Here is a 71,332-nt window from a genome sequence, read left to right as displayed (position 1 = left end):
ACCATACCATATTTTGCTGTTAATTGTCCATCTGATGATTTCTCAATTTCTTTTATTTTGGTTCTGGTCGTGGAAGTTTCCTTGTATACGAGCTAGTTCTTGAGCTAGCTAGCTGATCTGGCTATCTAATATTGTTGCTAACTTATGAGTTTTAGAGGTGAATAACTTGCAGAAAGTAATCAATTACTTTGGTAAACAAACTTAACCATATTCAAACAGGGGTTTTATACCTTAGAAATGACCAAATGGTCATATTTGGATGAGGAAATCCAATAATTCCTTCAGCTACCAAAAAACGCATCTGCACTAACTGTCAACTTGCGCGCGCCCATTCCAGATGTATAAATGTGAAGCATCCGCTTGGCGTTTCCTCTCATTACCAAATGTCCAGTGGCCAGAAGTGGGAGAAGATGGAACGATTTTGGCTGACATTCTGCAAATGTTTTTAACGATGAAACATTTGATCTCAATACAATTGTCTGTTCCCAAAACGAGAATATGTTACGAACACAGTGGACTAAGTTGCGTAGACTTTACCCTTTGCCAAAGTTTTTTTTTAAATTGTGTTGTTTAGAAGGAGTGCAAAGGTGAATTAGCTGATCGCATCCAACTTTTAGGTGCATACACCGCCACCTACTGTACTAGTGTGTGAGGCCATTCACAACCTACCTACATTCAATTATTTGATATGGTAATACAAAATTGTGAAAAAGGGAAAAGAAAATTGCCCTGCCAACTATTTGCCCTCTCTAAACTGTTGTTTGTTTAACTGTCTTTCGTTGTCCCATTTGTCCCCATCTACCTTGTACCTTTAGTTTATCCCCCAAATTGCCTATTGTTTCAGTTTTTTGTTCTTTTGTGTTGTCAAATGTCATGGCAATTTCCTGTATTACCAAATGATGAGAGAGCAAACCACACACCAGTCATAGTTATATTTTAAAATCCATCTTTAATTATATGAGCTTCACCATAGCCCTTTGACTCTCAGATCAATTCCGTGTCTATAAATGAATTCTCTGAGAGTGCTTACAAAAGAATACTTAGTATATTTTATAGCCAAGATACACCCCTCTCAACTCACATGACGAACCACAGATCTCAGGAACAGTTCACAAAGAAAGACTTTTACTTGAGAGAGGAGTATCCCATTGCCAGATAGCGTTAGCTATAAATTATCTTTCAGTTTGCTCTCTAAGACGAGGTTCTAATCTCGTTCTTGGTACTTCTTAGTACCAAAACATTACCTCATCCATTGGCATATATCAATTGTCAATTCTAGATACCCCATCTCAAATACACCCCCTCTTCTCCCCACTCCTGGAGAAGCTCACTAAGGGGAGTGAAGTCAGGTTTTTTTTTGTTATTCCCTCATTTCCCTTTTCACCTAGTCATCTTGTTTTGTTAGTTTTACCCCCTAGTTTGTCCTTCCTTTTGGTTTGTGTGTTTTGTTTGTTTTTGTTGTGAGGCCTCATGGCTGGCAGGCCTGCTAGCTGGTTAGCTTAATCTGACCTGCTGGTGTAGCTTGCTAGCCTCCTGGCCTTTATTTGGGTTGTGTGGTTTATTTTTGTGTCTCCCCCTTGTGCCCTTCCCCTTTGTGGAAAAAAATAATAATTTTCCCCTCCTAGTGTCCCTTCCCATTGTCGATAAGTTTAGTTTGGTGCTGTGCTAGATAGTTTGTTGTGTGTCCTGTGGTGCTGGTAAGCCCTGTTAGCGTAGCCTGGCTGAGCCTGCTAGCTTCCTCGGTTGCTTACACTCCTTCCCCTCCCCCTTTTCCTTCCCCCTCCCCTTTTTTCCATCCCCCTCCCCCCTTTCACTGGTGTTGGGCTTAAAATGGAGTGGGCCTCCATCATGTCAGCAGCACAGGCTGGCATGAGGAGGCACCATGTTGTGCGCCTCCTCTTAAAGGAGAAGGGAGAAAAATTTCTCGAGTTATCCCGATTGGATTTCTCCAGAAAATTTCTCCAGAAAGAGCTCGGTTTCCATTCCGCGCAGGTAAACTGCATCTTAGGGGGGGGGGGCTTCGATGACAGTTTTTCCAGTGCCATCTTCCTGAGGGAGATCTGGGGGAAACTCCAGAACGCCCTGAACACCCAGGGGTCCCTGACAATGATGTTCAAGTTGACCAAGCTGACGGATAATAGCATTAAGTATGTACAATGAAACCGTACAGCCGGAGGACGTTGCAATATGGCTGGACAGGTACTGCAACGTGAGGGGGCCCCTGGTCCAGGTGAAGGGTCCTGATGGGATCTGGACAGGGGCCTGGAGGGTCACGGTGGGTTGAAAGCCATCCCATCCACCATAGTCCTCAGAGAGAACAGGGGCCATGTTTACTACCAGGACCAGCCCAAGCTGTGCTGTAGGTGTGGTGAACATGGCCACCTAGTAGGCGCCTGTGAAAAGGTGGTCTGCATGAAGTGCCGGGAGGTGGGCCACCGCTACGAGGAGTACACGAACGGAAGGTCGTGCAACCTCTGTGGCGAGCGGTCCCACCTCATCCGCGGCTGCCCCTCCTCCTGGGCCAATAAGGTCAGGGCTGGTAGGAGGGAGATGGTGGTCGCGGACCGGGCTTCCGAGTGCCAGATGGAAGGAACGGCAGTTGCCGAGGTGGTGGAGGAGGCGGTTGTGGAGCCGATGGTAGTGGAAGTGGTGGCTGTAGTGGAGGGTGCGGTGGTGGAAGAAGTGTGAGGAGAGGACAAAACCCTTCCCACCCCAATCCCCCTGCCCCAGACTGATGTGACCCCTGAAGGAGAAAGGGCTGAGAAAGACGGCTCCGGAGAGGTTTTGAGTGAGTGCTCCCCAAGTGGGTCAGACAGCATGGGAACGGATAGCACCGCGGAGACGGTGTCAGGAGATACGGGAGAAGGGGGAGACTCTGGAGGAACACCTTCCCGCACAAAAAAGAAATGCTGAGGATCTCTCCGACCCCGAACAGGGTGAGGAGAAAAAGGGCAAAGTGGAATGGGAAAGCTCCCAGGAGGAGGAAGAACCTAGAACCTTCCCCTCCAACTCCCCCAACCAAATCTCCTTTTTAAGTCCGGTTTTAACTTCCTCTCCCTGCCAACCCCCTTTACCCTAGAGGGAGAGCGAAAAAGTACCTGAAAAGTAACCCCTTTAAATTGTTTTTAAAATGCCATCTTTTTATTTAGCACTGTTTTTACTCACCCCTTTTATGGCTTTTAACATCACCACAATAAATGTCAGGTGTGTAAAAACGGAAGTAAGAGCACAGTCGGGTTTATCCTTTTTAGAAAGGTTTAACTCAGATGTGTTTTTATTACAGGAGTGTGGTCTACCCTTTTTATCCTCTTACAATAAATGGCCGGATAAGTGGCAGCACGGGCCCTCCATTTGGAGTGGTTCCAATTTTAACAAGAATGACAGTGTTGCCATTTTAATCAAGACTCCACAGGTGGTGGTGAGGGGGAGCACGGTGGTGGTAGGTGGGATTGCTCTTTTAGCCAATTGCACTTTTATGGGAGGGATTTTAATGTGCTAAAATGTGTATGGTTTTAACGACAAACATGACCGGTAGAAGAAGACCTGCAGTCCCACATGCTAGGGAGGGATCCTCTAGTAGTGGGTGGGGATTTTAATTGGGTTTTAAGTAGAGCAGACAGGAGAGGGGCGGGAAAGGATTTAAGGTAGATAGGTCAAGTGTTTTATTGCAAGGGCTGTGCAGGGATTTTAAACTGACTGACTGTTTTAAAACCTTGCATCCAAGAGAGGAGGGCTTCACCTGGACCAGTGGTGACGGCACCAGAGCCTCTCGCATTGACTATCTGTTTACCCGTGACTGTTCCCCAACTGATGCTAGAATAACCCCTGCTTTCTTCTCAGATCACTAACTTCGGGTGTGACTGTGGGAAGAGGGCCCTGGAAACTGAACTGCTCCCTTTTAGAAGATGATAGAGTAGTTTGTCAGTACAGGGAGCAGTTCAGCCAGTGGCAGATGCTACAGGACTTCTTTGACACACGAGCACAGTGGTGTGAAATGGTGAAGGGTAGGATGAGGACCTTCTTTAGAGAGATATGAAAGACGAAAAGTAAAGAAAAAGATAGACGCATGGTGAGACTGTAGAGGCGACTGTATTTTAATCTATGTCAACAGGGCTTTGATTTTAAGCATGAAATTAAAGAAGTAAAACAGGAAATAGCACTTTTAGCATAACAGAAAAGTAAGAATTTTTAAGAAGTAAGGAAAGGGAATTAGAAGAGGGTGGTGCACAAGGTACTTTTTTAAGAAAATAGTAAAGGTAGAACAATGACAGATTAAAAAAATAAAGATGGGATTTTAAAAACAGATACAGAAGGAATACAGAAGGAAGTAGTCGAGGATTTTTATGGGGAACTGTTTGGAGTAAATACAGAAGGAAGTAGTCGAGGATTTTTATGGGGAACTGTTTGGAGTAAATACAGAAGGAAGTAGTCGAGGATTTTTATGGGGAACTGTTTGGAGTAAAGGATGTGTGTGAGGAAACCATGGGGGACGTTTTAACATACAGTCGTGGCCAAAAGTTTTGAGAATGACACAAATATTAATTTCCACAAAGTTTGCTGCTTCAGCGTCTTTAGATATTTTTGTAAAATGTTACTATGGAATGCTGAAGTATAATTACAAGCATTTCATAAGTGTCAAAGGCTTTTATTGACAATTACATGAAGTTGATGCAAAGAGTCAATATTTGCAGTGTTGACCCTTCTTTTTCAAGACCTCTGCAATCCGCACTGGCATACTGTCAATTAACTTCTGGGCCACATCCTGACTGGTGGCAGCCCATTCTTGCATAATCAATGCTTGGAGTTTGTCAGAATTTGTGGGTTTTTGTTTGTCCACACGCCTCTTGAGGATTGACCACAAGTTCTCAATGAGATTAAGGTCTGTGGAGTTTCCTGACCCTGGACCCAACATATCGATGTTTTGTTCCCCGAGCCACTTAGGTATCACTTTTGCCTTATGGCAAGGTGCTCCATCAAGCTGGAAAAGGCATTGTCCATCACCAAACTTCCTGGATGGTTGGGAGAAGTTGCTCTCGGAGGATGTGTTGGTACCATTCTTTATTCATGGCTGTGTTCTTAGGCAGAATTGTGAGTGGGCCCACTCCCTTGGCTGAGAAGCAACCCCACACATGAATGGTCTCAGGATGCTTTACTGTTGGCATGACACAGGACTGATGGTAGCGCTCACCTTGTCTTCTTCGGACAGCTTTTTTCCAGATGCCCCAAACAATCGGAAAGGGGATTCATCAGAGAAAAGGACTTTACCCCAATCCTCAGCAGTCCAATCCCTGTACCTTTTACAGAATATCAGTCTGTCCTTGATGTTTTTCCTGGAGAGAAGTGGCTTCTTTGCTGACCTTCTTGACACCAGGCCATTCTCCAAAAGTCTTTGCCTCACTGTGCGTGCAGATGCACTCACACCTGCCTGCTGCCATTCCTGAGCAAGCTCTGTACTGGTGGTGCCCCGATCCCGCAGCTGAATCAACTTTAGGAGACGGTCCTGGCGCTTGCTGGACTTTCTTGGGCGCCCTGAAGCCTTCTTCACAACAATTGAACCGCTCTCCTTGAAGTTCTTGATGATCCGATAAATGGTTGATTTAGATGCAATTTTACTGGCAGCAATATCCTTGCCTGTGAAGCCCTTTTGTGCAAAGCAATGATGACAGCACGTGTTTCCTTGCAGGTAACTGTGGTTGACAGAGGAAGAACAATGATTCCAAGCATCACCCTCCTTTTGAAGCTTCCAGTCTGTTATTCGAACTCAATCAGCATGACAGAGTGATCTCCAGCTTTGTCCTCGTCACCACACACCTGTGTTAACGAGAGACTCTCTGACATGTTGTCAGCTAGTCCTTTTGTGGCAGGGCTGAAATGCAGTGGAAATGTTTTGGGGGGATTTAGTTCATTTGCATGGCAAAGAGGGACTTTGCAATTAATTGCAATTCATCTGATAACTCTACATAACATTCTGGATTATATGCAAATTGGCATCATACAAAGTGAGGCAGCAGACTTTGCAAAAATGTATATTTGTGTCATTCTCTGTACATCGACAGGACCTTACCCAACACAGACGACCTAACAAACGACCTGACTAGGACAGAAAACGACCGAGGACTGAAACATTTTAAGAGGGGTAAGTCACCGGGGGAGGATGGCCTCCCCTTGGAGTTGTATCTGACCTTTTGGGATGTTTTAGTCAACAAACTTCTCACTGTTTTTACTGACTTTGAACACCTTTACAGACTACCTGACAGTTTTAGAGTAGGGATCGTGACTCTTTTACATAAAAAAATTACAGGACTGACTTGAAGAACTCGAGACCAATTACCCTTTTAAATTTGATTGTAAACTTTTTACCAAGGTTTTTACACTCAGAATGTCTTCTATTTTAGGGTAGGTGACGAGGATGGCGAGGATATCCGCATGCCCCCAACCAGGCTGTGGCCAAGAGGAGTCGGTGAGGCACTTGCTCTGGGAGTGCAGAGCCGCCAGGGACCTGTGAAAGGAAGCAGGCCCCCTGATCTCCGAATGTCTGCCTGCAGGGGAGGACCTAACGCCCCAGCTCGTGCTGTATGGGGTGGGCCGAAGGCCTATTCCACCAAAGGCCTTCACCAAGCTCTGGCCCACCCTCACATGTCTGAAGGATGCACTGTGGTCCTCCCACAACCTGCTGGTAGTGAAACGAGTAGAGCCCACCCCCCAGGCAGTGGCTATGGTAGCGAGGGAAGCCCTGGGGTGGTACAGAAGGAATGGGGCCTCGACCCCAGACGAAAGGTCCCCCACTGTCCCCCACCCATATTCTTGGGATGTCTGGTGTGAACTGCTCTCGAGGTCATGCCACAGCATCTCAATCGGGTTGAGGTCAGGACTCTGACTGGGCCATTCCAGAAGGTGTATTTTCTTCTGTTGAAACCATTCTGTTGTTGATTTACTTCTGTGTTTTGGGTTGTTGTCCTGTTGCGTCACCCAACTTCTGTTGAGTTTCAATTGGCGGATAGATAGCCTTACATTCTCCTGCAAAATGTCTTGATAAACTTGGGAATTGATTTTTTCTGTCGATGATAGCAAGTTGTCCAGGCCCTGAGGCAGCAAAGCAGCTCCAAACCATCATGCTCCCTCCACCATATTTTACAGTTGGGATGAGGTTTTGATGTTGGTGTGCTGTGCCTTTTTCCCCCCACACATAGTGTTGTGTGTTCCTTCCTTCCAAACAACTCAACTTTAGTTCCATCTGTCTACAGAATATTTTGCCAGTAGTGCTGTGGAACATTCAGGTGCTCTTTCGCAAACTTCAGATGTGCAGCAATGTTTTTTTTGGACAGCAGTGGCTTCTTCCGTGGTGTCCTCCCATGAACATCATTCTTGTTTAGTGTTTTACATATCGTAGACTTGTCAACAGAGATGTTTGCATTTTCCTGAGATTTCTGTAAGTCTTTAGCCGACACAGTATTCTTCTTAACCTCATTGAGCATTCTGCGCTGTGCTCTTGCAGTCATCTTTGCAGGACGGCCACTCCTAGGGAGATTAGCAACAGTCCTGAACTTTTTCCATTTATAGATAATTTGTCTTACCGTGGGCTGATGAACGTCAAGGCTTTTAGAGATACTTTTGTAACCCTTTCCAGCTTTATGCAAGTCAACAATTCTTAATCGTAGGTTTTCTGAGATCTCTTTTGTTCGAGGCATGGTCCACTTCAGGCAATTCTTCATGTGAATAGCAAACTCACATTTTGTGGGCAGCTGGGCAGCTCTAACCAACATCTCCAATCTCATCTCATTGATTGGACTCCAGGTTAGCGGAGTCCTGACTCCAATAAGCTTTTGGAGAAGTCATTAGCCTAGGGGTTCACATACTTTTTCCAACCTACACTGTGAATATTTAAAATATGGATTCAATATAGACAATAAAAATACAATAAATTGTGTGTTATTAGTTTAAGCACACAGTGTTTGTCTATTTTTGTGACTTAGAGGAAGATCAGATCACAGTTTTTGACCAATTTATGCAGAAATCCAGGTAATTCCAAAGGGTTCACATACTTTTATTTGCCACTGTATACACTACCGGTCAAAAGTTTTAGAACACCTACTCATTCAAGGGTTTTTCTTTATTTTTGCTATTTTCTACATTGTAAAATAATAGTGAAGACATCAAAACTATGAAATAACACATGGAATCATGTAAAAAATATATTTTATATTCTTCAAAGTAGATACCCTTTGCCTTCATGACAGCTTTGCACACTCTCGGAATTCACTCAACCAGCTTCACCTGGAATGCTTTCCAACAGTCTTGAAGGAGTTCCCACATATGCTGAGCACTTGTTGGCTGCTTTTCCTTCACTCTGCGGTCCAACTCATCCCAAACCATCTCAATTGGGTTGAGGTCGGGTGATTGTGGAGGCCAGGTCATCTGATGCAGCACTCCATCACTCTCCTTCTTGGTCAAATATCCCTTACACAGCCTGGAGGTGTGTTGGGTCATTGTCCTGTTGAAAAACAAATGATAGTCCCACTAAGCGCAATGGGATGGTGTATTGCTGCAGAATGCTGTGGAAGCCATGCTGGTTAAGTGTGCCTTGAATTGTAAATAAATCACAGACAGTGTCACCAGCAAAGCACCCCCACACCATCACACCTCCTCCTCCTCCATGCTGGGAACCACACATGCAGAGATCATCTGTTCACCTCCTCTGCATCTCACAAATACATGGCGGTTGGAAACAAAAATCACAAATTTGAACTCATCAGACCAAAGGACAGATTTCCATCGGTCTATTGTCCATTGCTCGTGTTTCTTGGCCCAAGCAAGTCTCTTCTTATTATTGGTGTTGTTTAGTAGTGGTTTCTTTGCAGCAATTTGATCATGAAGGCTCCTCTGAACAGTTGATGTTGAGATGTATCTGTTACTTGAACTCTGTGAAGCATTTATTTGGGCTGCAATTTCTGAGGTTGGTAACTGTAATGAACTTATCCTCTGCAGCAGAGGTAACTCAAATGTGTTATTTCATAGTTTTGATGTCTTCACTATTATTCTACAATAGAATAGAAAATAGTAAAAATAAAGAAAAAGCCTGGAATGAGTAGGTGAGTCCAAACGTTTGACTGGCACTGTATTTATATATATATGCATATTACATATATAATCACTGTAATATTGCTGTCCACCTAACTATTTTATGAAGTTGGCTTGAGACCTGTTGCTCCCTATGGGCATGACACCTCTGGGTGTGTATACATATTTTTTTCTGATGGGAGCAGTTCTGGGGTTAAAGCCCCAAATTATCAAAAATAAACAGTTTAAAAATAAAGAACATTTTTAAAAAAGCACTCTTTCATATGATTTTCATTTTACTAAGACTAACACATTATTTTCTTAAAGTACACTGCTGCTGTCTACTGGATTGAAATGGGATGAACATAAATTACATCCATGAGAAGTATCCACTTGGGGAAGTAGATTGCCAAAATCCTAAACTATCCCTTAACTTGCCAATCATAGCTGTCCTGATTTGCATATTCCCAGGATGCTTCGCTCTAGTTTGTCTGATTTTGTAGTAGAAACAGAAACAAACGCAGACAACTGTACCTATGTGGGAATTTTCATCGAAGTAATACATAAAAAAATGTATTCTATAATCATGGTTCATTTTGGAAGGTGATTTTAAATGTTGTTATTAAACCGTAATAGAGATTGTCTGGACTGATGTGAATCTATATAAGAACATTCACGCTTCCTCTGATCATGTGGGAGGAAGCTCATTGTAGAGGTCACATGCAGGGTGCTAGTCACTCAACCAATCACCTTGGGGAAGGTCTGAGACAAGGGCCAATCACTGCCCTAGCAGGGTATCACCTGATCTGGGTGAGTGAGTGCACAGAGAATATGGGCCATTGTGAGTTGTCTTTACAGGAGAAACCAGCCAGTGCAGCTCTCCAGCACTACTGGTGGATGTGAACCTCACTGGTTTGGAAACACTCATGGCTGGCATATGAGTGCGATGTGTGAGTTGGAGTACACCTCCAGAACCCAATTCAGACTACTCTCCCCCCACGCTTTTAAACCTATTTTTTTCCCCGTGCGATGTGTGAGTTGGAGTACACCTCCAAAACCCAATTCAGACTACTCTCCCCCCACGCTTTTAAACCTCTTTTTTTCCCCCTGACAATTCTTCCCACATAACACTTTTAATATTTAATTTCAATTTGTGAAATAGAATAAAGAAAAGTGAAATAGATAATAAACAAAAGTGTAAAAAAAACGACACTCATTAAATTTCCCAAAGAATAAAGACATTTCAAATGTCATATTATGTTGTAATGATGTGCAAATAGTTAAAGTACAAATGGGGAATTAAATAAACATAAATATAGGTTGTATTTACAATGGTGTTTGTTCTTTCTGCTGTGGTTGCACACATATTTCACCCAATAGATATATGAGTTTATCAACATTGGGTTTGTTTTGGAATTCTTTGTGAGTCTGTGTAGTCTGAGGGAAATATTTGTCTCTAATAAGGTCATACGGGTTAGGAAGTGCAGCTCAGTTTTCACCTCATGACTATCAAACTACTCTCCCCCTGTCATAGTGTTTTACAGCAATCGTGTAGTTATTTCGTGTCATTTTGGAATAAGCTCAATAACTATCTTTAGTTTAATTAGTATTTTAGTGGCATACTCCACTTCTCCACCTGTAGGCTACCTAATCAGTCAGTGCCCAGGACTGGATCAGACCAGACTGGACTACAACTAATGTCTGTGTCTGTGTTTGCTCAGGAGTGCGTGAGACTTAATTAGATATGAAGGTAGTAGAGTGTATTCACAAACAACACACAGTACAGACTGAAAACACACTAAATGCACACATACTTCTTTGGTTGAGGTCAAGTGACATAACCAAAAACATTTACACACTTTATGGAGATAAAGAGGGACCTTCAACCGAATAACAGGTTGTGTACTCCCACAGCCCTTTACAGCGTCAGATACAAATGACCTCCAAAAATGAATGACAAACAGACGATAGGCCAGAATACCACCACCCCTGAGATTTGGACTGAGCTGAAGGAGCTGAGAGACATGGTGCAAAACAGTGAGGACCAGACAGATGAGTAACAATTGCTCTTGCTTGTTTGTTTCACTTTTGTGAAAGCATATTCAAAGAGTCCATGTCTGTTTTCATTATGATTACCATCTGAACATAAAATATCTCTTGGCCTGAGTTGCACCATCTATTTCAATTAGCCTAGAAATCAAATTCACTGTTTATTACATGCCACCGAAACGTGAGAAATTTCACATTTGATTCCTGGGAGAGAGTGACCTCTACTGGCACACATCACCACTAGCCACATTACCGCAGGACTTTCACATTGCGCATGCGCTGTTTTGTGTATTCAAGCTAAACAACATGGCGGCGAAACTAATCTAGATCTCTATTTGAGTTTATAAAACGCCTTCGACGTGGATAGCAACTAATTGGTTATATTTATAGAATAATACTTCTGAAATAGAGAGGTAATAGTTTATATATATATTTGGTTACTATTTTGTGAAAAAATGAATTGTACCACTAAAGTAGTGCAGGTGACGAACGTGTCGCCAAGCACAACATCCGAGCAGATGCGAATGCTGTTCGGGTTTCTTGGAACCATTGAAGAACTAAAATTGTTTCCACCAGAGTAAGTAGCTCATATTTGTTAAACGGTTGTCGCTAACTATATACAGTTATTGTTTATTTAGTTAATCACTTCCTACCACTTTGTGATTTGTTTGATTTAAATGTAGTATTATTATTAACGATGCTAACGTTAGCATCAGGAGGCCCCATCTCTGGCCGTCCCCGAAACCTGAGAAGGCGAATCATTAACTACTATAGTTGGGTAACAATAGGTTGCTTAGCTTAGGTTGCTTAGCTACTTCGGGGATGTTTTGCTATATACAATCTACTATGGTGTCGCTAGCGGACTAACTGACGTTAGTTAACTACAAAAACGTTTTTTATTGCAGTGATTCGCCTCTGCCAGTGTCGTCGCGTGTGTGTTTTGTGAAGTTCCAAGAGTCAGAGTCCGTGGGGGTGTCTCAACATCTGACCAACACAGTCTTCGTGGACAGGGCGCTGATCGTCGTCCCTTTTGCCGAAGGTTGGTGTTTTGTACTTCCCTTTCTGTATGAATGATCCTTGATTGTATGATGTAGTGATGGGAGAGTGACGCCTGATGGCCCCATTGATTTCAGGATGGAGTTCTATGAGCCTGTGGTTTGAGCCACTGTTAAATATGTATCCTAACTATTTCAGATTATATCAGTTTCACTTGCTTTAGCAATGTAAACATATGTTTCCCATGCCAATGAACCCCATTGAATTGAATAGTATCCATTTTTGATTTGACAAGCCTATCTGATTCTGTGATCAATGATGTCATGCCACTCTTCCTGTCCTATCTTGTACGATCCCTCTGCTAATTGCAATGAGAGAGGTGTCTACACCAGCTCTCACAACCCAGACCCTTGGTATACTGTTGAACTAAAGACCAAACCTATAACCATACACATATTATGTCTTATATAAAGTTGCTGCCACACTGTAAGGTCATAATGTCATCCATGATGCGTTGGACTTGGTAGACACTAAACACAGATGCCCTTGAGTAGTCTGTAGTAGTCTCCAGAGCCAATTCTTTGTCCTCCTCCACCAGTAAGCACAGTATACCAAGGTCTGCTTTAGGGACTGGGACTTGCTCCGACTGAGAGGGCTGAACAAGCCCAGACCCATGGGCAGACAGACGTTTCTCCTCAAAAGAAAGCAGAGATGAACTTACATGTGTATAAAAACTTAACCATGCTTTTTATTTTCTCCCCCATATTGGACTATCCTCTATTAAACTTCTCTCTGTTATTTGTGTGTGTGATTTGTTGTAGTGGAGAAGGCAAATGCAGAGCCCCCTCCTTGATGGCTGAAAGTGGTCCTCTGCCTGCCAACAGGGGATTGTAGGCATTTACAAAAGGCCAGCAAGCGTTCAAGCAGCCCCCCCAGACCCTTCTCTTTCTCTTTTTTCCTGTGTCTTTTCTTCTCTCTTTCTCTCTCATTTTCTCTTCTTTAGGGTATTTTAGTTTAAATTGAATGCAGTAGCATAGATATTACTGTTAATACTATAATGCATATCACATGTATTACACAAATATTACTTGACTGCTCACAAGTACATATTTATCAAAACAGGTGTGTTAATAATCTGACCTGTATAATGTCCAATCTGGTTTTCTCATTGGATCCAAGTGGTAAGAAGTAAACCATAGCAGAGTAACAGAACAGTAAACTATACACTTCTCAATAACACAGATATTGGTATACCTGCATTTCATACTTTTTTCACCTTTAGCGTTAAGGCACTTCCTGGTTTGGGGAATTGGGTGACCAATAGTATCCAATTTAAATATAGCAAGAAATTATATGCACTCACTCACCACTCTGTCCCTGAAATTGGCGGATTAAAATAGCTAGTCTGTGTGTTTTCGATGTTGACCAGATGCTGTACTTTAAGGTTCCTGACTGTATCTAGTTGTTAATTGTCTTAGATATCCACCCCACATGGCAATGGCAACTGGTTCAGTGCTTTCTCTTTAACAGTGGTCTTTCTTTTTTGTTGTTGTGTTTTACAGTTCTTTTTCCTGGCTCAGCCAGTCCTGTATACCAGGCCCCGCTGAAAATACCACCCAACCGTTTTGTCTCCTGCAGCTAAATTCTCTCCCCCATGTGCCCTTTTTAAATGTTGTTTGTGAGTGTGTATGTTTGTGTGTCTTCTGTAAAAAAAAAATGTTATTTTTGCTATTGTATCTTGATTAAGACATTGTATGTTTTCTTTTTTTAGGTAGCAATGGCAACATTGAGATCTGAAACCATAGTTTTTTTTTCTTTTTCTGATCACTTTGTTAGGCGAACAAGCTAATCTAATATTGCCAAGATGATTTTACACTTAAACAAAAGGCATTGGTTCATTTGTTGCATATTTAATGCAGTGACAGGTAAGGTTCTTGGGAGCGTAGATATCACCTACCCAAAATGTGAATGCTAGCTGGGTTTTTTTTCTACTTATTACTGTATTGCTGGTAAGTAGTAGAAAATGTCAGTAATCACTGTTGACCTCCAACTCTCTGAAATTCTTTTTGTTTTGTGTATCTCGATTTTTCTCTGTGTGCTCCTTAGTAGTGAAGCCGCCAACGTGAGTCGCTTGTTCAATCTAAATGAAAATTGAGAGCACACCCCACTGGAGAAGCCGCTGTGCTAGCTAACGTTTGGTTCATGACTTAAAAAACACGTTCAGGTGATACAATCTTGGCAGTGTTCACTGGAGTAGTGTGTATTGTGATATACTATTTTCCCAATCTTGGTTATTTTTCAATCTACACTGATTAAAATAATAAAGGGAACAAGCCTTCTCAAATCTAGCAGCTATCAAAGGTAACAGTATTGAAACCTTTACAAATGTTTTTGAAGAATATTTGATCAAGTCATCTGTTTTTTTTGTTTTTCAAAATGCCTCTCCTTTTTAGTAGAGTCTAGACGTTGATGTTCTCTTCTTCCCCTAATGCCTGTTTGGTTTTTCTGTAGGCGTTATCCCGGAGGAGGCTAAAGCTTTGTCACTGCTGGCGCCAGCAAATGCTGTTGCAGGGATTCTGCCTGGAGGAGGTCTCCTTCCAACACCAAACCCCATGTCTAATCCACAGGTAGGACTTCTCCCAACACCAAACCCCATGTCCTATCCACAGGTGGGTTCTCAGCACAGAGATACAATGTTTAATTGTTCTATTTAATTCTGTGGTCCTTAAGTTCTTCAAATAAAACATCTGTCTTAATGACTTGATAATAGTCCGCTTGTGTATATATAGACAATTAAAGGGTTAATGGTGTGCTGTTTTTTTTTTTTTTAGATGGGTGGCAATCCTTTCGGCGGTCCCTCCATGGAAGCGATGGCAGCGTTCGGGTTTCCAAACCCCAATATGAATATGAACCCCCAGGTGAGTGTTGACTTGAAATCTGGTGATATTTTTGTGTGCGCACACAACTGCTGGTGTCGAAGGGAAATGTTTAAAGGATATCAGATCTCTAACTTGTATAGTATATATTTCACACTTTTCTTCACTCTTCTTCCCCAACAGTCATTTCCCACTGACCAGCTTCTGAAGTTTATGTCGCAGGTGGATCCAAAGTAAGTCATCGTGCCTCTAGAAAATGTCTATTACTAGACATGAAACACCTATGAGCTGTTCATTTGTTGGATGGCCCTCCAGTGTGTTCTAATTAAGCAATAAGGCCTGCGGAGGTGTGTTATATAGCCAATATACCACACCTAAGGGCTGTTCTTGTGCACGGAGGGCCTAGATACAGGGCTTAGCAGATGTATATTGGCTTTATACCACACCTCCTCATACCACAAACCCGAGGTACCTTATTGCTTTGTAAACCGTTTGCCAACATAAGTATGACAGTAAACAAGTTGTTTTGTGTCATACCCTTAGTATATGGTCTGATATACACACGCCTGGAATGCTGTTTCAGCCTATCATCATCTTGGACCCAAACTACCCGGTTTATAATCACCACTAAATAATGTCCTCTTCTTCAGAATGAACCACATGGGTATAGGGATGAACATGAACATAAACATGAATCCGGGCCTGAAGGCAGACTCCTCTAACAAAGAGATAGAAGAGGCCATGAAGAGGGTCAGAGAGGCCCAGTCACTCATCTCTGCTGCCATTGAGCCTGGGAGTGAGTAGCCCAAGCATTGCATCTCCAAAGGATATATTATGTCTGATAAATTACTGGTAGCCCTAGCTATAAGCTGTTATTTGCTCTACCAAAGTAACTTAATGTTTTGTTTATGCAGACAAGGAGAGCAAGAGGAAGCACTCGCGGTCCAGGTCCAGGTCTAGACGCAGAAGGTCCCGTTCTCGCTCCAGACACAGGTGAAAACAAACTCTATTCTCCTGACAAATAATTTGGATTTTGTTAAAAAATAAAGGTAGTATGTTTTTTTGTTTGTTTTCATATTGAGGGCAGCGACTAATGTTGTGTTTGTGTGATCTGCAGGCGTTCAAAGAGCAGGTCAAGGCGACGCTCGCACTCCAGGAACAGGAGACGCTCTAAGAGCCCAAGAAGGAGGAGTGGGAGGTCCCACTCCAAAGACAGGAGCAGACCATCACCAAGCAAATCCAGGTGAGCCACAGACTTGACCCATTCTTAATCCTCAAACTGCACAATCTGAACTTCTGAGACAGCCCTGCGATTACTGTCTACCTCCTTATCACAACTCTAATCCCAATATACAATAAGAAATGTTGATCAGAAGTAATTAACTTGTCTCCGATCCACAGGGATAGGAAGAAAGAGGAGCGGGATAAAAAGCGCTCCAAAACACCTCCGAAAAGCTACAGTACTGCCAGGAGGTCTCGCAGTATCGATCGGTTAGTGCAGCTTTCATTGGTCAGAGTTGTGGCTCTGTTTCACCATGCTGTCCTAAGATGTTGTTGATTGGTCAGATATTTACTACATTTTTTTTCATGCTGTTGGGTATAGAAGGCGGAGAAGGAGTCGCAGTGCCAGCCGGTCTCCTAAGAAATCCCCCAAGAGGAAAGTTTCCAGGACTCCCTCTCCTAGAAGGTTGGTTTTTGGGGATTATCATAGAACAAGAGAATTTCCTTAGTGAACACATTTTCAATATGCTGCCAGTGGTATTTTATTTCTATTTTGAGACTGAAAATTGAGACATTTTGGTTTACAAAGTGTAACTTTAAATGCCCTCAGAACACTCACCTCAAAAATGTATTTAGATTCAAATTTCAAGGTTTCTTTAAATCAACCTGGAAATAAGCCATTTTAGACAGTCAACTACTACACTTCTCTTTGGATTTGGAGACTTTGTTCCTTAAGCTTTTAACTCTCCTCTCCCTACAGACATAAGAAGGAGAAGAAGAGGGACAAGGAAAGAGAGAAGGACCGTGAGCGCAGGAGCGATAAAGACCACAGTCGGGATGAAAGGAAGGAAAAGAAAGAAAAGAGTAAAGACAAAGAAAAGGAAAGGGAGAAAACTGATGGGGAGAAAGGAGATGTAAAGGTCAGCACCAATGTAGGATGTCCATGTTAATTTTATTTCTTCCTTCTGTATTTTGACCTCTGTTAGAGATCTAGCATTTCCTCGCTGTATATGAAAGAATAACAAGTGATATGAAATGAGCGTCTGAAATATTAAACTTGGTCATTTCAAATTTCCTTAGGCGTCTTTGCAGGTTACCAGAGACTATGATGAGGAAGAGCAGGGCTACGACAGTGAGAAGGAGAGGGAGAGGCTGGACAAGAAAGATTCCGACCAGGACTCCGGAGCCCAGTCTCCTCACTCAGTGGAAGGTAATGGTACTGGGCTTTCCAAAGTCAACGGAGACGACCACCGTGAAGAGGACGACATGGATGTCAGTGATTGAGTCACCCAATAATAGAGACGGATGTATAGACCTCTATGTACCCAACCCTCCATTGTACCAAAACCTCCATGCCCCACCGAGCTTACTGTATTCGGGCTTCATTCAACTCAACTCAATCCTTTATCTCAGTTGAATTGTTAGTTTTCCTTTTGGATAGACTAGACAAACTAGATCAAGTAGAAGATGAACCTTAAGATTTTTCTGTTTTGTCATCATTTTCTGTATGTATTATAATTATTTGGTCCTATTTTGATGGTTAAAATGTGAAAAGGGTGTGGTTGGTTGAAAGTTTTATTGCTGTAATTTGAAAGTGGATACTATTTGGCAAAGTGTGCAACTTGATTTTCTTTTTTTAAGCATAGGGCTTACATGATGATAATGTCATTTGTGTATTTTTTGTTGTTTAAATCTAGTTTCTACACATTGCTAGGAGCAGAAGCAGCCAGTTACACTGCTTGAGAAGTTCACTGTATGTCCATTTTCATCAGACAACATGGCTGCTACATAGAACAGCGCTGTGGACTTAGCTTTTTATTATTGAGCTTCTGTACTGAAGTCGCCTCAATAAATTCACCATCTATTTTCTGTCACTCCTATACGTGGTATATTGTGTTTATATCCCATCCGTTATTATACGGAAGATGTATACTTATACTGAGTCTTGTGGCGCTATAATAACCTGTCCTTATATCTCGCACCTATTCACAATACCCAGTAGATCTGATGCTCGTTGTAATTCTTAGAAGTTTGTATTGTTTTATCAGTGACTTTTTATATACAATAAAAACCTGGGGAAAGATTTGATTTATTTTGTTTTAAACTTCAGGTGCTCATTTTAGGTTTAGGGCAAAGTTTTAATATGGGCCCTTGTATGACCCAGTATCAAATGCTGAGCTGAGGCCTGAATAGTATGGTTGATCAATAGAGAATTAGGCCAGGGTTTCAATCCGTATCGTGGACGTTCAGTGTGATTTAAAGGCAATGGTGCCGTGTTAGTGGAGACTGCATTCACGGTATATAGCCTACACTTTCTCATTAACTTGTAACATGGGTAGGGTATAAGGATGGGTGTGGTTTCGTGACAATGACCACAAGACCACCCATTCACCAATTTGACAGCTCCAACGTAGTTACACCGCCGACAAAAGCATTGAGGTATACATATGTAGCCTACCGTGGGTTAACGCTGATCTGATTGAATCCAAATTACACTCCCATTGGATTATGGCCAATGTCTTGGAGGCTTGACTCCATGGATTCAGAGACCTAGCTACAGTCTGCTGGAGACTACAATTAAAATACCACTGAATAAAATACAAAGAAAGACAGTGCTGAGACGTGATGGTGCTGGTGCTTTATTTAAAGGGATGGGAAGTTGGAAAGCTGCAATACATTTAGAAATACCAGTAGGCCCAAAGCCAGATACACATCTGATTTCAAAAACCATATGGATTTTACATTTTAATGAGCTTATACCGTCCAACTGTAAGCTCATTGAAATGTAATGAAATTGTACAGAAAAGTTTAAAGTAATACAGACAGGTATACACTCAATGAAAGTTGCAGTTAATGCTTAAACCACCTAAGTACATTTGACCAAAGGGTTTTAGTGTGATTACAATATTTATACGGTAGAAGTTAGTCTTCCTGAATAATCAGAAAGGATAGGGAGATGGTAGCAGGTATAACAAGTGTAGGAAATATATGCTCAAGAGTATACAAGTAATCCAATTGGGTCAACGTAGCATGCGATTAAATATACTTAATGTCAGTGCAGTATCAAACTAGAACAGCATTCCTGATACCCCATCTGGGTTCGCTCACACACACACAATCTCTCACACACACAACCCTTTAAAGTCCTCTCTCACACACAAAACAGATTAAATTCACAGTCACTTGAAACAGACAGTGATAGCCAGGAGGTAAGATAGATGAGCTAACCTGCACTAGAGAGAAAAGGCTTGGGTGTTGATATCTTTGTAAGAATGCAGTTTTACACCATACTTTCTCCCAGCTGGTTTAAAAAAACATTCTTATGTACTGGAAATGTATTGCTACACAGTGTTGCTCCTTTGACACACATACGTACAGTACATTTGGTACATCATTTCCTCAGTTCAGTTATGACATCTTTATATTTCTAACACTTCATTTATACCATAGTCATTTACAGGCAATGAATGTCCAAGGGTACTTAAACATGTTGAAAAAGGGGCAGTCCCCAAAGGGCAGACGCTAGATAAACTGGGTGCAGTGAGTGCTAAACCTGGAGAAGTGCACGCTTAAGATGTCACAGATGAAGCCAACTCCATAACGTTTCACAGAAGCTGGTTTGCAGTACAAAGCAGTGATCACGTAGTCGGTGAACAATAAGCTGTTACGGAGATGACATCAAATATTTTTTCAAACTCCTCATCCCCTCAACTCTTCTCTTCTGGAGTTTGACCTTGTGCTGTTGTTGCTACACAGCTGAAAATTGTTGATTCTTGTTTGCTATAAGGAAATATCTACAAAATGAAAAAAAACTCAGGGCCAAGAGATAATTCCCCTTTTTCATCAGAACACACAGACAGATATCAAATAATACATTGGCATCATTTTATTTAATCTCAACTGTCTTTAGTTGGTTCTTTTCCTTTTAATAGTGTAGGTAGGCAGAGTTCGCTTCTCTGTCAGTTTCCGAATGGGCGGGCCGGGGAAACCTCTGGTTGCTATGACAACCAGGTCAGAGGTCAGGGAAGCGACTGGGATCCTCCTTGTAGTCCGCTGGGATGGAGAAGATGGACTCCTCAAAGTCATCATAGCGGAACTCCTGGAAGGTGACCGTAGCTGTGATAGTGGGAAACACAGGGATGTCTGGCACACAGAAATAGGAGGGGTTATTTAGAGCGTTTAATATTTGTCAATTTCTTCATTATTTCACAATATTTATTTATTTAATACATTGTATTAAATATTTATCAATATTTAATACAATGTACAGTATGCATACCAAGCTTGACTGGGAACCCAGGAGGAAGCTTCAATTGAACAAATTCTCTGAGTTTGTTGAAGTGCTTAAATGGGGCTATGACCTCCAACACGTTCAGTAACCTGGAAGATCGAAAAAAAGGGGAAACGCTAAATCATTAGGGTCGGGGTTAAATCAGAAATGTTCTTACAGTACATTATTTGATGAGGTCCCATTTAAACAATAAAACCAATAAGTAATAAAAAAAGAATTAAAAAAAAGAGGCCTTTGAAAAGCATTAGCTAGACACGAATCTGCAACAGCCTAATATATATTGAACTAGAACCTGTGTGCACAACAGTGATCAATACATGGACGTTTCCAATAGCACTGCAGTCAGTGATGAGACTGACCAGAGACTATTAGCCAATAAGAGGAAGGATTCTACTCACGACTCAATGCCCAAAGGGAAGTCCTGGCTCATGGCTACGTTCGCTTTGAAGTTCTTCTTGCTCTCCTTACACACAAGCTCTCTCCCAAGATGAGGTGCCCTAGGGATGAACACACACTGGCTAAGTCAGCATCATTGGCGTATACATTTGGAGGTTTAACAGTAAGCCACTGCTAGTAATGATCTTCAATGCACCGACTTGTCAAAAACTCAATAATAAACACAGTGGCTTGAAATTCCTCAGGACAGTAGTGTCATCTGTGACCTTTCTTAAAAGGAATAATGCAGGGCTTACTTTCCGTGCTCTGCAGAGATGTACTCCTCCCAGCAGATAGTGTTAGGACCTGGAGCCAAGAGGGACAGCCTTCTCTGAGGCTGAGGGAAAGACCGCAAGGGAGAGGATCACATGTAGGCTTACTTTTATATCCATCTAATGTGCACAACACCACAATCACCACTGAAGAGACTTAAGGCCCAAAGCCTCCCTCCATCCTAGTGCCTCCCTTCTATCCCTCATCCTCCCTCACCTCATAGTTCTGCTCCACCAGGTTCCCTCCTTTGCTCAGACTCTCCACAATGGCCTTGTTCCTCAGGATGTCCTCCTCACTCAGGTGCTCCCGGCGCTTCCTGGACTCCAGCACCAGGCCGTTCACAGAGTAAAAGTCTGCCAGGAAGTTACCAACCCTCTCCTTCAGGGACAGACACAAGCCAGATGTATAATACACACTGGTGGCTGAGTTATGGCACCCTATTCCCCATACAGTACACAGATTATGAGACCCATTGTATTATAAGCTTTATATTCCAGTGACTGGCCTGGTTTGACCACAGGGTCGTATTCAGAACGACACGCCGTGAGAAAATGTTTTGCAACCGGTCAAAGAAATCTGTGTTCTAATTGGACAACTCTAGGTAGATCCCCATTTCCAAACATTTTGCCCCCTTCTGAACCGGACCCAGGACGGGGAGGGGTGCTTACCGTCTTGTCCTCCCTGAAGAGCCAGCCTATCTGACTGCGGGAGAAGGTGATGGACTTGGTGGACAGGGTGGCAGAATAGACGTCACTGCTCATCAGGATGTCCACCTCCTCCTCAGTCTCCATCTCAGACTCCTGCAGGGACACAACAGGCAGTCAGCCAGATAGGATCACGCTGGATGGTGACATGACTTGTGCACAATATTGAATCCGTGGAAATGTTAATTTTACTGTGACACCCTGCAGAGCTTTCAGTCAATACAAGCATTTCTGTAAGATCGGTTGGCTTGGAGGATGGTGATGTTAAATGTAGACCAGATAGCTCACCTCGTGGTGTATACGCTGGTACACCTTCTGCTCATTGTCCAGAACATAGAAGGACTTGGCAGGTGGAGCGTCTCCGTTGAAGATGAAGCTGAGGTCTCCTCTCTGACACTTCATATCTGTGAAGTCTACCAGAGTGGTGTCCAGTCTGTCAGCAGAGAGAAGGGAGAGAAAGAGTGTACAGGGTTAACTCTGGAAGGTGAGTGGTTACAGACGCCAGCTATACTCCTCACAACTGTGAGGAGTATAGCTGGCGTCTGTGTCAGACGTGTATTTGATGCCTTACCTGATGTTGATCCCCTGCTTGTAGATCTTGCAGTTATCAGATGGCAGAATCCGGGAGAGCAAGGGCACTATGAGATGGGAGAAAGAGAAAGTAATGATCGACAGCATTTGATTCATAAGATGAACTAAGAAACTGAAGAGGTAATACGTGGTATAGGCACTGAATCCCTGAGCCAAGAGACAGAGAGCCCCAAACCCACTGAGCAATTAACATCACACTAACAGCCAGGATAGAATGGGAACAGAACACTAATTATATTGGAGAATGAAACGACTTGGCTAAGGTGTCCTCCACCCAGAATAACAATGAACGGAGACAGAGCGTGTGAAAGGAGATGTTGGCGCATCGCTGTAGCTTATTTTAACATATTGCAATATGATGTAGAGTCGACTCACCCCAACTTTGAAAGTCCCAGTGAAGCTCCAAGTAGAAGTCCCCAAGCTATGAAAAAAAAAAAGAAAGTGGTACATTATTATCTTGTCATGCAAGCCACAAAACACCAAACAAAATCGATCAATACTTTTTCTTTATAGCTGGAGGCATAACATGTCAGAGCATTTTAATAAGGGAAAGAATGTGTTTTGGTGAGCGGTAGGGGCTGTTACATTGGACAGATGCTAATGTTGGAGAAAAGGGGTAAAGGTATAGCAAGATAGTGGTTGTAAACCGAAACTCGGTATGGAGTGGACCAGACCTGCCTCAAATGCATATCAAATCCGTCCAAATACTTTTGGGACTATTCCATTTATTCCACTGTACCGGGCAAACTAAATCAAGTGCAGGTCAAGTATTTGACATATGTATATAGAGTGCAAAGATCCTATTTCTAACCAGACACTGTAGTAGTCCCTAGTCTAGTCAGTTGTCAGAACCTCACCTCTTTCAGTGCTCTTAGCAGCTTGGGCCTCTTGTCCTCCACACTCTCTCTGGACTGCTGCTTCAGCTTCCGCAGTAGAGCCGTAACTGAGGAGGGGAGAGGAGGGAGATAAACAAAGCACCACACAAAAAAGAGACAATATTTTCCATAGCGCTAGACATTCTATATGTGTATGTTTCTACACACACAGCAGAAGGGATTACAAAGGCACATTATCTTTCAAAAAGCAACTTTCACTAAAGTGAAAAGTGAACTTAGCAAACCCACACTTGAATGACAGTGAAAGTCATGAGCGATAAATCATTCAACCAAGTGATATACTGTAACAGTAATCCGATGGGGTTTAGGATGATACTACTCTGACACCGACAGTGTAAGTGAGCGGTAAGGTGACCCCAGGTCTTCTCTCCAAAGCGTGTCACGTCGCTGCATGTCATAATGAAACACACGTGTGTGACTGTTACAAGACATGAATGCTCAACACTGACGCAGCCAGCAATCTGGACAGTGGATTGTTGGTGCAGTAGAGTATTCAGGGGAGGCTGCGCATGATATGAGTCACCTTACACACTGCTCGTTCTAATATGCAATTAAATACAGGCTGAACCTCAGTTATATAACCCCACTTAGCAATCTGTCCAAAAACTCACAAGTCATAAGTGTGTGCTATCTTGCAATGAATTATAATTGGGGTGATCTTCTATCCAGTAATCTTGACCAGTGAGAAACATTAGAATGGGGATTTTGAGTGTGAGGAAGTGCTGACAAAGCAAGCACTCGCTGCAGGGGCAGAGCAGTGTTGCATGGCGGATATGGACACCTAGAGTGAGCTGCTGTCGCAGTGCGTGTGTGTGTGAGAGATGAAAGCCTAGTTACTATGACATTATCTGATCTTATGCAATTGAAAAAGGAGGGGGGGGGGGGAAATCAAGGCTCCATCTATACGAGATTACTTTCTCTTCTCGCCGTAGGCCTCCCTCTCTGTATCTCTCTCAATAATAAGCCCTAGTACAGTGGTTCCCAACTCCAGTCCTCGAGTGCCCCCAACAGTACACATTTTATTGTAGCCCCTAGCACTGCCCTAGTATACGCTGCATTATTTTCATTTTACCACTACTAGTACTGCCCCAGTCACTGGCCAGAGTTTGGCTGCCTTTGCGTGTCCTTGCTGTACTGTGTGGCTAGAGCCATGCTGTCCTTTCCTCTGATCCCTGCCCCCCACACCCCTCACTGAGATCTGACCTTCCCATGCCTGACCTCTGTGTCTCCCGTCTGCCAAATCATCCCTACTGCAGGACTGGAGCTGCATACTAATACATGCTGGGGTGACAGGGTCATAGCGCTAACCCGCTCAACATATAACAGGGAATTTAATAGGAAGGAAATAAAGATTTGCATACTGAACAAAAATATAAAACACAACATGTAAAGTGTTGGTCCCATGTATCATGAGCCGAAATACAAGATCCCCGAAATGGTCCATACATAAAGAAACACATTTCTCTCAAATTGTGTGCACAAATTAGTTGACATCCCCGTTTCTCCTTTGCCAAGATAATCCATCCACCTGACAGGTTTGGTATACCAAGAAGCTGATTAAACAGCATGATCATTACACAGGTGCACATTGTGCTGAAGACAATAAAATGGCACTTTAAAATGTGCCGTTTTTCACAACACAATGCCACAGATGTCTCAAGTTGAGGGAGCGTGCAATTGGCATGCTGACACCAGGAATGCGCTGTTGCCAGAGAATTTAATGTTAACTTCTCCACCATAAAACGCCTCCAATGTTGTTTTAGAGAATTTGGCAGTACGTCCAACTGGCCTCACAACCGCAGACCACGTGTAACCACGCCAGCCCAGGACCTCCACATTTAGCTTCTTCACCTGCGGGAAGCTAATGAAACTGAGGAGTATTTGTCTGTAATAAAGCCCTTTTGTGGAACAAAACTCATTCTGATTGGCTGGGCCTGGCTCCCAAGTGTGTTGGCCTATGCCCTCCCATGGCTGCGCCTCTGCCCAGTCATGTGAAATCCATAGTTTAGGGCCTTAATTATTTATTTCAATTGACTGATTTCCTTATATTAACTGTAACGCTGTAAAATCATTTTAAAATGTTGCATATTGTGTTTATATTTTTGTTCAGTATACATTATCAGTATATTTGGGTATTATTTTAGTAAAATGATTTGCCTAACCTTAACAATTACTCACATGGAATTTTTGATGAACTAGCCTATTTATATTTTTATTTGATATTATGCAGGTTATGATTTTTTTGCCAACACGGCATTAAACAGAAAAAAACAGTAAGCTAGTAAAGCCCATGGGGAAAACATGGCATTGGATTCAATCCTCTCTCCACTACTCCCACCATTTCAAAAAGGACACTCCACTTAACTGGCATTCCTTACAAACATTCAAATAATCAATACACATAAAACATATATTGAGGCCTTTAGTTTACAGTGCTGTGTTAAAGCATTAGGATGGGGCATTAAATGTGAACAGACAGAGAGGAAGCCAGCCAGCTGTAAAGCTGCTCAGTGCCCTCGCAGTCACACTAAGCCCCTGGCCAGGCTGGGTTCCAGGCCGTATGGCTGTGGATAGAGCGCTCAGAGAAAATCCCCTGCATGGCTTTGGCTGGCTAGGGCAACCTACAACCCAACCTCTCATCAGCATCAGAGAGCAATCAGAGTTAGTCTACAGCCGGACAGCCCAGGAAGGATCCAATTAGGACAGCGTCAAACAAATACAAAACAAATAGAGGGAGGGAGGACCGTGAACTGAGAGAACCTGAGTGTAAATGTGTAGACTTAAATACAGGATAAACTAAAATATATGTAAAGAAACCTCAGGGATGGAACATCACTGTTCAATGATGCAGTATCTATAATATAAAATAATAGCTTTCCGGTCCCGGGTACAAAAAAGGATATAAAATAGCCCATATTCTTACTCATCTGCCGGTCTCCATAGCTGATGGCCTCTGCCAGGGGGCTCCAGCCCTGTGCATTCTTCACCTTCACAGGGGCATTATGGGCCAGGAGCAAGAGGGCACACTCTGTAGCACAAAAGAAACCAAAGAATTTAACAAACATCAAGCTACTTTTAGATAAATTGTTTTTGGCTAAGCCTACTACCCGTCTACATGGCCTTTCTCCATGGTGGATTCTCATTATCATAGTTAATTATGTTACCAGTATATTACATTTTGACAGTTAATTTACTGTCTATGACCTTCACATAAGAGAGATGCTGCTTTGCATTTGAGTCAGACTAATCAATGGGATTAAGGGATCCTGTGGACCTGTCCCACCCATGAGACCAGCCGCTGCCATGCTGCTATGAGACTCCTAGACTATGTAACACACTGCAGTCTGCAGAGGTCAGCCAGGATAAGCTCAGTACGGCAGAACAGAAAGGGAATTTTATCCCAGAAAAAAAAGCCATATGGAGAATTTACTGAAGGAGAGCTGGAAAACATGGTGATTATGTTATGGGAATGGCAAAACCCCTGGCTGGGCTTAGATTTAGGCCAGAGATGAGAATATGAGGTAAAACATCCTGTCAAACTCTGGTGATATGTGATGTTTAGAGGTAAGTAGTACAGATGTACTAGTCAGTCTGCTCCCAATGGGAAACAAGGCTGTTTGCATGTCTCTGTCCTGCCTATGTATCTATTATTCTCCATATCAGACATTGTTGATGACAAAAGTCAAAGCCCTTACCTTTGTGGCCCATCATCACAGCTAAGTGAAGAGGTGTGCTTCCTGGAAAGATAGACAGATAACTGTTAGGAGATCATTTGTCACAGCTGGTGCACAAGGACAATGTTTGTGTAATTCAATGTACTTGTTGTGAGCAAGCACTGACTATGTTGGTCACATGATTGTCAGGTAAGATTTCATGGATCCAGAAGTAGAAGTGATAGCCTAGCTATGTGATTTCCTAGATCAATTACATGTACTAAGTTTGGGTTACCTAGATTTTGAAAACCCTTCTTATCCGTAGGGTTTTCAGCAGTTATCTCCCACGTTTGCTGCATGTTAACTCCAATTCTGACTCTGTTTTTTAACATTTAGAAACATCAATAATCACTGCTTGCAAAACAGTTTAAAATATATGCTGATATGCCCTTTATCTTTCATATCAGCTAGAAATAATCTTTCAAACAAAAAAATACACATATACTGTAGCAGTGTTGCACAGATCCATACGCTGTGTGTCTCCAGTTGACAAACTACACTTCCTCCCCAGTTATGCACACACACAGGTGTTCAGAGGATACTAGACAGCTGAAGCCCAAGTGGCTGCCGATGTCTTCCATAAACATTTTTATTTTACCGTTATTTTACCAGGTAAGTTGACTGAGAACACATTCTCATTTGCAGCAACGACCTGGGGAATAGTTACAGGGGAGAGGAGGGGGATGAATGAGCCAATTGTAAACAGTGCTGTAAAATGGAAATATGGCTGTATGGGAACACTACCCTTATAAAAACGTGTGTAGTAATTTAACCTTTTGACAATTATTTCCTGCTGATATGAAAACTGCTTTAACGGGCGTTCGGGCCTTATCAAAACACCCCCTGACAGAAGATACTAGCTATCATCAATAGGCGCTAAAGGTAGTTAGCGACTATAAATGGGTAAGGGTTACCATGCACTCACCATGTACATCTTTCTGGGAGATGTTCTGGGTCCGAATGAGTGAGGACAAGCGACGCACATCTCCTTTGAACACACATTCGTGAACAGGGAATTCCAAATTGAAGCTCTCATTGCCATTGGTCAGAAGGATTGGGTTCTTGTTATTGTCATCGATGATGCTGACAACTGATTGATTGCCATTGATATTGTTTGCATTGATATTCGACAGCTGCTGCAGTACCAAAGGTTTCACCGTCTTGTTATGGTTCTTGTTTGATTTGTACGTGATGATGGTACCGTTGGGGGTTGGAGATGATATTGTCCCATTTGTAGATTCATCATAGGTTTCCATTATATCCCCATCCTTACTAGGCTTGTTGTTATGGTCTTTCCGCAACGTGCGAATCTTTTCCCCGGTCATGATTTAACGTAACTAACCAGCAAGCAGACTACCTACAATAAATGTTGTATTAATGATGTTGACTAATTGCCAACGACACCTGCAATTGCTACCTTAACAGTTAGTATTTAGCTAACCTAGTTAGCAGTTTTGCTAGCATAGAATGGATGTGGGTAGAGGTACAGTGTTGACATCAGAAACAACACACACACGTAAAAACAATGCAGATGGAAAATATACTCTCACTATTGTAACAATCGATTAAGAATGGAAATACCAATTTTTTCGGCTACATCCTTGATAAAACTTTTTTCAAAAATGTGCCCGTTGCAGCTTGCAGTGCGGTTGCTTGCCTTGGTTAACTAACTGGCTAGAAAACAAGATTACCGAGTGAGAAGACCATCTGCCATTTTCCGTTTAGTATCTCACCAGAATGACAAACATCAGACCACGTTCCCTTAGATATCGCGATAATTAGTTGTGCATCATCTATTTAGAAACGCAAAATATTTTTTTAAGGCACACAAAATATATTGTTGTTAACTCGTGATGATATATGCATTGTAAAAGTACCAGCGTTGGGTATAATTTACAGTATTTGTTCTCAAACTTAAATCTGGCAATATGTTTGACGCCTACTACAGGTCTTGAATGAAGACACAATCCGTGTTTTTTTTCTTTCCCAAGCGTTCTGAAATTTGGTTTGAAACTCAATGAAAGAATGCCTCCAAAAAATAAGCAGAAGAAAGTGATACATCAAGATGAACTGCGACGGTTAATGAGAGAGAAACAAAGGCAAACGATAGATAAGAAGCGTGTCGAATCCCCATATGCCAAGTACAACAGTCTCGATCACCTTAGCTGCGTACTCTGCAACGAGCGAGTAAAGAATGAACTATTGTGGCAGACTCACATTCTTGGAAAACAGCACAAGGAGAACGTTTCCGAGCTCAAGGGGTCTAAACAAAGTAATACAAGTCAAGGACCCCATCCTTCGCTTAAAAGGAAAGCTTTGGAATCTGAAGACACGAATGGGAAGAAGTTTAAACCAGTGGCAGGTACAGAGCAGTTATCTACGTCAGGGCTACCTGATGATTTCTTTGCTAAACCTGCCCCACCGGGGCCGAAGAAACTACCTGGAATATTGAAAAAAACGACATCTGCTAGGCTGAGTCTTTTGGCCGGAGTCTATGATGAAGACAGTGATGAAGAGGAGGCTGGTGACCAGGGGGCAGATTCTAGCTTGGGTGTGCAGAAGGGGGCACCTGCCCCAGGACTCCCATCTGATTTCTTCGACAACAGCACCATTCCAGCTGTCCCAGCTGCTTCTCATTCAGGGTCTATCCTCAAACCAGATGAAACTGAGAAGAGTGTGGAGAAGAAGGGAAATACACCTGAATCGCTACCAGAAGGCTTCTTTGACGACCCAGTGAGAGATGCCAAAGTCCGTAATGTCGATGCTCCCAAAGATCAAATGGATAAGGAGTGGGAAGAGTTCCAAAAGGAAATGCGGCAGGTGAACACCAAATCAGAGGCCATTGTAGCCGAGGATGACGAGGAGGGTCGTTTTGAGCGTCAGATTGATGAAATCGATGAGCAAATTGAATGTTACCGGAGGGTTGAGGTACTGAGAGATAAGCAAGATGTGGTGAAGAAGGTTGTGAAGGAGAAAACAGAAGACCAGGAAGACTCCAGCAGAAGTGATGAGGATGAAGAAGAGCTGCTCCACTTGTTGTCAAGGGACTGGAGGGCCAAAGGCGCCCTTGCTTAAAATTCCCAGGGCCTTTTGATCAAAAGGTTTCTCCAGATTATAAATAAAAGAGCGAAGTTGCATAGGAAGCCACTTCTTTTCTCCCTCAATGTCAATGACAAACATTTGTTGAGGATATCTAAAAGTGTTGTCTTCTACAGTTTTTATGTCTATATAAAATGCTTTTGTGGTAAATGCTGTTTTTCTACTGTCAGACTGTCGCACACAGCCAAATCCTAAATTCTCATTCCTGAAGCTCTTACACACAGCTCAAACCCATAATAAAATGCACACTAATTTAGTTTCCTCTGTGGTTGCACAAGAAATATACAATCACAGCTAATACAAACAAAACATATTCAATTTACACCCCATCTGTTCCTCATTATCAGAACCTGGTGCATACTGGTACATGATACACTGCATTCCAAAACAAAAACTAGAGTCCTCCTTTATGAGGACCTTGACTTGAATACCGTCTAACGTTTGAAAAAGTATGGAAACTACAGATTGTAAAATCCTGTTAATCCACATTTTCATTTATTCATTAGTGCTCGCACAAAACATTAATAAAATTCCCAAAGCACACATCTTTGTAGGGACAATATTCCTGTCGGAAATCTAAATGGCAATTCAAAATCTGTTTTACCTAATTGAGTTACAGAATTCCATACCATTACCCTGCAAAACAAAATTATGTTCAAACAGTCCTTTATGTTAAATTGATAAATTACACATTTATTCATGTTACATTGAGAAACATGCAAAGCACAACGTCATAAAACAATTTCCATAACAATGCTGAGGATTATCTACAGTCCTCTAGCTATACAAAGCAGCCCAAGTCCCCCCCCCCCCCCCCCCCCCCCAAACAAGTCAATATTACATGATACCATATAAAACAATTCTACCATATTTACATCATACGACAGTGTTGAGTGATTTGACATGTTTTGATTTGTACATTTGCATTTCATCATGTAAAGGCCCACACACAATTACAGAATCAAGAGGGATCAGTGCTTCTCTCACTATCAGTTACATTATCACAGCCAGGTGTGCTTACTTTTGTCTTTCTTCAGTACTACACACAACACTTACAGTACCAGTCAAAAGTTGACACACCTACTCATTCCAGGGTTTTTCTTTATTTTTACTATTTTCTACATTGTAGAATAATAGTGACGACATCAAAACTATGAAATAGCATATGAAATCATGTAGTAACCAAAAAGTGTTCAACAAATCAAAATGTATTTTATATTTGAGGTTCTTCAAAGTCGCCTTGATGACAGCTTTTCACACTCTTGCTATTCTCTCAACCAGCATCATGGGGTAGTCACCTGGAATGCATTTCAATTAACAGGTGTGCCTTGTTAAGTTCATTTGTGGAATTTCTTACCTTCTTAATGCATTTGAGCCAATCAGTTGTTGTGACAAGGTAGGGGTGGTATACAGAAGATAGCCCTATTTGGTAAAAGACCAAGTCCATATTATGGCAAAAACTGCTCAAATAAGCAAAGTGAAACAACAGTCCATCATTATTTTAAGACATGAAGGTCAGTCAATACGGAACATTTCAAGAACTTTGAAAGTTTCTTCAAGTGCAGGCGCAAAACCATCAAGCACTATGATGAAACTGGCTCTTATGAGGACCGCCACAGGAAAGGAAGAACCAGAGTTACCTCTGCTGCAGAGGATAAGTTCATTAGAGTTACCAGCCTCAGAAACTGCAGCCCAAATAAATGCTGCAGAGTACAAGTAACAGACACATTTCAACATCAACTGTTCAGAGGAGACTGTGTGAATCAGGCCTTCATGGTCAAATTGTTGCAAAGAAACCACTACTAAACACCAATACTAAGAAGAGACTTGCTTGGGCCAAGAAACACGAGCAATGGACATTAGACTGGTGGAAATCTGTTCTTTGGTCTGATGAGTCCAAATTTGCGATTTTTGATTCAAACCGCTGTCTTTGTGAGAGACAGAGTAGGTTAACGGATGATCTCCGCATATGTAGTTCCCACCGTAAAGCAAGGAGGAGGTGGTGTGATGGTGTGGGGGTTCTTTGCTGGTGACACTGTCATTGATTTATTTAGAATTCAAGGCACACTTAACCAGCATGGCTACCACAGCATTCTGCAGCGATACGCCATCCCATCTGGTTTGCGCTTAGTGGGACTATCATTTGTTTTTCAACAGGACAATGACCCAAAACACCCTCAGGCTGTGTAAGGGCTATTTGACAAAGGAGAGTGATGAGTGCTGCATCAGATGACCTGGCCTCCTCAATCACCCGACCTCAACCGAATTGAGATGGTTTGGGATGAGTTGGGCCGCAGAGTGAAGAAAAAGCAGCCAACAAGTGCTCAGCATACGTGGGAACTCCTTCAAGACTGTTGGAAAAGCATTCCAGGTTAAGCTGGTTGGAGAGAAGGCAAAGCTGTCTAAGGCAAAGGGTTGCTACTTTCAAGAATCTAAAATATATTTGTTTAACACTTTTTTGGTTACTACATCATTCCATATTTGTTATTTCATAGTTTGTCTTCACTATGACTCTAAAATGTAGAAAATAGTAAAATAAAGAAAAACCCTTTAATGAGTAGGTGTTACTGGTACTGTATATACTGCAAATTGAAGTGATCACTATAGTCCGTTAGTATAAGCTAATTTACATTGTATTATTGCTACATATGCTTCAGGAGTTAATATTTCAACATGATTCATTCTGAACTAGTTAAAAGTGTGTGTTTATAGCCCTTCAAATATTGCAGACTTAAAAACAAACTATGGTTGGGTTAAGGGTATGTCTAGAGTCTCTGTGTTACATTAAAATCCAAATAAGAATACAGAAAATAACTCAAGACTTACAACAAAACATGTATAAAGACAGAAAATAAGCAAAGATGATCTGAACTTATCTAAAACGGGAGTGTGTGTGTGGTAGGAACTACATTATAATGTGATATTTTGACTTTTCTCAACAATTCCTTTGACATCAACTGGTCATAAATTAAAAATAAAAATAAATTCTGAAAAGTACAATTTTGTAAACTGTTTTGGAAAATAATAAGAAATATCGAAGCTTGGATCTGAGTTGCTTACTCTAGGCATGTAGGACCAGTAAGGTGTGTGTGTGTGTGTGGGGGTGGGGGGGGCATGCCAGTGCTACTGTTCAACATTCAGTTTGTTATTAGTCATTTTGTTATTAAATACTTAGTTCAATAAAAGTGCAACCGTCTTTACTGTGAGGCACTCCACACACACACCAGAGACCTCTTCTCCTTCCACTGCTGCCTCTGCCACTCCTCTTCTCACAGACCAGCAGCAGCTTTCATTTCAGCCAGTGAGAATCTCTGGTCCCCGTCTTTGTCGTAGCGTTCCAGGCTATGGGGGTCTGGCGTTGCTGTGTCAAATAATTTCCTCAGGACTCGGTAAGACATTCCCTGAGAGGTGGGGTCGGTTCCCGAGCGCTCAAAGAGCTCTTTGAGATCTATTGGAAGTAGAAGAGAGGTTTCAGGTAATTGTTAATTGGCCACAAAATAAAATAAATTCTGACTTTTACAGCTGCATTTCTCCTTGTGTATGCAGGATACTCTGTAAACAAGCACATTTCCATCCACAGTTTTTATGTGCGTAAAGTCATACAGTATAAAATAAAATGACAGGCGTGATGGAAACAGGAAGTGTCGGTACAATGTCAAATGTCGAGAGACAATTTGTTAGTTCGACAATGTGGGATCTTTGTGTCGGTAAAACCATTATGCATCAATTGTCTTGGAAACTCCTTTATGTGCAAATATTGATATCATAAACCATGTTGAAAACTTGGAGATACAGGATGAAATACTACGTTGTACTACCACTACGACGTGAAACGCATTAAGAGTTTATAGACAGATTAAATAAAATGAACTTCATGGTGGTTAAGTGATGGACGGTGATAAAATGCAATTGTGTTCGTTGTCCATTCCTTATGCCTGCCTATACCATAACCCCACTGCTAACATGGGGCACTCGGTTCAACGTTGACATTGGCAAACCGCTCGCCCACACGACGCTGTCTGCCATCTGCCCAGTACAGTTGAAAACAGGATTAATCCGTGAAGACCACACTTCTCCAGTGTGCCAATGGCCATCGAAGGTGAGCATTTGCCCACAAACTCCAGTCAGGTCAAGACCTTTGTGAGGACGACGAGCACGCATGAGCTTCCCTGAGACGGATTCTGACAGTTTGTGCATACGGTGGTTACATGTGGTCTGCGGCTGTGAGGCCGGTTTGACGTACTGCCAAATTCTCTAAAATGACGTTGGAGGCGGCTTACGGTAGAGAAATTAACATTAAATAATGTAGTTTTTGGTGAACATTCTTGCAGTCAGCATGCCAATTGTGACATTGTGTTGTGTGACAAAACTGCACATGTTAGAGTGGCCTTTAATTCTCCCCAGCACAAGGTGCATCTGTGTAATGATAATGCTGTTTAATCAGCTTCTTAATATGCCACACTGGTCAGGTGGATTATCTTGTACTTTTCACACCATTCATTTTCCTTAACACCCAAAGGTATTCATTTCATTTTGAATGCTTAGCAGGATAGGAAAATGCAACTTAAACACTCAAGAGCACATACCTGGTCATCCCTACTACCGCTGATCTATCGGACTCACTAAACACAAATACTTTGTAAATTATGCGTTGGAGTGGCTATAAAAAACGACATGCCATCTGGTTTTCTTAATATAAGGAAATTTAAATGTATACCTTTAATTTGGACACTTAAGTATATTTAAAACCAAATACTTTTAGACTTTTACTCAAGTAATATTTTACTTGGTGACTTTCACTTGAGTCATTTTCTGTTAAAAATCCATAGCAGTCTAAACCCTGTCTAATCCGGGGGAGAGGGGTTCTACTAATGAGCCATATGGCATTGTTTTATGAAGGTCATAACAAGGATCATTTTGCTATTTGATTTAGAATTTTATAATATGAAGGAAAAAAACAATGTTGGCCTTACTGCCTTTTGAATTTTAAAATATGAAAAACATTTTCTCTCTCCCATTAGCCCATACAAACACATAGAAAAACAGATAGCAGCCCCCCCAGAAAATCAAAAGGATGTTTTTTCTGAAGTGTCTGAGAGATGCACATTTTGGGGAATATTCAGAGGTGGAAACTTTCCATGGGAGTTAATGGAAATATAGGCAAATTAATATTAATACGATTTAATGTAGATTTGTTTTGCATTGGATATACTTACCATATCATACGGTGGGGCAAAAAAAGTATTTAGTCAGCCCCCAATTGTGCAAGTTCTCCCACTTAAAAAGATGAGAGAGGCCTGTAATTTTCATCATAGGTACACTTCAACCATGACAGACAAAATGAGAAAAAAAATCCAGAAAACCACATTGTAGGATTTTTTATGAATTTATTTGCAAATTATGGTGGAAAATAAGTATTTGATCACCTACAAACAAGCAAGATTTCTGGCTCTCACAGACCTGTAACTTCTTCTTTAAGAGGCTCCTCTGTCCTCCACTCGTTACCTGTATTAATGGCACCTGTTTGAACTTGTTATCAGTATAAAAGACACCTGTCTACAACCTCAAACAGTCACACTCCAAACTCCACTATGGCCAAGACCAAAGAGCTGTCAAAGGACACCAGAAACAAAATTGTAGACCTGCACCAGGCTGGGAAGACTGAATCTGCAATAGGTAAGCAGCTTGGTTTGAAGAAATCAACTGTGGGAGCAATTATTAGGAAATGGAAGACATACAAGACCACTGATAATCTCCCTCGATCTGGGGCTCCACGCAAGATCTCACCCCGTGGGGTCAAAAAAAAATCACAAGAACGGTGAGCAAAAATCCCAGAACCACATGGGGGGACCTAGTGAATGACCTGCAGAGAGCTGGGACCAAAGTAACAAAGCCTACCATCAGTAACACACTACGCCGCCAGGGACTCAAATCCTGCAGTGCCAGATGTGTCCCCCTGCTTAAGCCAGTACATGTCCAGGCCCGTCTGACGTTTGCTAGAGAGCATTTGGATGATCCAGAAGAAGATTGAGAGAATGTCATATGGTCAGATGAAACCAAAATATAACTTTTTGGTAAAAACTCAACTCGTTGTGATTGGAGGGCAAAGAATGCTGAGTTGCATCCAAAGAACACATTACCTACTGTGAAGCATGTGGGTGGAAACATCATGCTTTGGGGCTGTTTTTCTGCAAAGGGACCAGGACGACTGATCCGTGTAAAGGAAAGAATGAATGGGGCCATGTATCGTGAGATTTTGAGTGAAAACCTCCTTCCATCAGCAAGGGCATTGAAGATGAAACGTGGCTGGGTCTTTCAGCATGACAATGATCCCATACACACCGCCCGAGCAACGAAGAAGTGGCTTCGTAAGAAGCATTTCAAGGTCCTGGAGTGGCCTAGCCAGTCTCCAGATCTCAACCCCATAGAAAATCTTTGGAGGGAGTTGAAAGTCCGTGTTGGCCAGCAACAGCCCCAAAACGTCACTGCTCTAGAGGAGATCTGCATGGAAGAATGGGCCAAAATACCAGCAACAGTGTGTGAAAACCTTGTGAAGACTTACAGAAAACGTTTGACCTCTGTCATTGCAAACAAAGGGTATATAACAAAGTATTGAGATAAACTTTTGTTATTGACCAAATACTTATTTTCCACCATAATTTGCAAATAAATTCATAAAAAATCCTACAATGTGATTTTTCTGGATTTTCTTTTCTCATTTTGTCTGTCATAGTTGAAGTGTACCTATGATGAAAATTACAGGCCTCTCATCTTTTTAAGTGGGAGAACTTGCACAATTGGTGGCTGACTAAATACTTTTTTGCCCCACTGTATGGAGACAGAAACATAAACTGTTTACCTTATTATAATTAGACATAATTGCAAATGATTAAAACCTTCCAATAGAAATAAAAAAAACGATTTAGTTACGAATTCAACTTTAATTAAACGAGTTGTCTCTTCACATGGGATGATTTCACTGAACAACAAAAGGGAATATTGAATGATCCCCAATGATCTATCGCATCTCCTAAAAACGTTTTCAACATACATCTGTAAAATGATAGTCTAGAAACTAAAGCTTTGGTTGTCTTCCTCTCAGGCTTCCATGTCTTCTCCCTGGACCTCCTCAATGTCCACCTCTTGAACATCAGACTCTGAGGCTTCATCTTCACCCACTTTCCAACCCTGAATGGAAGTATACTTCACCAGACTGCCAAGAACGTGGCAAGACACGGTAGTGATGATACCATAGGCCTTGTTGATCTCTGCACCAGACAGGATGCTCTTGCCAGCAACTTGGGGTCCAACATCTATGCTGTGGTGTGTATGGGCTTCAGGCAGAAATCTTCATGCTTTTTTATGTATTTCAGAACTGCAGTTTCCTCTGCTTGGAGGAACAGTGAAGTGGGCAGGGCAGTATGGATTTCTTCTCTTACATCTGCAAGCAGAGTCTGAACATCAGACAGGATGGCATTGTCTCCCTCAATCCGTGCAATGGCTACTGATACAGGTTTCAGGAGTTTCAGGTTGCTTACCACTCTCTCCCAAAATACATCATCCAGGAGGATCCTCTTGATGGTGCTGTCCATATTGGCAGACTGTGATATGGCCATTTCTTGGAGAGACTCCTTCCTCTCCAGGAGACTGTCAAACATGATGACAACACCACCCCAACGGGTGTTGTTGGGCAGCTTCAATGTAGTGCTCTTATTCTTCTCACTTTGCTTGGTGAGGAAGATTATTGCTATAACATGATGACCCTTCACATACCTAACCATTTCCTTGGCTCTCTTGTAGAGTGTATCCATTGTTTTCAGTGCCATGATGTCCTTGAGGAGCAGATTCAATGCATGAGCAGCACAGCCAATGGGTGTGATGTGAGGGTAGGACTCCTCCACTTTAGAGCAAGCAGGTTCGCAGAAATGTCTGTCACCAGTGCAAATACCTTTTGAGGTCCAAGACGGCCTTCAGCTCATCTGCAATGTAGAGACCAGTGTATCTGTTGTCCATTGTGTCTGTGCGCTTGTAGAATACTGGTTGAAGGGTGGAGATGTAGTTAATTATTCCTTTCGCACAACCATTCGACCACCCATCAGAGATGATTGCAATACAGTCTACTTTCTCAATGATTTGCTTGACCTTCACTTGAACTCTGCATCCAGCAAATGAGTAGATAAAGCATGTCTGGTTGGAGGGGTGTATGCTGGGCGAAGAACATTCAGAAATCTCTTCCAATATACATTGCCTGTGAGCATCTGAGGTGAACCAGTTGCATACACAGCTCGATCAAGACATTCATCAGCATTTCTCTGACTAAGTTCCTCCATTGAGTCAAAAAACCTTGATTCCAAGGAGGACCATGAGCTGTTGCTATCTATAAGGTGTCTGATTCATCATTTTCACCTCGAATAGAAGTAGAGGGACTTTTTGTCAGAGGTTGCTTGTTGTGAGAGCGGAGGGAACTTTATGCACTTGGCCAGATGATTCTGCATCTTTGTTGCGTTCTTCACATACGATTCGGCACAGTATTTGCAAATGTACACAACTTTTCCTTCTACATTAGCTGCAGTGAAATGTCTCCACACATCAGATAGTGCCCGTGGCATTTTCCTGTGAAGATTAGGGAAAAAAAACAAGTAAAAAAAAATATAAATACAATTCCATGTAAATATAAATAGTAATATAAGTAGTTAGATATATAAAAAAAAACTCCTTTGTAAGATAAGGAGTGTTTTATTTTAAAACATTTAAGTTAGTAGGCGCAAGCTAAAATTAACTAGCAGAAATTGTTAACAAGTTAGAAATGATTTAAAACACACTTTGCTGTAGGCTAATATTTACTAGTTAACAAAAAATTATGTCACGTAAAATATATTCACCCCACCCAGTATTGTAATCAAAACTTACCAGAAAGCATGTAGTCCTTGGTTCAGACAGCATAGTAGTGTAGGCTCAATATCATCTCATTAGTGTGCAAGATCTTGAGAAGAATCAGCTGTACAGTTCGTGTATATACAGTTGAAGTCGGAAGTTGACATACACCTTAACCAAATACATTTAAACTCAGTTTTTCACAATTACTGTCATTGAATACGAGTAAAAATTCCCTGTCTTAGGTCAGTTAGAGTCACCACTTTATTTCAAGAATGTGAAATGTCAGTATAATAGTAGAGAGAATGATTTTTCTCAGCTTGTATTTCTTTCATCACATTCCCAGTGGGTCAGAAGTTTACATACAATAAATTGACTAACTTTAAACAGCTTGAAAAATTCCAGAAAATGATGTCATGGCTTTAGAAGCTATGATAGGCTAATTGACATAATTTGAGTCAATTGGAGGTGTAACCTGTGGATGTATTTCAAGGCCTACCTTCAAACTCAGTGTCTCTTTGCTTGACATCATGTGAATATCAAAAGAAAATCAGCCAAGACCTCAGAAAATAAATTGTAGACATCCACAAGTCTGGTTCATCCTTGGGAGCAATTTCCAAACACCTGAAGGTACCACGTTCATCTGTACAAACAATACTACGCAAGTATAAACACCATGGGACCACGCAGCCGTCATACCACTCAGGAAGGAGACGCGTTCTGTCTCCTAGAGATGAACGTACTTTGGTGTGAAAAGCGCAAATCAATCCCAGAACAACAGCAAAGGACCGTGTGAAGATTCTGGAGGAAACAGGTACAAAAGTATCTATATCCACAGTAAAACGAGTCCTATATCGACATAACCTGAAAGGTCGCTCAGCAAGGAAGAAGACACTGCTCCAAAACCACCATAAAAAAGCCAGACTATTGTTTGCAACTGCACATGGGGACAAAGATCATACTTTTTGGAGAAATGTCCTCTGGTCTGATGAAACAAAAATGTAACTGTTTGGCCATAATGACCATTGTTATGCTTGGAGGAAAATGGGAGGCTTGCATGCCGAAGAACACCATCCCAACCGTGAAGAACGGGAGTGGCAGCATCATGTTGTGTGCGAGCAAGGAGGCCTACAAACCTGACTCAGTTACACCAGCTCTGTCAGGAGGAATGGGCCAAAATTCACCCAACTTATTGTGGGAAGCTTGTGGAAGGCTACCCGAAACATTTGACCCAAGTTAAACAATTTAAAGGCAATGCTACCAAATACTAATTGAGTGTATGTAAACTTCTGACCCACTGGGAATGTGATTAAAGAAATAAAAGCTGAAATAAATCATTCTCTACTATTATTCTGATATTTCACATTCTTAAAATAAAGTGGTGAACCTAACATACCTAATACTGGGAATTTTTACTAGGATTAAATGTCAGAAATTATGAAAAACTGAGTTTAAATGCATTTGGCTAAGGTGTATTTAAACTTCCGACTTTAACTGTACTTGACGGAAGAGTGCACTGCACATGTAATGGAAGAATGCATGCAGAGGGTTGCAATTCCATTGAATAGGGGATAGTTTAACCAAAACATGCCACAAGACCTAGAATTGCCTTATGTGTATCCCACAAAAAAGGTTCACTGTTATAAGCTAACTTTTGATGAATTGAAGCAAAATTCCCCAAATTTCCAGGCTTAACATGACATGGAAATTTACCAGAAAGTTTCCAACACGTTGCAACCCTAATAGTGCACTCGGAAATGATTCAGACACCTTGACTTTTTCCACATTTTATTACGTTACAGCCTTATTCTAAAATGGATTCAATATGTTTTCCCGCTCATCAATTTACACACAATGACAAAGCGAAAACAGGTTTTTAGAAAAGTTTGATAATTTATACATTTATTAATATGAATCCCTTTAAAAATAAATATCTTATTTACATAAGTATTCAAACACTTTGCTGTATGAAACTCAAAATTGAGCTCAGGTGCACCCTGTTTCCAATGATCATCCTTGAGATGCTTCTACAACTTGATTGGAGTCCATCTGTGGTAAGTTCAATTGATTGGACATGATTTGGAAGGGCACACTTGTCTATATAAGTTGACAGTGCATGTCAGAGCTAAAACCAAGCCACGAAGTCAAAGAAATTGTCCGTAGAGATCCGAAACAGGATTGTGTCAAGTCACAGATCTGGGGAAGGGTACCAAGAAATGTCTGCAGCATTGAAGGTCCCCAAGAACACAGTGGCCTCCATCATTCTTAAATGGAAGAAGTTTGGATCACCAAGTATCTTCCTAGAGCTGGCCGCCCCGTCAAACTGAGCAATCGGGGAGAAGGTCCTTGGTCAGGGAGGTGACCAAGAACCCGATGGTCACTCTGACAGAGCTCCAGAATTCCTCTGTGGAGATGGGAGAACCTTTTAGGACAAACATCTCTGCATCACTCACCAATCAGGCCTTTATCGTAGAGTAGCCAGATGGGAAGCCACACCTCAGTAAAAGGCACATGACAACCCGCTTACAGTTTACCAAAAGGCACCTAAATACCCTCAGACCATTCTTTGGCCTGAAGCGTCACGTCAGGAGGAAACCTGAAACCATCCCTACGGTGAAGCATGGTGGTGGCAGCATCATGCTGTGAGGATGTTTTTCAGCTGCAAGGACTGGGAGACTAGTAAGGATCAAGCGAAAGATGTAGGGAGCAAAGTACAGAGAGATCCTTGATGAAAACCTGTTCCAGAGCGCTCAGGACCTCAGACTGGGGCGAAGGTTCACCTTTCAACAGGACAACAACCCTAAGCACACAGCCAAGACAACACAAGAGGGGCTTCGGGACAAGTCTCAATGTCCTTGAGTGGCCCAGCCATAGCCAGGACATGAACCCGATCGAACATCTCTGGAGAAACCTGAAAATAGTTGTGCAGCGACGCTCCCCATCCAACCTGACAGAGCTTGAGAGGATCTGCAGAGAAGCATGGGAGAAACTCCCCACCTACAGGTGTGCCAAGCTTGTAGCGTCATACCCAAGAAGACTCGAGGCGGTAATTGCTGCCGAAGGTGCTTCAACAAAGTACTGAGTAAAGGGTCTGAATACTTATGTAAATACAATTTCCTTTTTTTAAATTAATTTGCAAAAATGCCTAAAAAATGCTTTTTTGCTTTGTCTTTATGGGGAATTATGTGTAGATTGAATTTAATCCATTTTGGAATAAGGCTGTAACGTAACAAAATGTGGAACAAGTCAAGGGGTCGGAATAGTTTCCGAATGCAATGTAAATACAAAAGTATGTGGACACCCCTTCAAATTAGTGGATTAGGCTATTTCAGCCATTCGTTGCTGACACGTGTATAAAAATCGAACACACAGCCATAGACAAACATTGGCAGTAGAATGGCCTTTCTGAAGAGCTCAGTGACTTTCGATGTCGAACCGTCATAGGATGCCACCTTTCCAACAAGTCAGTTAGTCAATTTTCTGCCCTGCTAGAGCTGCCACGGTCAACTTTAAGTATTGTTTTTGTGAAGTGGAAACGTCTAGGAGCAACAACGGTTCAACTGCAAAGTGGTAGGCCACACAAGCTCACAGAATGGGACCACCGAGTGCTGAAGCACGTATCACGAAAAAAATCTTCTGTCCTCGGTTGCAACACTCACTACTGAGTTTCAAACTGCCCCTGGAAGCAACGTCAGCACAAGAACTGTTCGTTGGGAGCTTCATGAATTGGGTTTTCATGGCAGATTAGCCGCACACCAGCCTAAGATCACCATGAGCAATACCAAGCATCGTTTGGTGGAGGAGGAATAATGGTCTGGGGCTGTTTTTTATGGTGTGGGATAGGCCCCTTAGTTCCAGTAAAGGGAAATATTAATGCTACAGCATACAATGACATTCTAGACGATTTTGTGCTTCCAACTTTGTGGCAACAGTTTGGGGAAGGCCCTTTCCTGTTTCAGCATGAAACGCCCCCATGCATAAAGAGAGGTCCATACAGAAATGGTTTGTTGAGATCGGTGTGGAAGAACATGACTGGCCTGTACAGAGCCCTGACCTCAACCACATCGAACACCTTTGAGATGAATTGGAACGCCGACTGCGAGCCTGGCATAATCCCCCAACATCAGTGCCCGACTTCACTAATGCTCGTGGCTGAATGGAAGCAAGTCCCCACAGCAATGTTCCAACATTTAGTGGAAAGCCTTTTCAGAAGAGTGGAGGCTGTTATAGCAACAAAGAGGGGACCAACTCCATATTAATGCCCATGATTTTGGAATGAGATGTTCGACAAGCAGGTGTCCACATACTTTTAAGAAAGATCAGGAAACATGTTTTTAATTATGATTATTTTTGGCACTAAACTATCTCCATATATACAGCCATACATTTTTTCATCTGGTACGGGGGACCTTTAGACAAGTCTTGTGAGGCCACTTTTATTGGTCACATACACATAGCCAGTGTTAATGCGAGTGTAGCGAAATGCTTGTGCTTCTAGTTCCGACCATGCAGTAATATCGAACAAGTAATCTAACAATTTCACAACAACTACCTTTTACACACAAGTGTGTAAATATACACATATGTACATATAAATATTTGGATGAGCGATGGCCGAACGGCATAGACGAGATGCAGTAGATGGTAGAGAGTACAGTATATACATATGAGATGAGTAATGTAGGGTATGTAAACATTATATAAAGTGGCATTGCTTAAAGTGACTAGTGATACATTTATTATATCCAATTTTTTATTATTAAAGTGGCTAGAGATTTGAGTCAGTATGTTGGCAGCAGCCACTCAATGTTAGTGATGGCTGTTTAACAGTCTGATGGCCTTGAGATAAACAGCTTCTATCAGTCTCTTGGTCCCAGCTTTGATACATCTGTACGGACCTCGCCTTCTGGATGATAGCGGGGTGAACAGGCAGTGGCTCGGGTGGTTGTTGTCCTTGATGATCTTTTTGGCCTTCCTGTGATATCGGGTGTTGTAGGTGTCCTGGAGGGCAGGTAGTTTGCCCCCGGTGATGCGTTGTGCAGACCTCCTCACTACCCTCTGGAGAGCCTTGCAGTTGTGGGCGGAGCAGTTGCCGTACCAGGCGGTGATACAGCCCAACAGGATGCCCTCGATTGTGCATCTGTAAAAGTTTGTGAGTGTTTTTGGTGACAAGCCAAATTGCTTCAGCCTCCTGAGGTTGAAGAGGCGCTGTTGCGCCTTCTTCACCACGCTGTCTGTGTGGGTGGACCATTTCAGTTTGTTCGTGATGTGTACACCGAGGAACTTAACTTTCCACCTTCTCCAGTACTGTCCAGTCGATGTGGGTAGGGGGGTGCTCCCTCTGTTGTTTCCTGAAGTCCACGATCATCTCCTTTGTTGACGTTGAGTGTGAGTTTATTTTCCTGACACCACACTCCGAGGGCCCTCACCTCCTCCCTGTAGGCCGTCTCGTCATTGTTGGTAATCAAGCCTACCACTGTAGTGTCGTCTGCAAACTTGATGATTGAGTTGGAGGCGTGCATGGCCCCGCAGTCATGGGTGAACAGGGAGTACAGGAGAGGGCTGAAAATGCACCCTTGTGGGGCCCCAGTGTTGAGGATCAGTGGGGTGGAGATGTTGTTTCCTACCCTCACCACCTGGGGGCGTCCCATCAGAAAGTCCAGGACCCACTTGCACAGGGCTGGGAGGTGACACAGGGTCTCGAGCTTAATGACAAGTTTGGAGGGTACTATGGTGTTAAATGCTGAGCCATAGTCGATGAACAGCATTCTTACATAGGTATTCTTCTTGTCCAGATGGGTTAGGGCAGTGTGCAGTGTGATTGCGATTGCATCGTCTGTGGACCTATTGGGGCGGTAAGCAAATTGGAGTGGATCTAGGGTGTCAGGTAGTGTGGAGGTGATATGATCCTTGACTAGTCTCTCAAAGCACTTCATGATGACGGAAGTGATAGTCGTTCAGCTCAATTACCTTAGGTTTCTTGGAACAGGAACAATGGGATAGGGATTGATTGAATATGTCCGTAAACACACCAGCCAGCTGGTCTGCGCATGCTCTGAGGACGGGGCTAGGGATGCTGTCTGGGCCGGCAGCCTTGGGAGGGTTAACACGTTTAAATGTTTTACTCACATTGGCTGCGGTGAAGGAGAGCCTGCAGGTTTTGATAGCGGGCCGTGTCGGTGGCACTGTATTGTCCTCAAAGCGAGGGAAAGAAGTTGTTTAGTTTGTCTGGGAACAAGACATCGGGGTCCGCAACGAGGCTGGTTTTTTTTTGTAGTCCATGACTGACTGTAGACCCTGCCAAATACCTCTCGTGTCTGAGCCGTTGAATTGCGACTCCACTTTGTCTCTATACTGAGGCTTAGCTTGTTTGATTGCCTTGTGGAGGGAATAGCTACACTGTTTGTATTCGGTCATGTTTCCAGTCGCCTTGCCCTGATTCAAAGCAGTGGGTTCGCTCTTTCAGTTTTGCGCGAATGCTGCCATTAATCCACGGTTTCTGGTTGGGGAAGGTTTTAATAGTCGCCGTGGGTACAACATCACCGATGCACTTGCTAATAAACTCGCTCACCAAATCAGTGTATAAATCAATGTTGTTGTTCGACGCTATCCAGAACATATCCCAGTCCACGTGATCAAGCGTGGAATCAGATTGGTCGGACCAGCGTTGAACAGACCTCAACACGCGCGTTTCCTGTTTTAGTTTCTGTCTGTAGGCTGGGAACAACAAAATGGAGTCGTGGTCAGATTTGCCAAAAGGAGGGCGAGGAAGGGCTCTGTATTTTGCCAGCCCGCGTCACGCATTCGATATGCTGATGGAGGGAGGGGGGGGGTTGAGGTCAGATCACCTTAAGGGAGAAATAAAAGTTTATGGCCTATATCACTAGTGTCCTGCCTAGCAGTAAAGAACAATGTTTGTTCAGATGTGTATTAGACTTAGCATGAAGGGAACAGCTAAATATCTGTGCTTGTGTGAAAATGTTTTTGTCTAATGCAGCTGTATTGATCCTCTGGGAAGAATTAAACTTGGTTAAGCTTTCATAGTGTCCTTACTGTTTTTTAAAGGATAACACAGTAAAAAAACACATCTCTCTAGCTTAAACTGACTGATTTTTATGGGGATGCTAATTAGACTTCCGTGGGGGCGCAGACATCGGCTCTGGGGGTTAAGGTATGTTTACTTTTACTCAAGTACAGCGGTGAAAGTAGATTTAATTTCTTACCGGTACGGGACACCCAAGTGCGCGTACACTTTTTTTAATACTACAAAAATTACTGGGTAGCCTACTCTGCCGACATTGACAACAACAAAAAACAGATCAATAAAAACGATGTCTGATCCATATAATCGGCCTACGAAAAGGGGAGACACAAATACAATACTAACCTGGAGGAAATTATTGTCCAAAAACAAACAAAAGTGGCACTGACCCAATGATAAAGACAGTGAATATGCACACTCACCGGTAATATGGCCAATATTCTTCGCTGGTGCCAATAAGATGTTCGCTCAATTATGTTACGGATTTTGATAACTAAAAGACAGATTGGAGTCTTTTCATTGTCATCTCTTTACAGCAATAGCCATTTGCTTTCCAAACAGTTTTTCCGCGATGGTATTTTTAAATATTGCTATATGCCTGGCTGGATTGCTCTGCTTTTCACTGACAATCGCAACTCAACAATATATTTGGTATCTGCAGTGATCCCTGCACAAATTGCAGGCCCTTCCAACTGTAGGCTATGAGATTAAAACAATCCACAGCTTTTTTGTTGTTGTTAGAAGCTAATGATCCTCTGTGATCAAATCCTTTTTTTCTGGTGTAGTAGCCTATTTTGAATGATTTTATTTATTTCTGTATAGACAGGAGTAAGCTAATTTTGGCTATTTAATTATATTTACTTTAAGGAAAGCTTAGCTTCCCCTAGCCTTATGGACACCCCGCCTATGCCTTGGCGTAAACACAACCAGTCATGTTTCCATCTGATTGTCAAACAATCACTTAAAGGTACTCCTGTAGGCTACATTCTGCGATTATCATTAGGCCTAGACTTGTAACATGAATTGATGCATCCACTGTTGTCCACGCACGCCTCGGTCTTGGCCACTCATCTCCGACTTGACAAAATGTAAGTGTTCTCCTCGAACCACAACTCAATTTACAGGGTATACCACACGGTTTCAGGTTAATTCGCTAATCTTTCCATGCGGCTAACATGCATTAATGTTAAATAAGGGTGTAATAGCCTATAGTTTATCGGGCATGTTGTATTAATTGTGATAGGCTCATGTTTTACCGGTACGGAGTACACCCACTATTTATTTTGCCGGGATGCCATACCAGACCGACTTACATTCACCCCTGCTCAACTATGACAATTGGGTACTTTTTCCACCACTGCGTATGACTAAGATGGTGATGTATTATCACAGATATTAAACTTCATAACTAAAAATGTATCCAATACCTTTCAGAGAGCTGACTCCAGGGAATGACACAGTCTTTGGGCTTTCTGTTCCAGACTCTCTCTTGGTGCGGTTTGGAGTCAAAAACCATGGACGTCTCGTTGGCTTTGAATCTGTGGATTTTTCTGGAGAAAGAACAGGCCAAAGTCATCCAAAGGTAACATTGTACATCACTGTACTTATTTTTTTTTATGAAAATGTAATAGACAATTAAGCTTTCTTGTCTTATTTATACCATGTGTAGCTTCTGAAGTTGCTGCTTTAAGTCCATCTGCATTGGTGTCCCTCTCTGTGACCAGGTCCTTTACTGGTTCTGTTGCATCTCCACTGACAGCCAATGGTACAACTACCTCCACAATGTCCTTAGAGGTTGAAATGTACATTTTGTTTTATACACAGTACATTCGGAAAGTATTCAATCCCTTTTCCACATTTTGTTACGTTACAGCCGTACTCTAAAATGGATTAAATAAATGTTTCTTCCTCATCAATCTACACACAATACCTCATAATGACACACAATACCCCATAATGACCCCATAATCTCCCATTGCAGATACTGTACAGTTCAGAGTACTTAATCTTGTGAAGGATATTCATGTGTATATAATACATATGCATATCAACTATTGTGTGTTTTTTGCTTAGGTCCACGTATTATTATACTGTTTTTATAGTTGCAAATTATTTGTTTGACTGCATTTGTGTACAATTGTAAGATGTTTGAACCTGTTGCAACATGGTGTGTTGACATTATATTTTTATTTTGTTAAATTTTTATATTTAATATAACATGTTATTAGAAATGTTTGCAAATTTATTAAGTAAAAAACTGAAATACCTTATTTACATAAGTATTCAGACCCTTCCCTATGAGACTCGAAATTGAGCTCAGGTGCATCCTGTTTCCATTGATCATCCTTGAGATGTTTCTAAAACTTGATTAGAGTCCACCTGTGGTAAATTCAATTGATTGGATATGATTTGGAAAAGCACACATCTGTCTAGATAAGGTCCCAGAGTTGACAGTGAAATGCAGAGCCAATATTAAAAACTCTTTGGCCGGAATGCCAAGCGTCACATCTGGAGAAAACATGGCATCATCCCTACGGTGAGGCATGGTGGTGGCAGTATCATGTTGTGGGGATGTTTTTCAGCGGCAGGGACTGGGAGACTAGTCAGGATAGAGGGAAAGATGAGCGGAGCAAAGTACAGAGAGATCCTTGAGGAAGCACTCAGGAGCTCAGACTGGGGCAAAGGTTCAACTTCCAACGGGACGACCCTAAGCACACAGCCAAAACAATGCAGGAGTGGCTTCGGGACAAGTCTCTGAATGTCCTTGAGAGGCATAGCCATAGCCCGGACATGAACCTGATCGAACATCTCTGGAGAGACCTGAAAATAACTGTGCAGCGACGCTCCCAATCCAATTTGACAGAGCTTGAGAGGATCTCCAGAGAAGAATGAAAGAAACTCCCCAAATACAGGTGTGCCAAGCTTGTAGCGTCATACCCAAGAAGACTCGAGGCTGTAATCGCGGCCAAGATGCTTCAACAAAGTACTGAGTAAAGGGTCTGAATACTTTTTTTTGTTGGAAAAAAAACAAACAAGACAAAACTTTTTGCCGATTGATGAAGGGGAAAAAACAATTGAATCCATTTTAGAATAAGGCTGAAATGTAACAAAATGTGGAAAAAGTCAAGGGGTCTGAATACTTTCCGAATGCACAGTAGATTTTTTTTGTACATTTAAGTGATCATAGCATAATTGATGGTATTGTGATACATGCGAGCACAACTATAAATCATGAACACCCCAATTTGAAATGCATCTCAACTCCAGTGCAGTAAGAACAGTACTTCTTATCTGGGCAAAAAGCCACTGAGTGGCAAGCAGCTCTTTCTAAAGTTCATTCTGAATCTGTATCTTATCGGTCTGTGTGCCATAACAGGACTATATAATCTGAACCATCTGTAACAGGACTTTCAAGGTGAACCAAAAGGAGAGCAATCATTGATAAACTCAATCAGAAATAAATCCGGTTTATTCCAAGTTGCAACAGAGGCACCTCCAGAACAGAACCAGAAAAAATGTCTAACGGGCCTCTTGGAGACGGGCCTTTTACATTCTAATCAGAAAGTGAAATGTCCTCTAAACCTCAGCCGGAGAAGCTTGAACCATGTACAAAGTCAAAACAAAAGACAATGACTTTGCCAGCAGCTACAAACGATAGGGGCCGATTCCACGACAGGAAGGCCCAAAAATATTTTCGGCCTCTCAGATTGTTGTGGCAAGTCTCACATTGGGAGGAAGGCTATTTGATATGCTTTTTACATTTGTATCACAAACCATATGAGAAAATCATGATGAAAGTGGCCATTTTAGGCCCCTTTTAGACCTATACATGCCTTCTGTAAGAACTTATGATCCGTGAACCATACATGATACAGACATCGTGGTGTCATTATACTCCTTATAGGTGTGCTCTAAAATCTGGAGCATGTCTAGGTTCTGAAATACAATTTTTTCACATAAATGTATTTTACATTAGTAAAAACGTGTATGAATATCTCAAAAGTACCCTTTATGATTTTGTAAATTTTTAGACATGTACTTTAAACAATACTCCACAAATACCCATCAGAGTGGGTACTCTGTTACAGTGCTTCTAAAGTCATGATACATTTTATGAGCACCAGCACAGTGAATGGGAAAATGGATTCAAAGAGAACTCCTTCTACTGGTGATTTGTTGATGACCTATAAATATACAAAACTATAATGTAGTTTCTTTCCAAAATGCAATATATCCATGTTCAGAAATGTTTATTGTTTAAAGAAATGAAAGAGATTGGTGTTTTTTCACTATCTAATCATGGCATGGGGTTGTGTATTTGTTTGAAATCTATCATTGATGGTTTCATTTGAGACAAAAAAAAAAAGCAAAACGCTATATATAGCCACCTCACTTTCAGAGAAATAAGTAGTACTGCTAGGTTTTACACAGTCAAATGTAACGCATAACTACATTTTTAATAAAGCTCTGTACAAATGATACATTTGACATCAATGTTATTGTAAATGTTGTATTATTATTATTATCATCATCAATTACAGTAGGAGGACATTTTAATCATTTAACAGATGCTCTTATCCAGAGGGACTTAGTTTGTGCATTCATCTTAAGATAACTAGCTGAGACAACTAAATATCACAGTCAAATATACAAATATTCCATTCCAGCTAAACAATGGATATATAGCGTTTTGCAAAAAATAACATTATAACACACAATCTATGAATTAAATATCTGAAAACAGTCATATTTTACACATAAATAAAGGTACCCATAAGCCATAATTTCTGGTGAAAACAACAAAAGGTGAAAAATTGGTGGATATAGCGCTGTAGAAATAAACTCGTATAAATGTATAAAATGGATCACATCTTCAAAAGTAGCAGAGCACCCACTCTGGAAATGTGACACGTTGAGAGAGTACTATAATGTTCCAAACGACACTTCTAAAAAAATAAGATCAACCAAAAAGGGTACTTTTGAGTTATTCATATAAATATTTTTAATGTTGAATACATTTTGAAGTCTTAAATTACTGAATATTTATTCATCATAAATATTCCCATTACACCATCCATGTCATTACTCACACTGTGTGGTGTTGTCTGGGGAGAGCCCTGCTCCATAGAAGACACCCTCTGAGTGAGGTTGGACACAGCGGTTTGGAGATTCTGGATCTGGTCACCAGTCCAGGAGTGGTACAGCCCTTGGGTCTTGTTAACCTCGCTCACAACCTCTCTCAGGTGCATTACATCCTGTAAGAATACAACACAAACAAGCAAATAGATTTTATTTCTTAATCTGATTGATGGACATGTGTTAAAAATGAATGTTTGATTAAGGAACTGAACAGCACTACCATCAGTCCAGTTTGATTAGATAAATATGTAAGAAAAATAAAATCATATTAAATGAACCACGCTCTATTTTAACCCAACAAAGTACTTTTGTGAGAAAATGAATCCATGAGAAGAATACTCAGTATTCAACCCTTCATAAATGGAATGCTTTGAAAGGGTATGAGAATGGAATTGACCAACAGTAAGAGTAGTGTACCAGTACCTGATTTTGAGCTAATGTTGATGAGCGGTTGCTTGTTTCTTTTTCAACTGAGGCTGTCGATTTCACATTTGATTCTTTTGCCTCGGCATCCTATTTTGCCCACAGAGAATAAAATAGCAAGTCTTTAGTTGATCTGACAGAAACTGACCCAGATTCACTTTGCAGGCTGGCCTGTTTTATATGCCAAAAAAGGGATCAGCACTTGTGCGGATACTGTTAGATTGTTTCATGTAATGTGGATGACGCACGCACACAAAGATAATCCCATCCATGTTACACATTGAACATAGGGCCCCATGTTAATTTCACCTATAATCTGCTACGACATTCAAAAGGTGCACAACAAATCAGTGGGGAGGGTTGCTAGTTCGGGCAGCTATAACAAAAACAACTAAAAACTGTAGCTAGTTCAATGATAGATTAGTGTACTGACCTCAGTTACTACTTTCTACTGGTCTAGATGTTGTATAATCTGTCATCTAGTTCATTCTGCAGCTCATGCATTTGGACACTGGTACCGCTAACTGGCTCAGACAAACTAAAAGCAGGCGTAGGTTCAAGCTGAAAAGAGTAGAGTGTAAAGGAAGCTAGTATTTTGATGTTCTTTACCATGGTCTTCTTTAGGTCGTCTGTTTCTTTCTTCTGGTCCTCAAGGGCCGTCTGCATTGTCTTGACATCATGCTGCACACTGGTTAAAGTGCTGCCGATTGTAGCCACACTCTGCAAATGAAAACATTTAAGCCTTACTTCCCAGATGCATAAACTTTTTTTAATGGCAATATGACAACCCAATAGACCGTGGGTGAATACCGGGCAATAGTGATGGCAATAATTGCAAACAAACATGGCAAATACTTCTGAATATACAGCTGAAGTCGGAAGTTTACATAAACCTTAGCCAAATACATTTAAACTCAGTTTTTCACAATTCCTGACATTTAATCCTAGTAAAAAGTCCCTGTCTTTGGTCAGTTAGGATCACCACTTTATTTTAAGAAAGTGAAATGTCAGAATAATAGTAGAGAGAATGATTTATTTCAGCATTTCTTTCTTTCATCACATTCCCAGTGGGTCAAAAGTTTACATACACTCAATTAGTATTTGGTAGCATTGCCTTTAAATTGTTTCACTTGGGTCAAACATTTCAGGTAGCCTTCCACAAGCTTCCCACAAAGTTGGGTGAATTTTGGCCCATTCCTCCTGACAGAGATGGTGTAACTGAGTCCGGTTTGTAGGCCTCCTTGCTCCCACACGCTTTTTCAGTTCTGCTCACAAATTTTCTATAGGATTGAGGTCAGGGCTTTGTGATGGCCACTCCAATACCTTCACTTTGTTGTACTCAAGCCTTTTTGCCACAACTTTGGAAGTATGCTTGGGGTCATTGTCCATTTGGAAGACCCATTTGCGACCAAGCTTTAACTTCCTGACTGATGTCTTGAGATGTTGCTTCAATATTTCCACATAATTTTCCTCTCTCATGATGCCATCTATTTTGTGATGTTCACCAGTCCCTCCTGCAGCAAAGCACCCCCACAACCTGATGCCGCCACCCCCGTGCTTCACGGTTGGGATGGTGTTCTTCGGCTTGCAAGCCTCTCCCTTTTTCCTCCAAGCATAACGATGGTCATTATGGCCAAACAGTTAAATTTTTGTTTCATCAGACCAGAGGACATTTCTCCAAAAAGTACAATCTTTGTCCCCATGTGCAGTTGCAAACCGTAGTCTGGCTTTTTTATGGCGGTTTTAGAGCAGTGGCTTCTTCCTTGCTGAGCGGCCTTTCAGGTTATGTTGATATAGGACTCGTTTTACTGTGGATATAGATACTTTTGTACCCGTTTCCTCCAGAATCTTCACAAGGTCCTTTGCTGTTGTTCTGGGATTGATTTGCAGTTCACACCAAAGTACGTTCCCCTCTAAGAGACAGAATGTATCTCCTTCCTGAGCGGTATGACGGCTGTGTGGTCCCATGTGGTTTATACTTGCGTACTATTGTTTGTACAAATGAACGTGGTACCTTCAGGCATTTGGAAATTGCTCCCAAGGATGAACCAGACTTGTGGAGTTAAAAAAAAAAAATCTGAGGTCTTGGCTGTTTTCTTTTCATTTTCCCATGATGTCAAGCAAAAAGGCACTGTTTGAAGGTAGGCCTTGAAATACATCCACAGGTACACTTCCAATTGACTCAAATGATGTCAATTAGCCTCAAAGAAGCTTCTAAAGCCATGACATCATTTTCTGGAATTTTCCAAGCTGTTTAAAGGCACAGTCAATTTAGTGTATGTAAAGTTCTGACCCACTGGAATTGTGATACGGTGAATGATAAGTGAAATAATCTGTTTGCAAACAATTGTTGGAAAAATTACTTGTGTCATGCACAAAGTAGATGTCCTAACCACCTTGCCAAAACTATAGGTTTGTTAACAAGAAATTTGTGGAGTGGTTGAAAAACTAGTTTTAATGACTCCAACCTAAATGTTTGTAAACTTCCGACTTCAACTATATATATGAGAACCCTTACTTGTCTCTCTTTTGCGTCTCAATTATGCTTCAAATGCTTACATTCTGTATATTTCACAGAAGTGATCAAGTTTAGATCTACCTTTTGGAGCTCTTCAACTGTAGTTGGAAGGTTGATTAAGTCTGAGGCTGATTTGATGTTGGCCTTTAGATGGTTCACCGCAGTGTCCAGAAAACTGATCTAATGAGAGAGAAGCATTCCAGATCACGGAACATTCAATTACACGTGGCAAACAGACTTCCCTTTCACTCTACAATCCAAACCTTGATTTAACCTGCTTTGGTGTGAGATGTTTCACAACAATGGGGGTGACAGATGACAAAACAAGATAGTTCTACAGATAACATCACTTTCCCTTTAACACTTTACCTTTCTGTTAATCTCTGTGAGGTTGGACCACAGTTTGTTCAGACCCTTGTCTCCACTTTCAATATCCTCCAGCTTTCTCTGCTTTGTCTTCAGCTCTTCACTTAGTTTTGGTATTTCATGTGATGACACCTTCTGGCTGGATTCCACTGTAGAGAAAATATGCATAAAAAAAACATACAATGTACTAAAACTGTAGTCACTGGGCTGTATGATTGTAAAACTCAGCCATAAGCAATGGATGTGCAAAGGTTAGCCTACTATTTATTGTGAAGTAAAGTGGGATAGTGTGTACTACTGTGGCTGAATTCATGCTTGAACCTGAAGGCCTTTTCTAAAGATTGACATGGGACAAATGACAGGTTGCAGTGTTTGTCTGATGGCTTACTTGTATGCAGCTTTTCTTTGAGGGAGTCTAGATCTTCTTTCAGGGCAATCTGCATCCATATCAGTCCGGCACAAGCCGTAACACAGGCAGCCAGTATGATGAACAGGAACAAGGGATAGCAGACATTGCAGCACTTCACGTAACTTCTTCTATGATGAATGAGAAAGTTTTTATTAATATTTTACATTCACAAGCTTTATGCATCATAGCCAAATAATGGACTAAAGGAGCCTAACGTTACTCCTTATAGTCCAAGGACCTTACACGTTCTGTTCAGAGGTGAATTGGCTCCATCAGCCAAAACAGCCAAAAACTCCATCTAAACGTGAATGGATTCTCAATTCCGATACGGTTCTAGAAACATAAATCCCTCTACTTTCATATCACATCAAAATTATTTGACAAATGCAAAGTACACATTTACTGTACACACTGTTTTAACAAAGTGACAACATGCTTGTGGCGTCCGTCTTCCATTCGGAGACACAGATAGCTCCTTAGCAAAGTATATGCCTCCATTGTCAATGGAGCAGTCTGTCAACGCTATATTGGGGGTGCCGCACTATGCCATGTCTACCAGATGCGCATGCGTTTTGCCCTATGTTGTTTTTGCCGGATGTCTAGCCCGCTTTTTCCTGTACCTAATGCACGTGCTTCGCAGAGCTGCAGAACGGCTTGCTGCACGGAGTATATCATTTTCGCCCTGTTCGACCAAAGCTAATAATTAGAACAGATTAAAGTTATTCTCCCATCAAGCTACTGGTTTCATATACTGCAGGGCTACCATCAGACTGGTCAATCAAATCTATTAATAAAGCCCTTCTTACATCAGCTGATGTCACAAAGTGCTGTACGGAAACCCAGCCTAAAACCCCAAACAGCAAGCAATGCAGGTGTAGAAGCACGGTGGCTAGAAAAAAACTCCCTAGAAAGGCCAGAACCTAGGAAGAAACCTAGAGAGGAACCAGGCTATGAGGGGTGGCCAGTCCTCTTCTGGCTGTGCCGGGTGGAGATTATAACAGAAGATGGCCAAGATGTTCAAATGTTCCTATCTGACCAGCAGGGTCATATAATAATAATAATAATCACAGTTGTTGTCGAGGTGTGCACAAGGGCACATTACAACAATTAATCTAGTTTGTTTCTATTCTTCAGTCACCCATCTCTAGCAACATCAATAAATTGAACTGGTTGTTCCCATATAGATTACTGACTTCAAATCACTAACTTGCTAAATTACGTATTCATTTTGCACGCCATTCTTTTGGCTGGTTTCGTGAAAACTAGCCAACATGGCTCACAAACCAAGTGTAGTAATAACGAATTGTCCTAGCGTCATTCTTAACTGAGACAAATTTCCAGTCGTTCAGCTGGTATTTTTTAATCTCTACCTACACAATAGTCATCATCATTTGGCCTCTGTATGGTGCCACCCCATTGGAACGTTTACGAACTTCCGTTTGTACCACTGCATGGTAATGCAACTCACAACTTGAAAGTATTGAACGCTTGCGGTACACTGAACCTACCGCAGCCTAGTGCGGCATCCCTAACTTTGCGGACTGCTCCATTGACAACTCGTTTGTTGCTTTATCGTGCGGTGGTACTATCCGAAGTACACAGACAGACTCCAACTACTGTAGCTAGCTTGAAGCACATGAGCGTCAAGTAAAGAAAATGCTGGCTAGACATCCGGCAAAAGAAAACTACAGCATAGTCCACTCTGCCCTCTGACTGTTTTCCGTAAACAAGCGCTGTAACATGGAAATATGACCGTGTGGGAACCTTAACCCTATAAAAATGTATATATCAATTTAGCCTTTTTAAACATGTATTTTATTTTATTATTTCTCACTGATATGAAAAATAAGGTCCGCAAGCGATGCGTGTTAATGTTCAGGCCGAGCGTCATGGCTCTTAACAAAACCTCCACATACAGAAGAAGCCTTCCTCCAATGACTTGTGTAATGTAAATGGAACTAAGAGTCATGATCAAAGAGGGCTACATGTATCATTGATAGACATGTGTGACCCGTTTCAAGAAGCTAGGCGTATGTGTTTCTTTGGGCAAAAATGCCTTCTGGAACATGTTAACTTTCATCTGCCTTAATAACAAACTTGTATGCCATCTGGTAATACGAATAAAACATTAGAATTACGAGCCTAGTTGGTTTAGCCACAGAGAAAGTCAGGAACCTTCCCGCTAGCCATGATTGGCTGAGATAATGGTTGAGCTTGGACATGCCGAGAGATGAGTTTGGATTGGTCTGCCACGTAGAATGCTTCTGTCTATAACATGAGCTGCTCAGCATGTGTAGATAATCCTTGCTAATGTTGCCTTTTTGAAAGATATAACGTTAGCCATGGAGAACTGCAAAAGTGTTGCTATGGATCAACTGCCCAGAATTTAGCAGGCGCTATCGACAAAGATCAGTGGGAAAACGTTGTGATGGACTACTTTTTGCACACGGTCAGTGTGAACCGGAGTGACTTAACACAACGGGCCAAACAAGCTGTAGCTAGCTACAAACCAAACGGAAAGACACGCTGCCGTGGAGCGTTCATCCATGTATACGGGTAAGAGTCTAGCTACATTTCATATATTATATGTTTCTAATTTTGTCAGAAAGTTGTTTTCATTGCAAGTTAGAGCGTAGTTTTAGACCTTGCTGGCTCGCTAGCTAACGTTAAGTGTATGATCTGTGTAGTAATACTATTTGTCTCAGTAAGCCATTTGCATTTCTAGTCATTGCCTAATGTTAGCTAGCTAGCTAACATTGAACTTAGCTATCCAACTAAAGTCAGAATGTACATTAGCTTCATCTTTCTTCCCTACCCTTGCCACACTTGTTAGATATTATGCATATTGCCAGCTTGATATCAAACGTCCTCGCCATGTGATTTATCATAGTAGCAGGATGCAGCAATCTAATTGATCAGACTGAAAACATGCAAGGAAAAGTGATCAGGGAAATTATGAAGCGAGTGGGACAGGACAAATACAACTTTACTCTATCCAATCAGAGCAGCAGGATCAATGTACAGCCCGCCCTTCTCTTTGAAGACAAGCAAACTAGACAGTTAAGTTTTGACCACGCACATGACTGACTCAAAGACACAGTTTGGTTTAGAAAGTCTGACTGACACGAGAAACATGCTTGCTGGCACCCACATTTTTTATTTTAATTATTTTTTATCATAGATAATAAAAAAATATATATACTTGGATCATAATCGTATCCAGAAAATTGTCCACATCCGTTACGATACTAGTTTTGTCTGACTACTCGGCACACCTCTAGTGTCTGGGTAAGCATCATCTAATAATGATACGATATTTCTATTTTTGATATTGCTACTACGCAAATAACCATTTCATTATACTGTTTCCACCTCTGTATCCTATGAATGTGACAAATACACTTGTGAAGAACAACATGACCTGCACCAAAGTCAGATTAGGATATAGGACTAGATAAACGTGTATTTTTACCTGGAGTTTTTCCTCATTGTAGGATACTACTTTCACCACTTTTAGTCTTGAAATCTTTGGTTGTTTATTACACTACCTTACTCACTCTATTTAGCACATGGCCTCACATGTGAATCCTTAAAGAGATGGGTGGGGCTAAGGCTTTACAGGGTGTGAACTAGAAGTCGACCGATTATGATTTTTCAACGCCGATACCGATACTGATTATTGGAGGGCCAAAAAAAGCAGATACCAATTAACCGGACTATTTTTTATATATATATTTGTAATAAATGACAATTACAACAATACTGAATGAACAATGAACACTTATTTTAACTTAATATAATACAGAAATAAAATCAATTTAGTCTCATAAATAATGAAACATGTTCAATTTGGTTTAAATAATGCAAAAACACAGTGTTGGAAAGTAAAAGTGCAATGTGCCATGCAAAAAAGCCAACGTTTAAGTTCCTTGCTCAGAACATGAGAACATATGAAAGCTGGTGGTTCCTTTTAACATGAGTCTTCAATATTCCCAGTTAAGAAGTTTAGGTTGTAGTTCTAGGAATTATAGGACTATTTCTCTCTATACCATTTGTGCTTCATATACCTTTGACTATTGGATGTTCTTATAGGAGCTTTAGTATTGCCAAGCCTATCAACTCCCAAGATTAGGCTGAAGCCATAAACAGCGCTGTGCATCCCAGCATTGCTAAGAGCTGCTGTTTGAATGAATGCTTACGAGCCTGCTGCTGCCTACCACCGCTCAGTCAGACTGCTCTATCAAATAACAAATACATTTACTTAATTATAATATAATAAACACAGAAACAAAACGTTTATTCTTTCAGTAAAATACAGAACCGTTCCGTAATTTATCGAACGGGTGGCAACCCTAAGTTTAAATATTACTGTTACATTGCACAACCTTCAATGTTATGTCATAATTATGTACAATTCTGGCAAATTAATTACGGTCTTTGTTAGGAATAAATGGCCTTTCAACAGTTCACGAGCCAGGCGGCCCAAACTGCTGCATATACCCTGACTCTGCTTGCACTGAACGCAAGAGAAGTGCCACAATTTCCCTAGTTAATACTGCCTGCTAACATCAATTTATTTTATCTACATATGCATTGACGTTTATGGTTAGGTACATTTGTGCAACTTATGTGCTTTTTTTCGTGAATGCGCTTTTGTTAACCTGTCTAGCCCCGGGGTGCCGCGAGCGGCACACCCCCCCCACCCCCACTGAAAAGGCAGAGCCGCGAAATTCAATTTTTTTTTTTTTTTTTTAAATATTTAACTTTCACACATTAAAGTCCAATACAGCTAATGAAAGACACAGATCTTGTGAATCCAGCCAACATGTCCGATTTTTAAAATGTTTTACAGGGAAGACACAATATGTAAAGATGTAAATCTATTAGCTAAACACATTAGCATAATCCACCATCTTTTCTTTGTCCACCAACACCAGTAGCTATCACCAATTCGGCTAAACTAAGATATTGATAGCCACCAACCAAGAAAAAACCTCCTCAGATGACAGTCTGATAACATATTTATGGTATAGGATAGGTTTTGTTAGAAAAATGTGCATATTTCAGGTAGATATCATAGTTTACAATTGCACCCACCGTCACAAATGGACTAGAATAATTACAATGAGCAACGTGTTTACCTAACTACTAATCAAACATTTCGTAAAAATACACAGCATACACTAATCGAAAGACACAGATCCTGTGAATACAGACAATATTTCAGATTTTCTAAGTGTCTTACAGCGAAAACACAATAAATCGTTATATTAGCATAGCACATGTGCAAACATTACCCCAGCATTGATTCTAGCCAAAGAGAGCGATAACGTAAACATCGCCAAAATATATTAATTTTTTCACTAACCTTCTCAGAATTCTTCAGATGACACTCCTGTAACATCACATTACAACATACATATACAGTTTGTTCGAAAATGTGCATATTTAGCCACCAAAATCATGGTTAGACAATGAGAAAAGTAGCCCAGCTGGTCAGAAAATGTTGTGCGCCATATTAGACAGTGATCTAGTCGTATACATAAATACTCATAAACGTGACAAAAAAATATAGGGTGGACAGCGATTGATAGACAATTTAATTCTTAATACAATCGCGGAATTACATTTTTTAAATTATCCTTACTTTTCAATACAGTTTGCGCCAAGCGAAGCTACGTCAAAAAAGATGGCGTCCTAAGCCACTAACATTTTTCGACAGAAACACGATTTATCATAATAAATTGTTCCTACTTTGAGCTGTTCTTCCATCAGAATCTTGGTCAAAGAATCCTTTCTTGGGTCTAATCGTCTTTTGGTCGAAAGCTGTCCGCTTGCCATGTAGAAATGCACATTGCGTTCGGCATGAACTGGAACGGTGCCCAGAGATTCAGTGGCTCAGAAATAAATGTCCCAAAATCGCACTAAACGGATATAAATTGCTATAAAACGCTTTAAATTAACTACCTTATGATGTTTTTAACTCCTATAACGAGTAAAAATATGACCGGAGAAATATAACTGGCTACACTAATGCTTGGAAAAACAGTAGGTCGGTGTCCTCCGCGCGCCTGACGCACCTAGAAAAGAGTTCCTACCTACAGGATTTTTTCATTTATAGTGGCTGTGATTGGGCAATCGATACCATTCAAAGCGTCATCACGTAAAGGCATCCAGGGGAAGACGTAAGCAGTGTCCGTATACTCATAGCAATAACATTGGCCGGACATTTTCTCACCAGCTGGGCTACATTTCTCATTGTCTAACCATGATTTTGGTGGCTAAATATGCACATTTTCGAACAAACTGTATATGTATGTTGTAATGTGATGTTACAGGGGTGTCATCTGAAGAATTCTGAGAAGGTTAGTGAAAAAAATAATATATTTTGGCGATGTTTACGTTATCGCTCACTTTGGCTAGAATCAATGCTGGGGTAATGTTTGCACATGTGCTATGCTAATATAACGATTTATTGTGTTTTCGCTGTAAGACACTTAGAAAATCTGAAATATTGTCTGTATTCACAGGATCTGTGTCTTTCGATTAGTGTATGCTGTGTATTTTTACGAAATGTTTGATGATTAGTAGTTAGGTAAACACGTTGCTCATTGTAATTATTCTAGTCCATTTGTGACGGTGGGTGCAATTGTAAACTATGCCAGCTACCTGAAATATGCACATTTTTCTAACAAAACCTATCCCATACCATAAATATGTTATCAGACTGTCATCTGATGAGTTTTTTTCTTGGTTAGGGGCTATAAATATCTTAGTTTAGCCGAATTGGTGATAGCTACTGGTGTTGGTGGACAAATAAAAGATGGTGGATTATGCTAATGTGTTTTTAGGTAATAGATTTACATCTTTACATATTGTGTCTTCCCTGTAAAACATTTTAAAAATCGGACATGTTGGCTGGATTCACAAGATCTGTGTCTTTCATTAGCTGTATTGGACTTTAATGTGTGAAAGTTAAATATTTAAAAAAATATTTTTTTTTTGAATTTCGCGCTCTGCCTTTTCAGTGGAATGTGGGGGGGGTGTGCCGCTAGCGGCACCCTCATCCTAGACAGGTTAACAGGTTTTAACTCATCAAGTTGAAGTTGGCTGTGATTCAATGATAAATTAACAGGCACCGCATTGACTATATGCAATGCAGAACAAGCTAGTTAACCTAATAATATCATCAACCATGTGTTGTTAACTAGTGATTATGTGAAGATTGATTGTTTTTTACAAGATAAGTTTAATGCTAGCTAGCAACTTAACTTGGCTCCTTGCAGCCACAAGGTCCTTTTGATGCTGCACTCGTGTAACAGGTGGTCAGCCTGCCACGCAGTCTCCTCGTGGATTGCAATGTAATCGGCCATAAAAGGCCAATTACCGATTGTTATGAAAACTTGAAATCGGCCCTAATTAATAGGCCATGCCAATTAATTGGTCGACCTCTAGTGTGAACGATGCTGAGTAGGTGTAGACAAAGAGCTCTTTTTTTATTTAACCTTTATTTAACTATGCAAATCAGTTAACTAATTCTAAATGTATTTTTTTTTTATTTAACCTTTATTTAACCAGGTAGGCTAGTTTATATGCAAGTTATAGTTTATATACAAGTTCTCATTTACAACTGCGACCTGGCCAAAATAAAGCAAAGCAGTGTGACACAGACAACAACACAGAGTTACACATGGAATAAACAATAAACAAACCAATAACACAATAAACAAATCAATGACACAGTAGAAAAAAAGAAAGTCTATATAGAGTATGTGCAAAAGGCACGAGGAGATAAGGCAATAAATAGGCAATAGTAGCGAAGAATTACAATTTAGCAGATTAACACTGGAGTGATAAATGAGCAGATGATGTGCAAATAGAAATACTGGTGTGCAAAAAAGCAGAAAAGTAAATAAAAACAGTATGGGGATGAGGTAGGTAGATTGGGTGGGCTATTTACAAATGGACTATGTACAGCTGCAGCGATCGGTTAGCTGCTCAGATAGCTGATGTTTAAAGTTGGTCTCCAGCTTCAGCAATTTTTGCAATTCGTTCCAGTCACTGGCAGCAGAGAACTGGAAGGAAAGGCGGACAAATGAGGTGGTGGCTTTGGGGATGATCAGTGAGACATACCTGCTGGAACATGTGCTACGGGTGGGTGTTGTTATCATGACCAGTGAACTGAGATAAGGCGGAGCTTCACCTAGCATAAATTTATAGATGACCTGGAGCCAGTGGGTCTGGTGACGAATATGTAGCGAGGGCCAGCCAACTAGAGCATACAGGTCACAGTGGTGGGTGGTATAAGGTGATTTGGTAACAAAACGGATGGCACTGTGAAAGACTGCATCCAGTTTGCTGAGTAGAGTATTGGAAGCTATTTTGTAGATGACATCGCCAAAGTTGAGGATCGGTAGGATAGTCAGTTTTACTAGGGTAAGTTTGGCGGCATGAGTGAAGGAGTCTTTGTTGCGAAATAGAAAGCCGATTCTAGATTTGATTTTGGATTGGAGATGTTTAATATGAGTCTGGAAGGAGAGTTTACAGTCTAGCCAGACACCTAGGTACAATGACGGCCTACCCCGGCCAAACCCTAACTTAAAAAAAATTGTGATGCCCAATTACGACCGGTTGTGATATAGCCTGGAATCAAACCAGGGTCGCCTCTAGCACCGAGATGCAGTGCCTTAGACCGCTGCGCCACTAGTAGGTGTACCAACACATTTAAGGGCCATTTTCTCAAAAGTGGGGTTACAAGTTTATCAACTTTCAAAGCAGAATTACTTTCCCATTGTTCCTCAACTGCAGTGTATTATATATCATGTTGTAGCTCTATAAGTCTCTACTTTTATCATACGTAAAAAATCAATTAAAAAAAAGATTTAAAATGTTGCTACATAAGACCGAATTGAGGCAGTCAGTCACATATTTGGAATGGATGTTGTGTCAGCTAGATCGATCACTTACTTTCCAAAAGCAGCGACAGTACCAAGGTTGCTGAATTCATCATCATCTGAGCTTGATTCGGATTCTGAGTCTAGTGGAGGCTCGGTTCTGAGGAGCCTGTGGCCGGACCCCTTTTTGGTTTTCTTCCTTTTACTGTCCCCAAGTCCGATCAATGCATCGAGTTCTTTCCTCTTCTTCATCCTCTTCTGTGGGGTCAGCGAACCCGCTGAGCCCGACTTAAAACCGACCAAATCCAACGTTTTATCCAGTTTGGTTGTTGTATAAAGTCCTCTAGGTAGCTAGTCAGTACTACTAGCTAAAGTTGATTATCTGATAAGGCTTGTTGTTAGCCAACTAGCTTCCTGGCTAACGTTAGCTAGCTAACGTCGTAATTTGAAACTACTACCATGAGCTACCAAGCATGTACCTAAGCTTGTTAGACAGCTAGCATGATATATTAAAAGCTCGTTGTCCTGGGTCAACGTCTAAAATAGTGAGCAACCCAGCTAATAGCTAGCAGCTATTTTGACACTGGCCGCTCAATCCACCGCCCAAGGCACAACCAGAAGTTAAAATGGCGATTTTGAGATAGCTACTGAGCGAAAGACAGTATACAGTGTAAGCTATACATCAGCTTACTTTTAGTAGCACTTCCAAGACAGTATACATCTAACCAAAAATGATTAAATGTCTGTGCAGTCGTAAATGCATCTGACGCACTAATAATGTTGTTTTGATGTTGACCATCTGACAGATCCGCCCACACTGGCAGCTTCCTTGATGTTCTTCTTTGCTATCATTGCGTTCGCACATTTGGTTATGCATGCCGCCACCTACTGTGCCGGAGTGTGTAGTCAATTACGTTGCATTTTGTGATAACAAAAATAAAGGGGAAAAGAATAAATTGCACCACCAATTTACGCTACACCTATATACCACCATTTAACCCTTGTGTGGTGTTCATGTTGTGTTATTCACCCAATGTTCGCGGGTCTGATGGACACACAACATTATTGGGTTTTTAAAACAATACAGCCATAACAATTTACGTAAAAATACTTAATACTTAGATGTTGACTTATATCAATTACAAGCAATAAAGACAGCTTAGATGGTTAATATTTGCCATTTAGCTCTGCTAGATCCCATTTATCAATAAAAGTGCCATTCATTTGCTTTGATAAAATGTAATTTATGTAAACAAAAATCGATTCTTATTTTTTTAATTTCACCTTTATTTAACCAGGTAGGCTAGTTGAGAACAAGTTCTCATTTGCAACTGCGACCTGGCCAAGATAAAGCAAAGCAGTTCAACACATACAACAACACAGAGTTACACATGGAATAAACAAACATACAATCAATACTACAGTCAAAAAATCTATATACAGCATGTGCAAATGAGGTAGGATAAGATAAGAGAGGTAAGGCAATAAATAGGCCATGGTGGTGAAGTAATTACAATATAGCAATTAAACACTGGAATGGTAGAATGTGCAGAAGATGAATGTGCAAGTAGAGATACTGAAATGAGCAAGATAAATAAATAAATACATTATGGGGATGAGGTAGATTGGATTGGCTATTTACAGATGAGCTATGTACAGGTGCAGTAATCTGTGAGCTGCTCTGACAGCTGGTGCTTAAAGCTAGTGAGGGAGGTAAGAGTCTCCAGCTTTAGTCATTTTTGCAGTTCATTCCTGTCATTGGCAGCAGAGAACTGGAAGGAGAGGCGGCCAAAAGAAGAATTGGCTTTGGGGGTGACCAGTGAGCTATACCTGCTGGAGCGCGTGCTACGGGTGGGTGCTGCTATGGTGACCAGTGAGCTAAGGAGATAAGGCGGGGCTTTACCTAGCAGAGACTTCTAGATGACATGGAGCCAGTGGGTTTGGCGATGAGTATGAAGCGAGGGCCAGACAACGAGAGCGTACAGGTCGCAGTGGTGGGTAGTATATGGAGCTTTGGTGACAAGACGGATGGCACTGTCATAGACTGCATTCAATTTGTTGAGTAGAGTGTTGGAGGCTATTTTGTAAATGACATCGCCGAAGTCGAGGATCGGTAGGATGGTCAGTTTTACGAGGGTATGTTTGGCAGCATGAGTAAAGGATGCTTTGTTGCGAAATAGGAAGCCGATTCTAGATTTAATTTGGGATTGGAGATGTTTAAAGTGAGTATGGAAGAAGAGTTTACAGTCTAACCAGACACCTAGGTATTTGTAGTTGTCCACATATTCTAAGTCAGAACCGTCCAGAGTAGTGATGGTGGACGGGAGGGCAGGTGCGGGCAGCAATCTGTTGAAGAGCATGCATTTAGTTTTACTTGCATTTAAGAGCAGTTGGAGGCCACGGAAGGAGAGTTGTATGGCATTGAAGCTCATCTGTGGGTTAGTTAACACAGTGTCCAAAGAAGGGCCAGAGGTATACAGAATGGTGTCGTCTGCATAGAGGTGGATCAAAGAATCACCAGCAGCAAGAGCGACATCATTGATGTATACAGAGAAGAGAGTCGGCCCGAGAATTGAACCCTGTGGCACCCACATAGAGACTGCCAGAGGTCCGGACAACAGGCCCTCAGATTTGACATACTGAACTCCATTAAAGAAGTAGTTGGTGAACCAGGCGAGGCAATCATTTGAGAAGCCAAGACTGTTGAGTCTGCCAATAAGAATGTTGTGATTGACAGAGTCGAAAGCCTCAGCCAGGTCGATGAAGACGGCTGCACAGTAATGTCTCTTATCGATGACAGTTATGATATCGTTTAGGACCTTGAGCGTGGCTGAGGTGCACCCATGACAAGCTCTGAAACCAGATTGCATAGCGGAGAAGTTACGGTGGGATTCGAAATGGTCGGTAATCTGTTTGTTAACTTGGCTTTCGAAGACCTTAGAAAGGCAGGGTAGAAGAGATATAGGTCTGTAGCAGTTTTGGTCTAGAGTGTCTCCCCCTTTGAAGAGGGGGATGACCGCGGCAGCTTTCCAATCTATGGGAATCAGACGATATGAGAGGTTGAACAGGCTAGTAATAGGGGTTGCAACAATTTCGGCAGATCATTTTAGAAAGAGAGGGTTCAGATTGTCTAGCCCGGCTGATTTGTAGGGCTCCAGATTTTGCAGCTCTTTCAGAACATCAGCTATCTGGATTTGGGTGAAGGAGAAGTGGGGAAGGTTTGGGCGAGTTGCTGTGGGGAGCGCAGGGCTGTTGACCGGGGTAGGGGTAGCCAGGTGGAAAGCATGGCCAGCCGTAGAAAAATGCTTATTGAAATTCTCAATTATAGTGGATTTATCGGTGGTAACAGTGTTACCTAGCCTCAGTGCATTGTGCAGCTTTGAGGAGGTGCTCTTATTCTCCATGGACTTTACAGTGTCCCAGAAGTTTGAGTTTGTGCTACAGGATACAAATTCCTGTGTGAAAAAGCTAGCCTTAGCTCTCCTAACTTCCCTGAAAATGTGCATATCACGGGGGCTGTTTGATGCTAATAATCAAGACATGGGTGGAATAAATCGTGTTTATCTTGAACAAATATAAATGAAACAAGGTTTTCATCACTATGGATGTTTATTGCTTTGAACTGAAATAACTTTTGGATCAGAGTGGTGTGTGTGTGTGTGTTTAACCTTTATTTAACTAGGCAAGTCAGTTAAAGTCTTACTTACAATGACGGTCTACCCCGGCCAAACCCGGACGACGCTGGACCAATTGTGCCCCGCCCTATGGGACTCCCAATCATGGCCGGATGTGATACAGCCTGGATTCGAACCAGGGACTGTAGTGACGCCTCTTGCACTGAGATGCATTGCCTTAGACCGCTGCGTCCATGTGTGTGTGTTAACTATTTAACTGTACTAGAATGCTTAAAAGGCCGCTAAAATGTTAAATATCGTTATTCGGTATCAGTTTGTTTTGGCAAGGAAAATATCAGATATCAGTAGCGGCCAAAAATGTAATATCAGTGCATCACTAGTAAAAACACTTAGTTCAGGAATTTTACATCTCACTCACTCACATATATAGTTACAGCTGGCCAAGGTAGGCGGGTCAGACACACACACACATGGAACAACATCACTCACACTTCCGGTATTAGAGTTGGTTCTGTTGGTTTTGCGGATGGGGCACCAGCATCCTCCTTTTGAATCCTCCCCATGACGGCTGCAGAAGCTGGGGTCCTTGGGATTTGTTGCCTTCTCTGGATTTGAGGTCTTAGCAATGCCTTGCCCAGCTCCTTGAGAAAGAGCCATCTCATCTGGAGCTTCCCTTTGTTCCAATCTGGGTCCAACACCATCCAGATGACAAACACGTTGTACGCCGAGATGTCCAAGATGTTGAAGAATATCACAAGTGGCCAGCGTAGAGTTCTTCTTTTGCAGCTGTAGCCAGTCACCAGCTTGTCTAAATTGTCCACCCCTCCTTTTGTGGCATTGTAATCCATTATGATTTCATTTTTTTTATGTTCCTGGTCACAGATTCTCCCATCCCTGTGCAGCGTACTTATGAGTACCACATTGTTGCCTTTCTTTGGCACGTAGGACACTAGGGACGTGTCGGCCGTGAACACAAACACAAGCTAATTTATAGGCCTGTTCCGTGTATTCAATAGATGGGGTGGGAGCACTGGCTTGTTTTTTCGAACTGTTCCAGCCATCGTCAGCTTCCTCTTGAGGAGCTCCTATTTCCCAGCTTGTGCGAAGTAAAAAAGTTATCGCATGTGAGGTTGTTGCCACGGAGTCCCTGTGTCACATCCACTGATGGCTTTTTGGCCATCAAGGAAAATGCTATGTCTGGCGCAAAACCCAACACCTCTCATCACCCCCGAGAACAGCATGATTCTGGTGGCAGAATCATGCTGTGGGGATGTTTTTCATCTGCCGGGACTGGGAAACTTGTCAGAATTTAAGGAATGATGGATGGTGCTAAATACAGGGAAAATCTTGAGGGAAACCTGTTTCAGTCTTCCAGAGATTTGAGACTGGGACGGAGGTTCACCTTCCAGCAGGACAATGACGCAAAGCATAATGCTAAAGCAACACTCGGGTGGTTTAAGGGGAAACATTTAAATGTATTGGAATGGCCTAGTCAAAGCCCTGACTACAATCCAATTGAGAATCTGTGGTATGACTTAATGTTTTGTTTATTTGTTTCACAATAAAATATATTTAGCATCTTCAAAGTGGTAGGTATGTTGTGTAAATCAAATGATGCAAACCTTCAAAAAATCTATTTTAATTCCAGGTTGTAAGGCAACAAAATAGGAAAAATGCCAAGGGGGATGAATATTTACGCAAGCCACTGTATACTCCAAAAACATGTAATTAAATAGGAAAACAAACCCAGCAAAATTCAACATTTGTATGAATGTAACCCTCTGTTGAACATCCTTATCAAGCCAAAACACAGAAAATTGACTGGCAAACGCTTGGTAATTAATACCCGTCTTGCAGAGCTGCAGTGTTCACTCGGCTATACAACCTGCAAACCCGTGCCATTCGCCACCAAGCACCAGGGCGGACCAACCAGTCAAATAGTAAAGAATAATACACATGGTCCTTTGGGAGTATACATTTGTATGTATTGTAGCGACCCGCACAGACAGCGGTGTGTTATGTGGTAGGCTATTAGTGGGTTGTGTTGTACTTACCAGTGTTCGCGGGGTCCAACATGCCAATCAACCTGCTATCTGCCAATCACGGGGATGCCTGGAATGTTCTGATGCCGGGCATCCTGGTGTTTGGCGGAGTGGCGTGGAGGGGGGTTGGGCAGGGGGATGGAGCATTGGAAGGTAAGACCAGGTTTAGCCATTGTTCTCTCTCTTATGTCTGGGCTTCACAAGAGAAGGTCACGGTTGGCTTGTGGGGTATCTTTCGTTTATTTGGCGTGGGCTACGGCCAAACAGTAGCCTGTGTAAAGTTGGGTTAATAAACCGTCTATTCGTAAACTCAACCCTCTGTCTGGACAATTGTTCCTTTATGATCTTGTCAGGTCATTACATTGGGGTCAGAAGTAAAAACGTTGATAAAAGTTAGCCAGCTAGCTAGCTGACTTCTGTGGCTAGCTACCGCAGGTGAGAACGGGGGTTGAAAATGCTTTGAGGAAATCCGAAAGTGTAGGTGGAGGTAGAGGACAATTATGGCCAAGGAAGTGCGTGTGCATGGACGTCGGGGGATCTGGCTGAGGAGATCACCAGGGCGTCGGAGCCCAGAGGTCGCTTGAGGGAGGACGTTAGAGTGATGGCGGCTGAAGCGGGCATGAGTCCTTCGTCGACTGTGCTTCGCGCGGATTCTGGTGGGCGGACCGAAGGGGTGACGTCGACGCGGCGGGACAAGGAATCTGGGGCTCAGGATGTAAACAAACATGGCGGCGCCCAGTGCGTCCGTATCTGTTAAGACCCCAAAGTATTCCGGTAAGGCGGATTGGGAAGCTTTTCATGCTCAGTTTGAACTGTTAGCTCATTTTAGGAGGTGGTCGAATGAAGATAGGGCACTGCAGTTGGCTTTATGCCTCACGGATGAAGCTCTGGCCTGTTTGATATTGATTAGCCCCGAGGACAGACGTGATTATGGTGCTTTAGTGGGAGCACTGAGGAGGAGCTATGGACAGTGTGTACAGCCCGGGCTACTGCGCTCCGAACTGAGTAATAGACGCAGGCAGCCTGGAGAGCCTCTACGGGCGCTAGCTAATGACATTGAGAGCCTCTCTCGGCGGGCATATGCTCACATGCCCCTCTCCGTGCAGAGCGAGCTAGCACGGGACCAGTTCATACAAGCGCTCTCTCCTACAGAGCTGCGCATACAGACCCAGCTGGCTCATCCTGAGTCATTGCAGATAGCCTTGGAGATGGCTTTGGAGAGGGAGCTGGTGTGGGCTGGGGCTTCAGCTGGGACTTTGGTGGGGGTGCTGGTAGACAGACCCTCTGTGTGAGCTGGGGGGCAGAGCAGCCCGGAGCCGGAAAAGCCTGCATGGGTGGCTGAAATGACAGAACTCATTCGTGCTGTGTCGCTACAGGCGGCACGAAACACACGCCCTGGTCCCATGGTCTGCTAGGGTTGTGGCCAGCCAGGCCATCTGCGCCAGGATTGCCCCATGTCCCCCAGAGCTCAGGGAAACGGCTCGGGGTCCGCATAGACCGGGTAGTGCGGACCCCTGGCTTTCTATCCCAACCACCATCTTCTTCAGGAGGAGCCCACCGGCACAGACGGGGAAGCAAGGCTCCACTTCCCCCAGAAGCAGACGAGAGCAAGCGGATGGAGCCTGTTGTTGTGGTGGGCCGGACCTGTGTTGGGGACTTTTGCATGTCCCTGTCACTGTGGAGGGGGTGCCCTGCTCTGCCCTGGTGGACACTGGGTCCACAGTAGCCCTGGTGAGGCCAGATATTGTGCCAGGTTGGACTCAGTGTGAGCCCACAACTGTGCAGCTCC

General features: G+C 41.9%; 4 protein-coding genes across 9 annotated transcripts; 2 read left to right on the top strand and 2 right to left on the bottom strand.

Moving 5' to 3' along the window:
* The first annotated feature begins 11,376 nt into the window (after nucleotides 1–11,376).
* LOC129824135 (serine/arginine-rich splicing factor 11-like) lies at nucleotides 11,377–18,282 on the top strand. 5 transcript variants are annotated; one of them, XM_055883508.1, is made up of 12 exons: nucleotides 11,377–11,683; nucleotides 12,012–12,145; nucleotides 14,614–14,729; nucleotides 14,934–15,020; nucleotides 15,162–15,211; nucleotides 15,629–15,774; nucleotides 15,893–15,971; nucleotides 16,096–16,221; nucleotides 16,380–16,469; nucleotides 16,582–16,665; nucleotides 16,960–17,131; nucleotides 17,280–18,282. In XM_055883508.1, exons 1-12 carry the CDS (start codon nucleotides 11,562–11,564, stop codon nucleotides 17,481–17,483), a joined length of 1,410 nt encoding a protein of 469 aa, XP_055739483.1. In that variant the 5' UTR covers nucleotides 11,377–11,561; the 3' UTR covers nucleotides 17,484–18,282. The 5 variants fall into 5 exon arrangements, with proteins under 5 accessions (XP_055739483.1, XP_055739484.1, XP_055739485.1 ...); XM_055883509.1 differs by having other exon boundaries at nucleotides 11,378–11,683; nucleotides 16,960–17,119; XM_055883510.1 differs by lacking the exon at nucleotides 11,377–11,683 and having other exon boundaries at nucleotides 12,052–14,326.
* A 533-nt stretch (nucleotides 18,283–18,815) lies between these two features.
* On the bottom strand, nucleotides 18,816–28,848 carry LOC129824134 (ankyrin repeat domain-containing protein 13C-like). The gene is made up of 13 exons (XM_055883507.1): nucleotides 28,028–28,848; nucleotides 27,085–27,126; nucleotides 26,313–26,417; nucleotides 23,351–23,436; nucleotides 22,869–22,914; nucleotides 22,474–22,540; nucleotides 22,191–22,335; nucleotides 21,867–21,998; nucleotides 21,415–21,576; nucleotides 21,183–21,262; nucleotides 20,889–20,987; nucleotides 20,479–20,579; nucleotides 18,816–20,342 (listed from the first exon to the last, which is right to left on the bottom strand). The coding sequence occupies exons 1-13, from the start codon at nucleotides 28,425–28,427 to the stop codon at nucleotides 20,212–20,214; spliced, it is 1,596 nt and encodes a 531-aa protein (XP_055739482.1). The 5' UTR covers nucleotides 28,428–28,848; the 3' UTR covers nucleotides 18,816–20,211.
* A 180-nt stretch (nucleotides 28,849–29,028) lies between these two features.
* On the top strand, nucleotides 29,029–30,351 carry LOC129824138 (zinc finger protein 830-like). The gene has a single exon (XM_055883515.1). The coding sequence runs from the start codon at nucleotides 29,128–29,130 to the stop codon at nucleotides 30,175–30,177; it is 1,050 nt and encodes a 349-aa protein (XP_055739490.1). The 5' UTR covers nucleotides 29,029–29,127; the 3' UTR covers nucleotides 30,178–30,351.
* Nucleotides 30,352–30,674: 323 nt separating this feature from the next.
* LOC129824137 (EF-hand calcium-binding domain-containing protein 14-like) lies at nucleotides 30,675–64,715 on the bottom strand. 2 transcript variants are annotated; one of them, XM_055883514.1, is made up of 10 exons: nucleotides 63,940–64,715; nucleotides 54,952–55,097; nucleotides 54,567–54,712; nucleotides 54,279–54,377; nucleotides 52,289–52,399; nucleotides 51,680–51,769; nucleotides 51,208–51,372; nucleotides 47,778–47,904; nucleotides 47,545–47,667; nucleotides 30,675–33,649 (listed from the first exon to the last, which is right to left on the bottom strand). In XM_055883514.1, the coding sequence occupies exons 1-10, from the start codon at nucleotides 64,116–64,118 to the stop codon at nucleotides 33,471–33,473; spliced, it is 1,365 nt and encodes a 454-aa protein (XP_055739489.1). In that variant the 5' UTR covers nucleotides 64,119–64,715; the 3' UTR covers nucleotides 30,675–33,470. The 2 variants fall into 2 exon arrangements, with proteins under 2 accessions (XP_055739489.1, XP_055739488.1); XM_055883513.1 differs by having other exon boundaries at nucleotides 54,952–55,100; nucleotides 63,940–64,714.
* Between the last annotated feature and the right edge of the window lie 6,617 nt (nucleotides 64,716–71,332).

This window comes from Salvelinus fontinalis, chromosome 26, assembly GCF_029448725.1.
Source record: "Salvelinus fontinalis isolate EN_2023a chromosome 26, ASM2944872v1, whole genome shotgun sequence".
NCBI lineage: Eukaryota > Metazoa > Chordata > Actinopteri > Salmoniformes > Salmonidae > Salvelinus > Salvelinus fontinalis.
Note: the sequence above shows the minus strand (reverse complement) of the source record. Positions and strands in the feature narration are given on the sequence as shown.

Bases quoted from the DNA above. Each gene is read 5' to 3' on its own strand.
- LOC129824135 (XM_055883508.1), top strand. From the start codon at position 11,562: ATGAATTGTACCACTAAAGTAGTGCAGGTGACGAACGTGTCGCCAAGC. The intron at 14,730-14,933 runs GTAGGACTTCTC...TTTTTTTTTTAG, and splicing joins ACCCCATGTCTAATCCACAG to ATGGGTGGCAATCCTTTCGG. The intron at 16,470-16,581 runs GTTAGTGCAGCT...TGTTGGGTATAG, and splicing joins AGGTCTCGCAGTATCGATCG to AAGGCGGAGAAGGAGTCGCA.
- LOC129824134 (XM_055883507.1), bottom strand. From the start codon at position 28,427: ATGACCGGGGAAAAGATTCGCACGTTGCGGAAAGACCATAACAACAAG. The intron at 23,437-26,312 runs GTAAGAATATGG...TCCCCTCCTCAG, and splicing joins CTATGGAGACCGGCAGATGA to TTACGGCTCTACTGCGGAAG. The intron at 22,915-23,350 runs GTGAGGTTCTGA...TTTTTTTCATAG, and splicing joins TGCTAAGAGCACTGAAAGAG to CTTGGGGACTTCTACTTGGA.
- LOC129824138 (XM_055883515.1), top strand. From the start codon at position 29,128: ATGCCTCCAAAAAATAAGCAGAAGAAAGTGATACATCAAGATGAACTG.
- LOC129824137 (XM_055883513.1), bottom strand. From the start codon at position 64,118: ATGAAGAAGAGGAAAGAACTCGATGCATTGATCGGACTTGGGGACAGT. The intron at 54,378-54,566 runs GTAAAGTGTTAA...CTCTCTCATTAG, and splicing joins TCACAGAGATTAACAGAAAG to ATCAGTTTTCTGGACACTGC. The intron at 47,905-51,207 runs GTGAGTAATGAC...TCAACCTCTAAG, and splicing joins CCCAGACAACACCACACAGT to GACATTGTGGAGGTAGTTGT.